General features: G+C 40.4%; 1 protein-coding gene across 1 annotated transcript; it reads right to left on the bottom strand.

The window, feature by feature from the left end:
• Window positions 1-27,902: 27,902 nt before the first annotated feature.
• LOC134543098 (COMM domain-containing protein 5-like) lies at window positions 27,903-55,935 on the bottom strand. The gene is made up of 4 exons (XM_063387890.1): window positions 55,722-55,935; window positions 33,918-34,107; window positions 29,566-29,703; window positions 27,903-28,343 (listed from the first exon to the last, which is right to left on the bottom strand). Exons 1-4 carry the CDS (start codon window positions 55,795-55,797, stop codon window positions 28,172-28,174), a joined length of 576 nt encoding a protein of 191 aa, XP_063243960.1. The 5' UTR covers window positions 55,798-55,935; the 3' UTR covers window positions 27,903-28,171.
• Between the last annotated feature and the right edge of the window lie 16,154 nt (window positions 55,936-72,089).

The following is a 72,089-nucleotide window of genomic DNA, read 5'->3' as shown; positions in this document are numbered from 1 at the left end:
TACATAGTATTTATGTGTGTCATCAAGTAAGGTGTAACATGCGGCTGTGCTCGAAGTGACATTTCGTATCAAGAAAAAAATATATAGATTGGCCGTGGAAGCGCCAGGCAGAAAACAGTACTAAACACATTACCCATAGGGGCACAGCGCACGCACAACCAAATTTATGATTAACCTCCTTAAAACTTGGGAAGGTTATGTGGATCGTGATCACAGGTTAAGAAAATAATAAAATCTGGTTTGGTTTATATAGGCATTTACTAAATCTTATTTAATGATTTTGTTGCTGGTGTTTTTGTCTTTACAAACATTATCCAACTGAAGATGACCCATGGCATTACAGCAGAAACAAAATACCAAGAAAATTGTTGACATTATTTGCTATACTTAACACATTAAATTTTGTTAATAAAAAAAAAATGGGGAGGCCACGGGGTGAGATATTATACATAAGTAACAATGGTTATACTTGACTGAATCTTAGGTCATTTGGTCTCTTAACTTTACAGGCCATTGAATATTGAGCGCACAGGCTCTTCATAAAACAAATTATAAAAAATTACATTTACTCGTTAAATAACTAAAAAGTGTCCTGAAACTGGTTTTTTAGAATTAAATTATTTTGTGGTTTTTCCACTCAGGGGAAAAGACGTTAAAAGCTGGAACTCTTGAGAAATTCTCCGATTGCAGGAGGCAATGAATTTCGGTGAACTTACTCATGAACTGTGCATTCGGGAGTTGAATTTGGAGCGGAATTTCTCGCCCTGATTCTTGAGCCCCGTCTGTAACCATTATTCCCATAAAATTAGGTTGGTTAACAAGTGGCTGATGTTGGGCGAAGTTAAGCCCAGGTGAAAAGCAAAAGGAAAAGTGTGTGTGGGGCGATGAAACAACTTACCTAAGCTGCGGGGTGAAGTAGATCAGGTCGGTCCATGGAGATGGCCAGGTGACACGTAACGCGGAAGTTCGCGGTAGCCATGAAGAATTATAAGTTAAGACAAAAAAACTATTTCAATAACTAAACTATTTCCGGCAGCTAAAATAAAAAAAAATAAAAAATTTAGTGCTAAGGCACATGGCCTTGTCGATAACTGACTACATGCTTTAGAGAAAGCTGTTCACGACTTTTCAGAAGCGCGTTGTCTCGGGCTGCGAAGAGAGATCCGCCCTTACCGCGTGCTGCCCGCCGAATAATCAAAAATGGTGCCGGCTCACCTAATTAAAACTGCCTTTGGTCGCCTGTCCAGGGGAGGGGCTTTGGAAAACCCGAAAAGTTCCGATTGTAGTAACCTCACTCTAGCGCGTCCTGGCGAGTGCGCACGGAACTACAAGCCCTAAATGACCTCTCGACTTGAATGAAAGTCGATCCTTAAGGCCTGGCTTGGATAGGAGGGGACTATGCTGTCCTCTGGCGGAGAGGCGAGGGAGCATGCCCGGTAGTTGGCGAAACTCCCGCGAGATGTTGTGAGGATACAGGACGGCGGCCATCTGGAGCGCGAGGGCCTGTGGCCTTCATCCCGGGCGTTGGTGCGGCTGATGGGTTATGACCTCCATGGACCAGAAGAAAAAAAAGGGGGGGGGTGTACGACAGGTGACTGACCCGGCCTGGGAATAGGCTGGTCCGACACGACGATACGTGTTGTTGGGCTGATGAACGGAACACCGTTTCGTGAGAGGGACAGCTAACTTCAGCACAGATCCAAGAAGAGTAGTTAGCATCTTTGGAAGCAGAGAACAGCTTTTCTAGTCATGCTACCGTCTAGGGTGAACAGCTCGATGCGTGACGCCTAGCAGGGTCAAGACGAGACGATCACTGGCCAAGCATGTCGCCAGCAAACCTCAGTCTTAATCGCTGGGAACAGCGTTGGGAGCACTAGACTGCTAAACAAACTAACCTGTCGGTACACTCGACTGAACAAAACTCGATAAGGAATAAAGCAGTGGGACATCATATGGAAGATAAAATTAAAAAATTAAAAAATGTCGTAAAATTAAGTAAATCGTACATTTGTGCCTGAAATAAGCACTGAAAAGGCACAAGGGAAACCAAGAAAAAATTTTGACAAAAATAATTAGGTTTCCTAGAAAAAATTTCTATGAACTAATTTTTGAAAATCTATAGTTGAATGGATATGAATATTAGGGAAATTGTGGGTAAATATTGGCCCCTATGAGAACAAAAAATACAAAAATATAATTTTAGAGTTAAATATATCTTCACTATCCTGTATGGTAGCATTTTCTAATCCTCACTGATCAAGGCTAAAATTGTGGGATGAAAAATAATTAAAACGTTGACAGTATAAATATATACTTGGAATCGCTATAGTAAAAAAAAAGTTGCAAATGTAGTAATCAGTCAACATTGCTGCAGGTAGGCAGGTGTGCCCTCTGTTATCACTGTTACTTTACAGTACTGGCTCCTAAAGTGAAATATTCGTGCAAAGGACTAATTAAGCTCTGAAGAAACTACTGGCAAAAGTTGTAGCATTTACATGTTAATATAGGTGAGTGGGTTCGTGACAGCTAATCCATCCATACACATAGGCCTAATAATTATGACGACAATTTAAATGTAAGTTAATTTGTTTATTTCGTTTACAGTAACATGTAGGTAATAAGCTAATATCTTTAACATTGTAATAGTCCGATAAATGAAATGACGAAAAAAAAAAACCTTCTTAAGAGTGCGCGATACATGTGGTTCCGAGCAGCAAAATCGACGTTTGCGGTGGAGCAGATTCTGTAAATACCATGACATAAATTGGATTTTGGTAAAATATTATTTACAGAGTAAGGATGGATCTTAAAATGTTATTAATCGAAATTTCGGTATGCGTCTTATTTTATGAACTAATTATTTCTAAAAACGGCGAAGTTTAGTAGACGAATGCTAGTATAATTTGATTGTAAATGAGAAACAAAATAATAATATTATACAACACATATGTGTGCATGAGTTAGAAACAGCAGGATCCATTTAGAAGCAATACCAGCTGAAAAATCTATTCCGCCGTAACCTTTTATAATCGGTATACGAAGAACGAATTTTACACATCGTAGTTCACGCGTCCACACACAGATGTCGGGCACTCCGCACGCAGAGGTTCATTGCAGTAACACATAACAGATGTCGCACATGTCGGAGATCGTCACTACTTGTTTTGTTGTATCGCGCTACCACGAAGCCACATTTTTAAATTGAAATAGGTGGGAAACGCTGCAATTGGTGGCAATAAGACGCGTTTTAAAAAGAATAGTGACAAAGGAAACCTGCTACTATCTACAAGGCGGAAAAATAAAAGTTAGGTAACTTATTTTTAAATTGATGATATTAGTTTGTTTTTGATTCCAAAATCTTTAAAACGAGTGTATAACACTTTCCATGTATCTGAATATTTCAAATAACAGCAGCGCAGAGACTGTAGCATCCGAGACCGGCCGCAGCGTGGGAAGATAGCGCGGGAAAGGGCGGGCGGCGCCGGGCTGGCGAAGCCAGTGCGCATTCCACGTTCACACGCTGGTGACAGTAGATAGGACAAACTGAATCCTTAAAAATGAGATCATACCATGTTTCACCAACATCGGAAAAAAAAATTCCAAGTTTTGATCTCTTTAGTTTATTACATATCCAGTTATTATAATTACATACGGCCATCTTTGTATTGTCTCGTGGTAATAATGGGATTTGAAAGTAAAATTATGTAATTTAAAATGTCACTGAAAACTAGATGCTGCGTAGCATTTTGCCGAAAACGAAAATTAGAGCACGTTGGCCTGTCGTTCTCCATATTACCTGCTAGGGCTGCTACTGTAGTTTTTGAAGTTGAAAATTAAAAAAAATTAATAATGGAATGGAAAATAAATATAATAAACAGAAATAAAATTCATTACTAAACGATCATTAGTTTCAATCTGGCTGTATAATTAATTTGGACTTTACTAGTGCAGAAAAATATTATATAAGTGCATACACTTGTTTAACTTTTCTCTAGATAAATTGGTGGTCATGTGGGTAAAGGCGTCATAGCTTTAAACTAATATTTGAGGGTTTGAATCCACTTTGAACCTTTTTTTTTTATTGCGGAAATAGTTTAACGTCCCATTATAAGGACTAACATAAAGCAATTTTACAATATCAGTAGCCTTTATCGAAACAATATAAAATATGGTAACTACAAAGGTGCCAACTATCATACACTAAACCTTTTTCAGGTTGTATCTGGCTGTAATTTTTTTGTTGTCAAGTTGCAAAGAAATGGTATGATCGCAAGGGTTTTGTTTACAAATTTAAGCAAACGATCACATTACTATGGGAGTGGCGCCTCTCCCTTTACTTACTCTATGTGCTGCGGCCGGAGGTTTTTTTCCCCCCTCGTTGCAGTAATAGTCGTTAATATTTAATGATATGTTGTTTATAACGACAAAATACACACAAGTAATGCCAAATATATTTAGTTCGAAAAGTTAAAGAAATAAAATGGGGAGGAAAAAAAAAAGGGGGGGGGGGGCAAATGTGCCCGCCCCAATTTTACAAAGGCAGCGATTTTACGAATGCCATCCTTGGAACCGTGAGCCAAGGGCGCCCATACCCATGGGCAGGGTAGGGCCGTGGGCCCCTCCCCCAGCTTTCAGGAAGAGGAAAAAGTGTATGCGTTTTTGAGGATTTTTGGCAAATTGTAATTTTTGACACTTTTTGTCAATTTTTTAAGGTCTGCCCCCCCCCACCCCTTACAAACTTCCATATGGGCGCCGTTGCCGTGAGCATACGTAAAATCGTGGTTATAGTATTATTAAAATGTGGAAACTAACAAGTTCTAGTGTTGTCACAAAAAACGAACTCGAACCCAAATTTATTGACACGAACTTGAACCGAACTATTTCAAAGTTCGGTTCGAGTTCGAAATTTCGAACTTTCGCACAGCCTTATGCAATACAGTAGAGCACTCCTCAACCGGAATCATTGGGGGGAGGTCTATTCCGGTTATGAGAAAATTTCGGGTAAGGGGAGTTGCAGTAGGGAGGCAAATAAAAATGCCTTTACATGCTGCACATATTAACTTATATGTATAGCCAAAGTTCTACTGTAAATATTTTCCACAGTTATAAAACCATACAATAATAATATGTAGATCTACAAGTACTGTTTTCAAAACGTACCGGGTCGTAAAACTCCGGGCTGGTTGAATAACCTTCATTCTAGCAAGCTGGCAAGCGGGTGTTTCTTATCTCTGTGGGTGGATGATGAAGAGGGTTCGGGGGCGGTAGTAGGCCTACAGCTACAGTGTTGTGTTACTTCTGTGTTGACGTGTTAGTGATTCACACTTCCTGGAGAGTGTATAGTTACTGCCACGCACAGTTTACATTTCACATACACAAGAATAACACTTCAAGCATCTCGTTTAAAAACACAGAGATAGAAATTACAGATAAAAGTAGACTGTTTAACCATATATTAAAGTATAAATATTTACATAATACCATATTTGCACACTAAATTATTGTCTACAAACTGAAAGCATCACACATTGGAAGTAAATGTTACTCACTATCACGTGTGTCAGCGTGTATAGTTGGAGTCGGTGTACATACTCTCGGGCCGGCCGGAATTTTCCGTTTACTTGACATAGTGAATCAATAAAACTACTTATAGAATAAATATCTTTATAGCAATTCACGTCCTACGCGAAAACCAGCGGTGTATTTACGCAATGCGCGGGAAAGACAGGCTATAATTAGCTCTCTGACAGACGTGCGCGCGCGCGCTTACATGTACAGTCTGGCAAAAGCAAAAACGCCTCGTTCCAGTGTGGAAATGTTTTGGAGGTGTTTTGTAATGTTTTAATTTTTTTGGAAAATTAGTTCCGGATATCGGGAGTTCCGCTTGTGGGACTTATTGTTGAGGGGTGCTCTAACTGTACTACTCTTGAAATGTCACACGTGAATGGAAACTTATCAAATAAGCGTAGCATAGCAATTATATATCGCGTCTATTAAAAACATGATTTCAGAGGATTTAAAAACGGCTATCCAGGACTCTTCTTGGTCATTACATATTTTCTATTGCTACATCTGGACACACATTAATGTTAATTGTTGCTGACATCACATAACACAGTATAAACACATACTAAACGTCCAAAATATATACGGCACAACTGCACTGCCAATTCACTATCTAGCACTAGCGGCCGGCCGAGGTCGAAGTGCGACCTGAAAGATAAGGTGTAACGCTGTAAGCAACTACCGCGTCTACCATAAAAGGCACGTGAATGGGTGTTATGGGTTTGACGGAGGGGAAAAAGGAAAGGGAGGAGGGCATCGTGTTGTGCGGTTGTACGGGCCAGCAGATGTTTTCCTCAACTGTAGTTCCGGATAACTGGATGCCGGATACACGGGGGAGGAGTACAGTTTAATAGAATATTATAATTACATCGTAAAATGTTATTGGTCCCGAAATGTTTGTATCAGTACGCGGTGTAACATAGTTACACTTATTTGTAAGTGAGGAGTATTTCAAACTTTTGGGCACGGTAAACGAATCTTACGAGCTGCTATAGCTTCAATTATTTAATGTTTACTACTTTTGGTGGTGAAGCTTTTATGTGCTCTTGTTCTGTTTTGTGCGAGTACATTACAATAATCGTAATTTTCACCGCGACTGGAGAACATTGTAAAAAATCTCACGTGTCTAAAAATTTCATAAATACGCATGAACAGATGAATAGAAAACAAATTGCAATGGCTACTAAGGTACTATTCCATCTTTAACAATTAATCGTTAATTTGTGGTATCATATGTGGTTTTCTACTGAGACTATGCTTTATTTCAAAATAAATTTTGACATACTTTATATAGTAAATTTTAAAAAAAACTTATTGGTGGAAAATAAATTGAAAGTTTATGTATTTTATCGCTCAAAGACTTGTTGGAACCTACAGCTTCGAAGCAATTTGATACCCCGAAAATCTTAATGAAATTTAAGAACCGTTACTAATACTTAGCTAACCAACATGGAGGATTTTGGACTCTTTTGGCGAAAAACCGAGACTGCCTAAAATGACTCATGAAAACTGAGTCAATAAAGGTGCTTCACCTACACCATTACAGACATCCTGCACTACGCCAAGAGACCCTGACCCTTTGACCCCATAACACGTAATATTTTTGAAATATTGTATTTCCCTCAAATTTAATGTTACTGACAATAATTCATTTTCGTGACTTATTATTAATACATACACGACTATGTGACCTTGAACTTTACTACATACCCAAATGAGCCAAAAATCCCCCCCTTATATACGCCCATGGACCTATCCTAATGTAAATTCATTTCATATAATTTTCTTAAAATATAGGTACTCCATAATCTTTTATATTTTCTGCACACATTACTTATTATTCGATTATTGCAAGGGCCGAACACGGAATGTCAACTTTCTAAAGTATTCTATATACATTTTTAAAGTTAGTAATGTATTATATATATTATATGTGTAAACTTTCTACTGTATTCCATATATATATATATATGTAAACTTTCTAATGTATTCTATATACAACGTGTATCTAAAACATACTGACAAATTCTGGCAGAATATTCCTGGCGAAAATACAAGATGTAAACCTGTGTACCATACTTTTCTCGTCAATGGATTCGGAGTTTTGAACCCCCAAAAATCAAATTTTCTTATTCTTGAATAACTTGCACTGCGTCTGATGATTTTGTAAAACGCAAATTTTTCACCACTAGATACGTAGGTTGTAATGAACATCCTTCAATGAATATAACTGCATTTCTGTTTTAGCACATTTTACCACCTGAAAAGCTAATAATAAATATAAAAAAACAAAAAAAACGGGGCAGGCATTACAAAGCACGTTTGCAAGGTGTAAAGTTTCCTTTCTAAAAAAATCATATGCCACAGTTTACTTACTAATGATGTTAATTTCAAGATATGAAAAATTCCATTTTCGGAGGTTCGTAACTCGATTTATGAGTAAAGTGGTTATTAGGCTTTCGTCTTGTATTCTTTCCAGAAACAGCCTGCCGAAGTTTGTACATGTTTTAGATACACGTTGTGTATATATGTAAACTTTATATGTATTATATATATATATTGTGCTCAATAACCAAGAGTAAACTTACTTTGGTTACGTTAGTGAACCTATGACTAGCCTATGGAAAGAAAACGCTACGTAACATGAACGAAAAAAATATTAAGTAAAACATAATTTTTCACTCAAATTAATTACAACTTTCAATATTAATTTTCGATGGGCTCTTTCGTGGGCATCTTTATTGGAAGGCCGCGGTGTGCTAGGGTTAATGGCTGTCGCTCATTAGCTGTTATAGTCTCTGTATCATATTTAGATATACGGTAGCTTCAATTACAGAACAGCCACTGAGCGACAGGCAGCAAGCCCTCCCACACCTTAGGCCGCGGCCTTCCACCATAGACGGTCATGGCTCTTAACGACACATATAATTTATTCTAATATTTGCCGCAATATAGATACACTACTTAAAATATAAAAAGACTCTCTGAAAAAGGATTGAAACCCAGGCCACCGCGAATGCGAGTTTAGTAATTGTACCTTCAGAGGTAGTATATAGGTGGGTAGTTACCACGACCATGTTCTACGTTATATGAGAAGAGACATACGTTTCCTTTCTGTAGCGAGAAGTTGGCTCAATTTCAACATACCTAACACAATGATAATATAGTGAACTGTCATTCAATTTCGAAAAACCGATATGGTAATATTTTGTATTCAGAAATAACTTCCATTGAGATAAAGTCCATGTTGTCCGAACTTTGACGTTCACTTTTTTAAAAGTTTCTGGCAGTCCAATAGTTTTCTGGTAAAATAAGATCTTTGCAATCCTTTTCACAGAGACCTTTGTCACAAGCTAAACGTCAAAATTCGTACAATGAAATAGATTATAGTAGTTCTGTTTAAATTATGATTACCAGTTGTGATTGCAATAATAATAATAATAATTTATGTGTAATATACTGTAATGCCAGTAACATTGACTTTTAAGTTCACTTAATTGGTTACGGAGCAAATATTATGTTGATCAATAAAAAAAAGGTATACTTAATTATACACAACATACATTTATAAAAGTTAACTTAGTTAAAATTAAAGTATGGACATTTGGATTTACAGAAAATATATAAACTATTATCTAGGTCCATTGCGGGAAAAAAAAAAACAAATTCTTGTTTGACTTTTCTTAAAATCGAAAACGTAGACTACACGGACTTCACTTTTTTTTTTTTTTTTTTAACTTCGAAACGAAATTTGGAGAAACAATTAACAAATTTTCATTTAGAAAATAGTAAACTAGCAAACTGATCAGGATAATATTTCCTGGAGTAATTCAGCTTCAGTTGCCTGAGCCAGTACCTAGTAATTCGGGTGCCGGGACGCCGGCCAGACAGAGCGGAAAACTGTTCCAGCCTATCAGGACAAGCCATTGGTATTAACGCCACCTCGCGCGATGAGAGCAGAAAAAGTTGAGGTCAAGCCGATATTTTGTAATGCGGAAAGTGCCGAGATCGCCGATTTTTCAGAATTGAATATGCTGTTATCTTCTCAAACTATTAACAAATTATGTTGTTTTATTCTCTACAAATCAACGGTATATTTGTTACAAAACACGAGTCAGAAACGTCAAGTGTATTAAAAAAGGTATAAATAAGAAGTTTCGTTCTGCAGTTGTCAGACAGATGACAATACTAAACTATTAGGTATGTAGTATAGACTTGTATCTAAAGTTCTTTTTTTTTTCGCTTGCAGTAAAATGTAAAATAAACATGAGTGATAATTTTACTTTGTAATATTTTATGTACCAGAACTTTTGAACGGTTTTTATTCAAACGAAGTGGTGTTGTATCACACAGTAACATCCACGAAGCGTAAAGGTTATAAAATGGACGCCGAAACAGTTAAGCATAAAATCGGCGTTCCTTTAAACGAAAAAAAAAAAAAGATCTATCCGCTCTGTCTGGTTTGTATGAAACGGGTGTGATAGTCCAGTGTCGTCTTGTGCTTCTCAGCACATCACAAAGCCGTTGCCTCGGCTGCTTCAGCTGACTCATCCCACGCTATCAGCCGTCCCCCCCCCCCCCCCCCCCCCCTCAGAAGGTGGCATTCCGTTTTCCTACTAGTTCGTGGGATTTCCACATGATGCCGCGCCGTACGCTCTTCTGGCAGAATGCAACGCTATCCTACGAGGAAAACATGAACCACTTCAACTGACCGCGCGCGAGAAAATATTATCTCCCTCGCACTCTTAAAGCACAAATAATGTAAAAAAGAAGGATATAATGTAATTGACCCAACATATTGCCTAATTAACACCAATGCACCCTACCTGAATGCTGTTAAGTAAGCAATAAATTAATTTTATAACCCATTTAGTGATTACATATATCGGGATTTATTGCCTTATTTCTACTAAATAATCACATATAAAAGTCTTATAAGACAACATTATATTTCATTTCATACACTTAACAAGATAAACTTGCACACATACATCGTTGGTAGCTAATATCGGATTAACAAAATACAGTATCATACCTGCCAACTTTCCAAGATGAAAATTAGGAAGATATTTCAAAATGTTAATTTTTCGCATAATAGACACGCGACAATTTTTACTCCATGCCACAAAAATTACTGTGATTAAAAATAATTATAGAAGCAATGCGAAATAGCCTAAACCAACTATTTGAAAATCTGAATTAGGAAGATTTTTAAACACACAGAAAAATTACCAATTTTGACAAAAAAAATTACCTATGTGGCTACTATGCATACTTGTACTGCTGAAATACAACTAAATTACACAAATCACCCACTCTCAAATAAGCTATAGCTACATTAAAAAATATTTGTGTGTGTTGTTACCTGTTGACTGTGATACTTGAAGATCAGCACAATATTTCACACAAAATCACAACTCACAGAATCTATCTTAGCATTAAATTATCAATATTTCGTCCAGTGCAGTTTCCTTCCAAAACAGGAATGGAAAGAATAACTTTTACAATTTTATGCTGTGCCTCATCATAAAACGTAACTACAATAGGATACAACTTGGAACTAGTATCGTTGCTACTAGTGGTGCACCGATATGACTTTACCGATTACCGATTCGATTACCGATTATGAGAGCAATAATCGGCAGATACCGATTGAGTTACCGATTATAATGAACAAATTTTTTTAAGTTTAATAATGCACACAAAATTTTTTTTCCCCATGTGAATTTAATAACAAGATTAGGTAAAATGAGAATACAGTTATAATAACAGTATAAAAATATATAAAATACGCTATTAAGTCATTCCAAAGTGTAAATTAAATTAATTTCTATTTATGTTTGTTATTGTAAACAACTTGAACTACAGTCTAATAATTGTAATTTACAATGGGTAAGTTTTTGTTGCGGAAAACTAGCATTATTATGGACTATCACATAAGGTTGCATCGATAAATTACCGTTTAACAATGTAAACATGTTGCTTGCTTTATTTTGTTCACTTGAGTTTATAGAAAAATGTTTCCACAATTCACTTTTTTTCTCCCTACTCGCCATCTCACCATAATTATACAAAAATGACTCAAAACCAATTCTAGCACATGTGATTTTATTTATGTTGACTGAATATATAAAATTATAAATACTTTTTCACTTTTCACGTCACATACAAATAACACAACAACGGATAATGTTATCAAAGACACCCATAACGTGTTTGTAAAACCCAGTGATAAACTCTAGAAGGTATCGGGACCACGATATACAAGATGGCGGATGTGGTATATGTGAACTCTGGTTATGGTGGAATTTAGTGAAGGGCTTAATAAATATACAGTGGTTTATAGCGAAATAAGTTTTAAATCATACTAGGAGCTAGGGAGTTATTGTGTATATATAAAATACGCGACGGGAGTGCGCATTAGGCGGAGTTAAAAGGGCGAAGATCGGTGGCAAGCACGTGGCAATTAGGTTAGAGATGGGAGGTAAAGTGAAATGTAGGGGGTGTGGGAAAGCGTGGAGAAGGAAGGAGAACGGTGTTCAGTGTGATAGATGTGACGAGTGGTACCATGTAGAATGTGGAGGGATCACAGTGGGCTTAGAAAGTCTCAAAGACAAGGAGTGGGAATGTGAACTGTGTAGGGGAAATCATGAGGAGGGGCTAATTGAAGGACAAAAACATTGTCCTGGCAAGGATTTTGAATTGGTGAAGGGGACAGACAGAGGGTCATTAGGGGGAAAGGAGGAAGAAAAAATAAAGGGAACGAACGACATGCTTGAAAGAGAGGAGGTAACCATACAGGGGAAGGAGGTAGTGAGGGTAGGAGGAGTTATGAGAGACAACTGGGGGGGTATACAGGAATGGATAAAGGAGCTAATAATTGGAAATATAGTGGAGGGAGGAAAGGGAACACGGCAGGAGTGGAGTACCTGGAAGGGAGATGTAGAGAGGGAACTAGTTGGGAGAGAGAAAAACCTGGAAGGGCTAATAAAAGGTACCAAAAGGGGAGTGGACACCATAAGGGCGAGGAGGCAAAATTGGGAGGAGAGACTGGAGGAGGAAGTGGATAAACTAAGACATAAGGTGAATACTCTGGAGGGGAACATGGGTGACCTCCAGCAGGAAGTGTTAAGGGCAAGAACAGGAGAGAAGCATGAAGCAGGGAAAGCAGACAGGATACAGGAGGGGCAGGGACTGGCGGTAAATGCAAGAGATGAAAAAAGGACGGAATTGGGGCAAACTAGGAGTAAGGAGGCTGAATTGAGGAATGAAGTGTGGATGTTAAGGGGGGAACTGGAGGAGGGGAGAAAAGAAACTGACAGACTACGCAAGCAAAACGGGAAGGTTAGGGATCTGGAGGAAGAGGTGTGCAACTTGCGGAAGCAAAAGGTAGCGCTAGAGGGTCAGATACAAAAGTGGAAAGATACAATCGAGGGGGAAGGTAGGGGTGACTGGGTAAGAAAAATGGAGGGGACGGAATGCAAGAACGACGGAACCAAAAAGGGAGAAGAGAAATCATGGGCTGAGGTAGCCAGAGAGGACACAGGCAGGCTATAGGAAGATAAGTCAAATAAAGGGGCTGGGAATGAGGGGACTACGGAAGCGTAAAGGTGGCATTATTCGGGGATTCGATGCTCAGATATGTAAACATACCAGGGGCGTATAAGGCAGGAAGGAGTGGCGAGAGGTTGGAGGATGTAAGAGACAGAGTTAAGGCTAGCCAGCTTGACGGAATAAAGAAGGTGATTGTGCATGTGGGCACAAACGACCTTGTTAGAGGGAGAGGACCAGGAAAGTTTGAGGAGGACATGAAGGGAATGCTTTGTGAGTTAAAAAGGAAAGTGAGGGGAGACATCCTGGTGAGTGGAGTGCTGCCTAGGAGGGGTGTGCCAATCCACAAGCTCAGGGCTGCGGAAGCCATCATGCTGAAGCAGTGTCAGGAGTGGGGAGCAAACTACATCAGCACAAGGAGTCGACTTTAGATGAGACACATGGCAAGGGATCAAATCCATCTGAATAGGGAAGGCGTGGGAATCCTGACGCAGGTGATGATAGACAACTTAAGAGCGGGTAATGTGGGGCAGGGAAACGGGGTAGAGGGGAGGACAAAGGTAGGATGCAGCTAGTAGAAAGGAATGAAGTGAGAAAGGTGGGTGGGGAGGGGGGAGGCAGGGGAAAAAATAAAGAAGGGATGGAGAGAGGGACGGAAAGACAAAAGCAGGACGGGGAGGAGAGGGTGAATATAGAAACAGGAGAAGAGGGTAGGAAAAAAAGGGAGAGAGTAAATATAATGGTTGTTAACTGCAGGAGTATCCTAAACAAAGTGGACAAGTTCTGGACGGTGGTTGAGCTCTATGGGGCAGATATAGTGGTGGCAGTAGAAACATGGCTGGATGAGGATGTTGCAGACAACGAAATAAGGAGAGGGAGTTACATAGTTTTCAGAAGGGATAGAAACAGGAGAGGGGGTGGGATAATGGTTCTTGTACGGGGGGAGTTAGATGCTGAAGTCAAGTGGATGGGAGAAAAGGAAGAAATACTTCATTTGGAGATCTCAGGGAAGAAGAGGAAAATGCAGCTGTTTGCGGTGTACAGGCCGCCGGGTGATGGGGGTACAGAGGTGGAGGCTGTACTCGAAAGGCTTGATAGGCTGAAGGAGGACAGCATGGTAGTTGTAGCAGGTGACCTCAACCTTCCAGAGGTCAAATGGCAGTGTGGTAAGGAACTGGTGGGGCCACTGGGACAACGGAGGGCAACTAAACTGGTGAACATTGGGTTACAACAGGTGGTGGTAGAGGAAACTAGGATGGGTGGGGGAGCTGGCGGCTCACTATTGGATGTAGTGCTGGTAAGACCCGAGGAGCTAGTCACTCACTCTAAAGTGGTGGATGGGATAAGCGATCACAATATTCCCGTTGTGGAGATTTGCCTGGACAAGAAGGTCATGAAAGGCAGCAGCAGGCAAATATGGTTGTATGGGAGGGCAGTACAGACAAGGGTGGAGGAATTTCTGGAAGAGAGATTCGACCAATGGAGCATAGACATCGATGTGCAGGAACTGTGGAAGGATTTCAAAAAGGTGGTGGGAGATGCTCAAGAGCAATATGTAACTAAAAAGAGGATTAATGTGGGAGGGGACCCACCTTATTATGGAAGGGAAATTCGGAAACTAAAGAGGAAGAGAAGACTGCTATATGCGCTGGGGAAAAAGGAAGGAAAGAAGACAGTAACAGAGGAGCTGAAAGAAATAGGGAAGCAACTGAATAGAGAGATAAAGAAGGCGAAGGAGGCCTATCTCGGGGACCTGATGGTACAGGGGACAAAAGGCAACTGGCAAAAGCTATACGGGTTTGTTAGAAGCACGAAGGGCACAGGGACAGGGGTACCAATTTTGAGGAATCAGGAAGGTGAAATTGCAGCAGGATCAAAGGAAAAGGCAAACTTGTTGGCCATGCAGTACATGTCAGTGTTCAAGATGGGAAAACAGTGGGAAAGGAAACATGCTGAGCATAGTACAGGGCGACACGAGAAACGGTTGGAGATCAGGAAGGAAGAAATTGAGAAAGTAGTGAAAAGGTTAGACAGCAGGAAAGCCATAGGTAAGGATGGCAGAGGGAATGGGATGATAAAGCTGAGGGGGGGGGGGGGGGGGGGGGGGGGGGGGCAAGCCATGGTGAAGTACCTGGAGCTGCTATTCAGTAGATCGCTGCAGGAGGGCAAGTTGCCGCAAGAATGGAAGGAGGCGGTGGTGGTACCGATATACAAGAAGGGGGGTAGCAAAGACGACCCAGCCAGCTATAGATCAGTTAGTATCACGTCGGCAGTAGGCAAGGTAATGGAGAGGTTAGTGCACAGGCATGTAGTAGGGGAGCTGGACGGAAGGAAGTGGATTGACAGGAGACAGCATGGATTTCGAAGGGGATATTCATGTGAAACTCAGCTGGCTGGCCTGTTGGAGGAGCTGGTGGAGGGGGTAGATAATCGTCTACAGATTGATGCCTGTTTCATCGATTTTAAAAAAGCATTCAATAAAGTTCCTCACGAAAAAATGATGAAAAAAGTGGAGGGAGGGTGGTGGGTTGGATTGGTGACTTTATATGCAACAGGACACAGAGGGTGAGTGTGGAGGAGGAGATGTCGGAGGAAGGAAGGGTTAAGTCAGGGGTGCCGCAGGGCAGTGTGCTCAGCCCACTGCTTTTCACCATAATGATGAATGATATAGGAGAGGAGATACAGGGGCATATTAGGCTTTTTGCAGACGACTGCGTGGTTTACATGGATGCGGAGAGAAATGGGTTACAGGACGATCTGGAAAGGCTGGAGGAGTGGGTGGAAAATAATGGTATGAAAATAAATGTGGGAAAGACGAAAGTGGTCAGGTTTACCAGGAAGAGGAAGATTGTCAGGAGGGAATATCGCTGGAGGGGAGACGTGATAAGTGAGGCCGACAGCTATAAATATCTAGGGGTGGTGCTGCAGGGTAACCTGGGGTGGGGGGAGCATGTAGACAAGGTAGTGAAGAAGAGCAGACAGGCCCTGGGCATGCTGGGACGAGTGCTCAGGGGGGGAAGCAGCAACATACGTGACAAGGCCTATAAAACTATGGTCCGCCCCATGCTGGAGTATGCCGCAGCAGTGTGGGACCCATACACGGCAGTTCTTGAGAGGGAGCTGGAAGGGGTGCAGAGGAGAGCAGCTAGATGGGTGAAGGGCAAGTGGAGGAGAATGGACAAAGAAGGGAAGGGGGAGTGCAGTATCACAGAGATGATGATAGGAATGAGATGGGAGAGCTTAAAGGATAGAAGACAGAAGGAGAGATTGGTCAAGATGTACCAGGTGCTGAGTGGAGTGGGAGGATGGGGAGAGCTGGGGGGGTAAAGTCAAAATGGGAATGCCTAGAAGTAGGAAGGAAAATACTAGGAAGGTTTTCAAAGAGAGGAGGAGAACAGAAAGGGGAAAAAATGTGATGGTCGTGAGGACAATAGGGGAATGGAATAGGCTGGACGAGGAGTGTGTGTCGGCTGGGAGTGTGGACCAGTTCAAAAGGAGAGTGAGGGGAAAGTAGGGAGAATGCTTGCCACCGGGCATTTTGTACCCAATTGCAGCTATATATTAAATAAATAAATTTTAAACCGCTACTACGACTCGAAAAGATTGATTGTCATAGAGTTCACTCCAACTGCTTGTGGTATTTTGATTGCGTGCCATCTATTCTACGTCTCTGGCTATAGGTAATGTACAAGGCCACTAAACAAAAGACGAAATGTAAATAAACATGTAGGAAAAATGTATTTGTTATTGTTCGAGGCAATGAGATTTATTAAACTTAACAAAATATCTGTAATCATGATATGACGGAGTTTGATGGTTTTGTAATATATAAAAATACTACCGTATTTCGTCCTAAAATGTGTAACAAAATATTACACCGCAAAAACCTACTTAATTACGCCGGGACGTAGATAATCGGCAAAGTATTCGTTAAGATAATCGCCGATTACGATTAATCGGAAAGTAACCATAATCGCCAATTACGATTCATCGGTATCCGCATCGGTGCACCACTAGTTGCTACCATCAGTTTCAACTGATAACGGCCCACTTTTTAAGTACTACACTACTCCGGATTTTGCATCTGAAGCCATTTCTTTCATAATAGCAGAAGTTTTGGTACGTCCACATCCATATTTCTTAGCAATTTCAGAGTCTGGGAACATTATTTTTACAAGTGCACCGGCATGATCTGCGGCCACTAGAGGAATGTTACAGCTCGCGTGATGTCTATATCTGCACCCCCTGGTTTAACAAAGAACCTTGAAAGTTTCTGATTATCTTCTTGGCATTTTACGTTGGATAAATGCTTCGCACTTTTGATATGCACGCTGATATCACTTTCCCCGCCATGCGATATGTTGATGTCGCATCTGCATATCTTACAAAAGCCATACCTTTACCCTTTGTCAGCATTTGAAATGCATGGAAACTCTGCACTATATTCACCATGGACTGTCTGATAATAGTATTGTTTTTTCGTACTCAACTTTGAAAACATAATGCAGACAATATGTGCTTCATAACCGGTCACAAACGCTTAAAAGAGGCGACGGCAATAGCTCGTAACACAGTAAACAAATTCGTTAACAGTTGTTACACATTGCATTCGTACACAACAGCGTATTTTGCCCGTTTAAATATATATTTGTAATTCTAATTTTAATACAAAATAGCAACTCGTATATTATAAATCACCTAAAATGCACTATAACCTTTCTTAATTAACAGTCAAACAAACGATGACGTACTCGCTGTAGAACTATGTAATCGGAAAAAAACCACATAAGCGCTACACGCCATACATCGATCAACATGAATGTTGAATCGATTTGGAAGACACCGACTTTTTTTCCAGCAAAGCCATTTTAAAAACAAAAATAGGAAGAAGTCAGACAATTTCGGAAAATCACAAAGAGCAGTTATTATTCGGAAAACTTAAAAATCGGAAAGGTTGGCACGTATGCAGTATTCTGCATTTAAATGCATTGCAACCAGTGATGTTTTGCTCGCACAAGGAGGCGTGGTCGTTTTTTGTTTTGACTTCAACCGTTAACACAGCGGAGATTACACACACCTACTCTCTAACTTCTTACCTCCATGGGCTAAACCTCCCGTGAGAGCTGAATTTCAGACAACCTAGCTCACAGTGGGTGGCTATGTAATGACGTTGCCCAGGGGCTCCACTGATTTGCATAGCCCGTTATGCCACCTCGACACCTCCTCTCTGGAGGGGAGTGCAACGCGACGAATACCAGAGCTAGCAAGCAAGCAGCTAGCAAGTTGATTGTCGCTTGCGCTACAATCGACTGTGTGATAATGCTCGCCAGTTGATCATCAGCGCTCGAGAGGGAAGGGTGTGCACGCGGCGCGGAGGACGCAACCCGAATTACACCAGTGTGTGTGCGTCGCGGATTCCATCACCCTCAGAGAAACACCACCACTCCTACCATCTGCTGCAGCCACACGGCAACGTCACGCCCTGAACGAGTCTCTGCTCGCCCTGCAGGAACAAAATCAATGTCAGTTGGCACCCCTAAAGAAACCGCTTCGAATGGCAGAGGTGGTAGGACAACAGAAATATAAGGAACATCACTGCAGAGTTTGAAGTCTTTAAGACATATACCTGAAAAAATGGAAATTTTTTTTTTTTACCCACCACTCATGGTAGATGATTTTCAGAAAACCACATTCTCAGTTGATCGCTAAATTCTGTTAGGAAGATTACTGGCAAGTTTAAAGACTGTAGGATATATACGAGGGTTATTTTTTTTTTCAACCTCCGATCGGCTGTAATAAAAAAACGGGAATGAATTGGGAAATTATTTTAATGTCAAAAGAAACGTACATCTTTACTCTATTTTTCCACATAATCACCGTGCAGATTGAGGCATTTGTCGTACCGATGCACCAGCTTTCCAATACCCTCTGCATAAAATGATGCCTCCTGCCTATTCAGCCACGTTTTAACAGTGCTCTGCAGTTCATCATTGGTGTTGAAGCGTCGTCCTCCAAGCCACTTTTTCAACGTGGGGAAAAGGTGACAGTCACTCGGTGCCAAATCCGGACTGTAAGGAGGGTGATCAAACACTTCCCATCGAAATCTGAGGTGTGAGTTGGCCGCTCCACATGGTTGGTGGAAGGGGGTAAATACTACGAGACGTGTCAATTCGTGTACGAGCGATTAGGGTATCGATTAATGGGCATGCCATGGAGAAATGAAACTATAATCACACTGCAGGGCACTGTTAAAACATGGCTGAATAGGCAGGAGGCATCATTTTATGCAGAGGGTATTGGAAAGCTGGTGCATCGGTACGACAAATGCCTCAATCTGCACGGTGATTATGTGGAAAAATAGAGTAAAGATGTACGTTTCTTTTGACATTAAAATAATTTCCCAATTCATTCCCGTTATTTTATTACAGCCGATTTTAATGGATATGAAGAATGTATCAACAGTGTAATAACTGTTGCCACGAAGTTGAAGGAAGCATCAACAATATTGAGGCCACTTGTGGCGGCCTCAGTCGTCTTGGTTATTATTATTACTTTTATTTTGCGTAAAGTTTATTTTAAGATAAGTTAATTTTTTTATAACACTATTTATGTGCTTATATTATTTAATGGTGTATGTTAATATTTAGTTATTGTAACTTTTTAATAGTATACGTGGTTTATTTTACGTTAAGTACGCTTATTCTGTAGTGGGACCTACAAGAAGTAACCAGAACGATCTAGCGGAGTGAGGGGTGGTAGTAGAGGAGGGGGGTGACGTCAGCTGACGTGAGAAGGTGAGGCGGCTGCCAGCTGTTTGCGAGGGGAGTGTGTGTTTGACCGCCGGCCGTGGAACTGCTCGTGGATAGTAGAAATCGCATCCCAGCAATGGGCAAGTTGTGTTACGTTACGTGAACAAGAATTAACGGCAATATGACGGTAATGCCATGACACGTTTGGCGAAGCAACATAAGTGGTGGTATACGAGAGCGCGATAGTGTGGGCCTAGTGCACGGGCCACAGAAGCAGTGCGATGCACGAGGCGCAAAAAGTGAGTGGGGTTTACACCCGACCCTGGCAGTCACCGGCTTCAGAGGTATGCTTCAGTAACAAGTAAGTGTGAGAACTGGATTTTTGTACTTTTTTCCCCGGCTGGTATGACTTACAGAAGATGTGTTTTGAAAACAGAGTGCGGCGACGGGATTTAGTGGTTGGATTATCTAGGCTGAAGAACGTCATAGTTTCGGTCCCCCCCTACCCCCTCTCCACCGTAATAGACTTTTTTGGGACTTTGGATTATAATTAATTCTAGTGCAAGAGTGTCTGTATACCAATGTCGCTACATGTCTTGAATTCAATTATACCAATTTAAATGATACCTAGAATTTACCTTTTAAGTCCCTTTACCTTTTTACATTATTTAAGTTTGAGCATCTTATATTTGGTAATTCATTATTATACCTATCACGATAGAGTTTCCAGGACTGTCGGTAAATTTAGTATGCTAATATTTTTTTTTGCGCACTTGCCAAATGTTAGACCAGTCGATGCGCGTCTGTTAAACTTAATTTCTTTACACTCTCAGTATCAGTATGTCAGTGGTGACGCATACACGGGACTGGCGTGGTGAGGGCGGGCGTGTGCAACTACCCCAGTATAAGGGGAGTTGGCCACAAGTGCGCCACTCTGCTACGGCAGTCTTGTTGTTGGTTTTTGCAGTGATAGCGAGAATTACGTTTTCAAGCATAATGGCTACCTCAAATAAACCTTTGAATTCAAGTTTGGAACGTGAAGATTTGGTGGTATGTTTACGGGAAGCGGGATTAAATGTAACATCTCTTGATGATGTTGTACCTTTTTTAGAATTGCTATGGGCGGAGTATAATTTAAAAAAGGAGCGAGATATGTTGGTATCGGGATGTGCGGTAGAACCCCCCGCGGTGGATTTGGCTGGACGGATTGTGTGTGATTCTTTTGGTAAAGACTTAGATAAGTTTCCGGTGTTGAAAGAAAATACGATTGATGAATTAATTAGGTTTTGCTGGGAAGTGGATCGGGTGCAAGAAAGTTATATTTTTGATAGTGATTCGCAGTTGTTGAGGAGCGTAATTGGTAGAAGCTATGGGTTAGCGCGTCATATTATTACTCGTGGCGTAAAAGATAAGTTATGTTGGGTAAAGGTTAAAGAGTTATTATGGCGGAATTTATATCCTAAGCGGGTCAAGTTGGGATTAATACACAAACGGGTTGGACGTTTTCAGAAACCCGACGAGAAGGTGGCTGTATTTATGTTGGATGTGTTACAACATATAAAATTGTTTGGGGTAGAATTTTCTGAAGTGGAAATCATTGATATGATTATTGAAAACATGCGTCCGGATATAAGGAGAGAATGTTCTTTTATTAAGAGGCCACAGAATTTAGAAGAATTACATGAATGGGCTGTAGAAGTCGATAATATAAAATTTGTACAGGAAGAGTATGCGAGAGTGACAGGTCATGATCCTTACTCCAAGTCGGTTCCTGATCCTATGGTTTGTATGGGGGGGATTAAAAATGAGGTTGAAGTGATTAAAGGCAATAATCACTACAGAGATGGGGAGAGCAGTAAAAAAGAATGTGTCTTTTGTATGAAAAAAGGGCATTTGGTACAGTTTTGTTGGCGGCGTTCAAAGGGATCTATGGGGGACAGGGATATGAAGAATAACAGTAACAATAAAAATAAAGAGGTTATTTGTTATTATTGTGGAGAATTTGGACATTTTCGTAAAGAATGTAGTAAACAACGGCGGAAATGTGAATTATGTGGCTATTGTGGGAAAAGCGGCCATAGGTTGCGGAAGTGTAGGCTAAAACAGCAGGATAATCTTTTTAGATTTAAAGATAAGCATAGAGTAATGGTCATGCGGGAATCTAACAATTTCTATGCCTCTGTTAAAGTGGGCCCAGAGTCGATAAAGGCCTTAGTAGATACGGGAGCGAGTAAGAGTTTCATAAGTTGGGAGTTTTATCAGCATTGTAAACAAAACAAATTAGTTAAAAAGGGAAGTGACCTTATTGAAGAGGGGATAACCATTCAGCTAGCTGATGGGAAAGTGCGAGAAAGTAATAGGAGGGTTAAATTACATATAAAAATTCAGAAATTTTCGTGGGATCGTGAATTTTATGTAATCCCCGACCTTATTTGTAAGATGATTTTAGGTTTGGATTTTTTAAGCGACACCCGAACTGTAATCGATTGTAAGAAACAACAGTTGTATTTTGGTTTTGAGCCCCGGTTTAAAGTAGGTTTAGTGAAACCCTTGGGGAAAAGAAAGGTGATTTGTGGTGGAATTGAAGGGGCGAGAGAAAGGCTTAGTGAAAAAGAAATTGAGAAAATTCAGGGAATTATTAATGAGTTTCAGGACGTTATTACCAAGAAAGTAGGAAAGTGTGTTATGGAGCCTTATGAAATTAAAGTCACCGATGAAGTCCCAGTAAAGTGTGCCCCTTACCAATGCGCCCCACATAAAATGCAAGCCTTTAGGGCTATAATTAAGGACTTGCTTAAACAAGATATCATAACCGAATCTAACTCCGCCTATGCTTCTCCCGCCTTTTTAGTGAAAAAGAAAACACCTGGCGAATATCGTTTAGTTCTTGACTATAGAATGTTGAACCAAAAGATCCGGGTAGATCCTTTCCCCATGCCTAAAACTGAGGTTATTTTTCAATATTTAAACCAAGCCAAATATTTTACCATTCTAGATTTGAATGCCGCCTTTCATCAATGTTTGCTGCAACCCGCTAGTCAAAAGTACACAGGTTTCGTAACCCCATGGGGGCACTATGAGTGGAAGAGGGTCCCTTTTGGGGTGAATTTTGGGGCGCAATGCTTATCTAGAATATTGGGGAAACTACTTCAGAATGTACAATACAAGTTTGCTATGAGCTTTTTAGATGATATATGCATATATTCAAATTCCCTTGATGAACACCTGGAACATTTGCGAGTCGTACTTGGTAAACTAAGGGAAGCAGGTTTCACCTTGAACCCCGAAAAAATTTGTTGGGCGCAAAGGAAAATACACTTTCTAGGTTTTATCGCAGGAGATGGAAAGATTGAGATGGACCCCCAAAAAATAGCCCCAATTGTGAAATTTGCCCCACCTAAAAATTTAAAGGGGGTGATGAGGTTTCTTAGAATGATTGGGTTTTTTAGTCGTTTCATCCCCCATTTTGCTGAATTAAGCAGTCCTCTAAATCACCTAAAAAAGAAAGGAGTTGTACTTGAATGGGGTAAAGAGCAGGATCACGCCTTCAGAGAGTTAAAAAGAGCTATCTCTAATCTTCCGGTTTTGACATTGCCCAATTTTAGTAAAAGATTTGTAGTACAGGTAGATGCTTCGAGCCTTGCCTTAGGGGGGGTGCTTTTACAAGAAGAGGAGAAAGGATTACAACCTGTGATGTATATAAGCCGCACACTCAATAAACACGAGCAGAAATATAGTGTATACGAGAAAGAGGCATTGGCATGCATTTACGCCCTGGAGCGTTTTGAAAATTTTATTGAGCATGACGAATTTGATCTGTGTACCGACAATCAAGCTATCACATGGTGGTTTACCCATCCTCGCCAACTAGGAAAAATAGGTTGATGGGTAATGCGGTTAACAAGATTCAGGTTTAAGATTAAGCACATTAAAGGAAACGAGAATCCTGTCGCCGATGCCTTATCTCGTATGTATGAGGCCGAAGGACTGCAAGAGGAGGAATCGAATGAGCCTATTCAGAAAGGGGATGAGGATGAGGAAGAAGGGGTAGTAGATGATGAATGTTGCAATGTATTGGGGCAATTTCCAGAAAGTTTTGTAGGCTTACGCAAGTGGCAAGAGGAGGATGGGGAAGTAAAGAAAATTAAGAAAGGAATATTAGAATCACGGTATAAGAATTTTGTTTTTTTTAAGGGATTGTTGTATTATGTGAAAGATGGTAAGAGGAGGGCCTTCGTGCCCCAATCAGTAGTAAATTTAGTTCTACGGTATTATCATGATTCTGTGGTAGGAGGACATGGGGGAATACAGAAAACCTTAGTGAAGATTTCTGAGTCCTTATATTGGCCCGATATGAAGGAAGATGTGGAGAAGTATGTCAGAGGTTGTCGGATCTGTCAGGCCGCAAAACAGCCACGTACCACTAAAATTGGGGAATATGCGGTGGAAAGGGTTGAACGTCCGTGGGAACGTGTCTTTCTGGATATCTTTGGGCCTTTACCCAGGTCGTTAAAAGGGAATGTATACTTGATGAACTTGGTTGATGGGTTTAGTAAGATTTGTTTTTTTTTTTACCTTTGGGTGGTACTTCTAGCGCCCGTGTAGTCAGTGCTTTAATTGAGAGAGTATGGGGTTTGTTTGGTGCGCCTGAAAGTTTAGTCACTGATAATGCTACCTATTTTACGAGCCAGGTTTTTGAGCAAATGTGTTTTAGTTGGGGTATCAAACACTTCACTATGAGCCCTTATTACCCCAATCCGAATCAGGTGGAAAGAGTAAACAAAAATATTAAGATTGCTTTAACTATTTTTAGTCAAAAGGAGCATCGGAGATGGGATGAAAATCTGCAATTTTTGAACATGGCCTTTAATTTGAATAAACACGACTCCACCCAGCATACTCCCGCGGAGGTGTTTTTAGGGAGAGATTTGAGCCATCCTCTGTTAAATGTATGGGGAATACACCCGGAAACTTTGAGTATTCATAGTCCTAGACGTTTGGAAGAGGTATGGACAGATGTAGCGATGAATTTAGAAAAGGCTAGGAAGAAAATTTGCTCGCAGTATAATCAAGGTCGCACTCCAAATCCTTTCGCGGTGGGGGAGGAGGTGTGGTGTCGTGAACATCATTTGAGTGATAAAAGTAAATTCCGTACTGCCAAGTTGGAATTTGCCTTTGGTGGGCCTTATCGGATAATCAAATTTTTGGGGCCAGTGACGGTCTTATTACCGAAAGTAGGTGAGAACTTAAGAGTAAAGAAGGCACACATTAGCCATCTAAAAGCAGTTAATTGAGTTTGTGTGTCTTCAATTGCTAAAAGATGTACATTGTAATGTTTGGTTTAATAAGTTAAGGAACTATGTGGCATAAACTTATTGTTATCCTTTTTTGGTGTTTTAGAATTTTAGATTTTTAGTAGGTAATTTTTAGGATACGTTTTGCCTTTTGCACTTATATTTTTCCATTAGCCATTTTATATACGTATATTTTTGATAAGATATTTTGGATTGCTACAGCACTTGTTTAAAAGGGTTTGTTTTCCGAATGGATTTTTTGGAAGTTAGTACCCTTTAGGATCGTAGCTTTAAAGCTTTTAATGTAATTCCAGATTTTATAAACTGTAAGTTCTTATTCTGTAATAATCAATTTATTTAGCATTTTTCTCGTTTAAATTTCAATTTAGTTTTTTGGGTGATGTAAAACTTTTTTGAGACTTTGGCTGTAGGTCGTGCCTTTTGCCCTTTCTTTGTTCTTTCGAGTCTACTTACTGTTAACGAGTTTTTTCTAGTTTCCTTTCCTAGTCTTTTCGCGTTTCTTTCTTCTCTTGTACGTGTTTCTTTGGGTGGCTTTACGTGTCGCGGACCTGATAGTTAAAGGGCTCAAGGAACTAACCTATATTTTTTTTTTATTTTTTTTTGTCGGGGTGGTTGAGGCCACTTGTGGCGGCCTCAGTCGTCTTGGTTATTATTACTTTTATTTTGCGTAAAGTTTATTTTAAGATGAGTTAATTTTTTTATAACACTATTTATGTGCTTATATTATTTAATGGTGTATGTTAATATTTAGTTATTGTAACTTTTTAATAGTATATGTGGTTTATTTTACGTTAAGTACTCTTATTCTGTAGTGGGACCTACAAGAAGTAACCAGAATGATCTAGCGGAGTGAGGGGTGGTGGTAGTAGAGGAGGGGGGTGACGTCAGCTGACGTGAGAAGGTGAGGCGGCTGCCAGCTGTTTGCGAGGGGAGTGTGTGTTTGACCGCCGGCCGTGGAACTGCTCGTGGATAGTAGAAATCGCATCCCAGCAATGGGCAAGTTGTGTTACGTTACGTGAACAAGAATTAACGGCAATATGACTGTAATGCCATGACACGTTTGGCGAAGCAACATAAGTGGTGGTATACGAGAGCGCGATAGTGTGGGCCTAGTGCACGGGCCACAGAAGCAGTGCGATGCACGAGGCGCAAAAAGTAAGTGGGGTTTACACCCGACCCCGGCAGTCACCGGCTTCAGAGGTATGATTCAGTAACAAGTAAGTGTGAGAACTGGATTTTTGTACTTTTTTCCCCGGCTGGTATGACTTACAGAAGATGTGTTTTGAAAACAGAGTGCGGCGACGGGATTTAGTGGTTGGATTATCTAGGCTGAAGAACGTCATAGTTTCGGTCCCCCCCTACCCCCTCTCCACCGTAATAGACTTTTTTGGGACTTTGGATTATAATTAATTCTAGTGCAAGAGTGTCTGTATACCAATGTCGCTACATGTCTTGAATTCAATTATACCAATTTAAATGATACCTAGAATTTACCTTTTAAGTCCCTTTACCTTTTTACAGTATTTAAGTTTGAGCATCTTATATTTGGTAATTCATTATTATACCTATCACGATAGAGTTTCCAGGACTGTCGGTAAATTTAGTATGCTAATATTTTTTTTTGCGCACTTGCCAAATGTTAGACCAGTCGATGCGCGTCTGTTAAACTTAATTTCTTTACACTCTCAGTATCAGTATGTCAGTGGTGACGCGTACACGGGACTGGCGTGGTGAGGGCGGGCGTGTGCAACTACCCCAGTATAAGGGGAGTTGGCCACAATATAACAGCTGTTACCATGGAGATTTTCCCATAATGGAGAGTTTCCCAACAATGTGAATTTAGAACACTAACACATACACAACCCCCTTGGGAGCTGATTTTACTAAAAATTCTTTCTTAGCCAATTTATAAATAGTAAAAGAAATATACGTGCCAAATTTCAAGTATGTAAATCTTATAGCTCCCGAGAATTTGTGACAAGTGAGTCAGAGTGTGGTATTTCTTTAACATATTGTTACGAACTTGAGCAAGGCCGCGACACGTGCAGGTGCAGAGCTGGCTGGCGGCCGCCGCAACATAAGATGCGCCACGCGCGCCTGGAAGATTAGAAGGATTGTCACTTTTCCCCCCTCCTTCCCTCCACTCCCCGCGTGGTGCTGATAGCTATACATCTGACAACTGCGGAGTTACGCAGCCGCCGACACGTGTTTCGAGAGATTTCGGCCGTCAGGTCGGCGCGGAAAGATGCGACTGGCCCCAGCCGCACTCGCGATTTCTGGAAGGTGCCTGGGCTGATATATAAGACGAGGACGCCGGTCTCAGAGTCAGTTCAGTGGAGTCGGGAGTTTTCCCGCGGCGGATTTTCCGGGCGATAGAGCGGCGAAGTCCCTGGATGAAAGTTCCAGGGCGGCGAATTCAGTTCCGGGCGATAGTGTCGCGGGCGCAGCGGAGTCCCGAACGAAGTTCCGAGCGAGGCATCGAGCGGAACCTCGGCGAAGGCAAGTGCGGCGGCAGCGGCGGAGTGCGGCAACGGAGTCCTGCGACGGAGGACCACGAGGGGTGCTGCAGCGAGAGTTGCGCCAGAGGTGCGGCCCGGCGAGGCGTGTGGGTTGTGAGAAACGAGTGACTGGAGGTAGCAACATTTTTTAAAGTACAATTGATTAATTGGCATTTTTATATTATTAGCTAGTTATGTAAATAGTGGCAATAAATAAAACTGTGTGTGAAAAAATCTTTAATTTGGCTATCCTTTACGAACCCGCGATTAGTAACAATATAGATGAATAATTAATAGTTGCTCTTCAATTCATATGTTTTAACATGAATATAATTAATAATAAACACAAGAAAATAACAATCTGTTTTTACATACCATGGATAAGCACTTAAATAATTTGCTAGGTACAAAAATAGTCAAAAGCAATTATCACAAAACATTACAGAACATGTGATGGAATGGGAAATGCTTATAAAATGAAGAAATTTAATTGTTACGTTTTCAAGAGTTTCTTTTTCTTCAAGTTTTCTATTTCTTTCAATGCTGCTGCAACACTGTACCTAATCTGATGAAACTTGGCGATGCTGACTTCAAATACTTTCTTCCTCCCATCACAAAGAGTTACTTCAAACAGCAAGGTTGGTTCCAATACTCGGGCCAGAACACTGACAAAATATCAACATTGATGTTAGTTATTTGTTCTCATAATAAAAAAACAAAACAAAGCATCTCGAGACTACAGTAAAGATTTAAGGATCACGGAGAGAGCACTCAATTTTATTCATCCAAGCACCAAATATTTAAATTCTGTATTCTAATTAGGTTTTAACTAATTGTTTTATGTGAATACATATTAAACGGAATGACAGTTTGAAAGTAGAGTTTAAAGAAAATAGGATAGACTTTGAAACGTTATAAAATATATGCTGGGGTTAACATGTTCATGCTGTGCATGTATATTTTGTACCTCTAAGGGCTTAAGCACGCCCCATTATAAACAGGTTTTTGTATATTTACAGGTCCCTGCGAGTAATAGGAAAGTTTCTCAGAAGTCTGTTTCTGGGTGACTCAGATACCTTGACAGCAGATATTAGACACACGCGTGAGCCAAATTGACTCAAATATAATTAATTATAATAGTGGACTATTTAAACAATGTTTAAAACATTTTAACAATTTTCAAATAAAACATCTGTGACCTGAAATTATGAAGAATAGTGCAAAATAATTAAAGTGTCGAGGCACATGGTGAATTTATAATTGGGAATTGCCAGAAACGACCTTAAGAAAGAACAGCTAGTGAAACTTCCAAAAAGGTGCCATTTACCGGTGCCGAACATACCAAACTCCGCATAGAGAGGAAGAAAGCTAAGATTGTAGATGTGGCCTGGCCAAGTGCAAGCACTTCAAAATAGTGTTCAGCCATTGCAGGTATTACTGACAGTGATATGACTACTATAATAATATGTGTATATTACAATTACATCATTTCTTCAATCTATTGAGTCTGTAACAAAAATAACATTGATATTGAAATTATAAACAGTTGATTGGAACTAATATATATATTTTTTGAACTTCCAATTTACACAACGTATTCACGTTAAAAACTTGTGAGAGTATATTTTAAGTGTAAAAACAATAGTATGAAGCAATCTATAACCTAACGTATAGTTTAATAACTACACTTAAAGTTCCACTTGACTGAAACAGAAAAGTTTTGCGTGGAGGAAGAATTAACGCCATATTAAATTTGTTCAATGAATGATGCAGAAAAACGTTCTTGCTAAGCTTACCAAAGACTAAAACACTTTTAGATAATTAATTCTTAACAAATTTAATTTTAAGAAAATTCATAATGTAAATAAAAATGTGAATAATACATACCTTGATGATATTGTAATATCAATTCTCCATCTGAAACGTTTTATCTTTGGGTAGAAATTGTTTCCTTTAGCCTCAGAAGCCTTTGATTTGTAGGTCTGCACCACTGCTATAATTTCCTTCTGGGCATCTTCTGAAACCCTTGAAATCAAAACAACATATTGAGGCTCAAGATTAAGAGGGGTTTTGAAAAGGACACAATTACAATAGTGTAACTATCCGGGAAAAGTGACTGTCAAACAAACTATAATTTCATTTGAAATTTTACTTAACATTAACTATATTATCAAAACAGCTAGAACAGATCAGATTAGCAAATATGTACATGCAATAAATTTTATGTCAGGGGAAATGTACGTCTTTAATGAGAACAAATATTCGTCATTAACTTGGACGCCTACACATGGACCCAGGTGAAGACTCAAACAGAGGGCCGTGACATGGCCCATGTGGATGTTAGGCTTCATTTCCCCTCTGTTCTTACTTACACACAATACTAGCATGCTCTGAGCAGCGGGCATGATATTACTTGTACTGTTGATGGTCGTCAGTGGGCTCTTTAGGTGTCCCAAGTACCTCAATCCCTGGACAGACAAAGTATTCACGAGTGTCTGGCAAGAAAGTTACCACGTAATTTTCATGAGGTAAATGCGATACATAACATCAGAAACACAATTATAACTGTAAAAACACCAACAGCAATTAATCTGCTAAGATGCAGACTAGGGCAGCCAGTGACCTGGCCTAGAAAGTTACAAGCAATCGTTTGATGTCAAAAATCCATTACTGGACTTAGGTAATTACTTGAAGCAGTTTGCCACCTGGAGTAGGCCTCGAAGAGAAAAATAAAAGGTTGAAAGTATTAATACGAATGGCGTGTGCTATCAGATCAGGAATTACAAATGTTGATGTCATCGAGATGCTGTGGTAGTTCCTACTCCGGGCGGTGGTCAAGAGAGATTGGGCAGGAGTCGAAGTGTCACGGCTGCAGCAAGCTTCTGAATCACAGTTAAGTCATGATTAATTACGTGTTGATGGTTGAAACATTGCACACCCTTCAAACCCTTTGACTTAAATTATAATTATTTAACTTTTATTAATATTACTTACATCTTCCAGCATTTAGTATTTTAGTTCAAAAACTAAACTGCTCAAATGAGGATGCATTTTGAATTGTTTGCGCATATCTCCACTTTGTCCGAATTGTAATAACCTTAAAGCATATGCACTTGGGGCTTGAAAGTAAAAGTAAAAACAAAAATTAAAGTAATTAGGCAATTAAATATTATGTGGAACGTGGCACAAACTCTACATGTGCTCTTGTGGTGGCGGAGTGAACCACACGCATACACACTGCTGGAGAGAGGTTTGAAAGTATGTGCTGGACATAGAAGATGTTGGTGGGCAGAGATGAGGGTGTAGTGAGAATGGAACAAAGCACATCGACTTAAGGCAGCCGTAGCCCTGGTCGACATCAAATTATTGAAATTATTTACGGTACACAATATGAAAATTTCTTATGTTATTGTGCGCTAACAAAAAAATGTCTCAGGACAGCTGAATCAAGTTCCAATGAAAATAATCAATGGTCTAGAAAAAAAAAGCTGTAGCCACTAAATCACTATGCAGTGATAATCATTACAAAAATATATATACTGTGCAAAAGCAACATTATAAAGAAATTTTGACAACATAAAAGGCAGTTGCTAGCCTACAAATAAGCACATATTACATTTCTCCTTCAATTTTAACTTTTCACTAAAAATATAAGTATGTTTTTGAAAACATAACTACCAAACTAAACTGTCATGTACAGTTTGTTTGTTGGATGGGGTTTCATGTCGCACGGTTACGCTCAGAGGCATAACCGTGACTCCTGAATTTGAGTCATGCCAAAATATTTCAATCGAACCAACGAGCCTCGCTACGTGAGTGCGACAAGTTAGAGATCACAGTCAATGAGGACACTGTCGCCAACAGCCAAAACAGTTAAAAATCGAATATACCTAAGTCTGTTCAGTCAAGCATATCAAAGTTAGGGAAAATATAACTTTAAAAAGCTAAACATGTAGAACTAATTTTCTACATTGAGTTTAATTTAACAGAACTTTCTAACACAATTATATAAATGTACAAATAAAGGAAAATTGTTCCACTTTTCCATGTGTTTGTTTTAGAAAAAGTAACAATGTCAACTAATTTTGGTGAATGTTCAAACCACAGATCATGCACTTATTTAAACCTAAGTACAAAGAATAAATGGTAATATTCGGACAGAGCAGTTTTTAGAACAAAACGAAAAAAAAATAGGAACACGTGGTTTTCACACACTACACATGTCTCTAAATTTACTCCAAAGGGATGGTTTTGTAATTCTTACTAGATTGTGAAAAAATAAAATTTTTATATCTTCCATTAGAATACCTGTGCTTTTACGGTGCCGCACCATTCATTGTTTACCCGCGAAAAATAGGAATAAGTATATGATTTTCATATATTTCAGATGTTCCTGAATTAACCTTGAAAGGAAGGTTTCTTAATTCCTATTGGTTTGTGAAGAAAAAAAAACAGTTTACAGCTTACATTACAACACCCGCGTATTCACCCTATCGCCGACATTCATTGTTTACCCGTGTGTTTTTTTTTTAAGTTTTTTTTTTAGGGAACCATAGTCAATGTAGGTGTTGTAATTGTATTACGAAATGTTTGTTTTGCTACATTGCATTTAAAGTACGTACTTATTTAAGTCACGTTGTAACGGATGAGTCTATGGAAGGCAAAAATTTGAATAGAATTGTTAATGTCGTTCATTTTGAGGAACATGTGCTGTGCACTGAATTGGCTGACATTGAATTTTGCAGTGTTTCCAAGGAATTGTTTCATTACAGCCATCGTATATTCTGCGTTTGATAGGCTGGTGTTTTATGTATCTCAGTTTAACTCAGGATTCTGATAGCTTGATCGTGATGGCATGATCTTGTTGGCTTGATCCTGTCGTACATGATGCTTGCTGTTTTAGTTCAGTACGTTAGAAAAATCTGCACATGAAAGATATTGCCAAATAATTAAGAATTATGACTGTAGGTTCAAAATTCCTTTTTATTCGACTTATGATCATAATTCACTATATGACAATATTTCTTTTATGTATAGGATCTTTCAAAGTATTGAATTAAAACAGCAAGCATCATGTAACACAGAATCAAGCCAACAAGATAATGCCATCAGGATCTTTTGACTTACTGAACTAAAACAGCAAGCATCATGTACCACAGGATCAAGCCAACAGGGTCAAGCCTTCAGAATCCAGGGATAAACTTCAATATATGAAACAAAAGAATTAGTGTATTTTTATTCTCCATAGTTGGCTACAATTGTGCTAAACAAAGAGATACATGATCGTGGGTAAACAATAAATAGCGGCGGTAGTGTGAAAACACAGGTATTGGGTATTGTAATGTAAGCTTTAAACTTATTTTTTTACAAACCAGTAGGGAATTAAGAAAATATGTTTTCAGGGTAAATTTATGGATGTCTCTATTACTTGAAAAGCCTATTTTTTCAGTTTTTATTTACTTTTTGTTCCACGAAGTCGTGGCGTCCGATGATGGTATAGTAAGTTAAGGTATAAACTATTATTTTTCACAAACTATTAGGAATTAAGAAACCATTCATTCAGGGTAAAATCATTAAAGTGTGTAGTGTATGAAAACCATGTTTTCCAATTTTATTTTCCATTGCAAAAAGCAGATCTGTCTGAGCATTAACGAATAAATTGTTCACACAATTAGAGACTTCTGAGCATTACCGAATAAATTGTTCACACAATTAGAGACTATGAGAAGGAATGAGATGAGAATGAAGAATCTACGGAAATATCTGGTAGGAGAAACATAAGTATTTCAAGAAAACCAATAGCCCACGGCTATGTCCACTGTTTCCCAATCTCAAATAATCTGGTTCTAGCCCCGCAGGGAATAGAATCCAGATCGCCTAGATGGGAATTGAGAGATGAATTCACTCACCCACCCAGATGGGTACAACAATAATAGGTGATCAAACTTAACCTAGAATTTGTTTATTTTTTTGTATCATCAAACTAATATCTTTTTTTACAAATATCTTTTATTATTATAAAGTTAATGTAAAATGAACAAGTTTAAAAAAAAATACACTGTAAAAAGCAATGAAGTGTTGTAGAAACACATGTCACTGCTGCATAATTATATTCTAAAAACAAAATAACATGATTCCTTTACCATCTAGAGTACTTTAAAATGTGATCCACACATAGAGAACTTCATAATGTAAACATTGAATCAGTATTCCGAATTCAGATGGCATGCAGTTCTTACTTTAAATCTCCAACTGCTTCCTGCACGTGATCAAGTTTCAGCAAAGGCAATGGTATTCGCACACACGCACTGACGCAGTGATGCACGTTCAAATACAGCTTGTATGTCTTCTCGTACGATCCCAACTGCATGTGAACAGCATCTAGTGCTTTGTCTGGCACAGATTCTTCATTCAAGTAAGTGATGGCCACTGTAATGGCCCAATAAAATTACAGACCAAAAAAAAAAACAGAAAAAAAGTTAAAAAGAACCCTTACAATGAATGCAACCTATACAATCTTGTTGCTGAACAGAATTTTTCACATTTTTTTTGTACTTCATACATATATGTGTTTGCAAAAATTTGCCACAAGACAAATGTAGCAACCGCTATGAGCAATGAAATTAAAAATTCCGAAAACTTTGTTGGGGATTCTAATGTTTCCCAATTATCTTACAAATACACATTTTGAAACTCCAATATTTTTGTACACATCTGTTCAACTCTACTAGTCCTGAAACATTACAAGAGTGAGAGTGTAGGAAATTTTGTTTTAAACATTTTAATCTATATTTCTTCTTGTTCTTTATTTAATTATGTGAAATAAGTTAAAATGCTGCTGGCAGACTAGTGCATCCTCAGCACCGTGCTTTAAAAGCAGAAGGGTACAGACAAGTGTTCTTTCTCAAAATATTGAAACTAAATGTATAAGTAAATTGCAAGTTTTTCAAGTGTTTTCTGTTTTCCTCAATCTCTATTATTATGAGAGAAACTTCAAATGATAGCATTAAAAATCAAAGCCAAGAAAATTTAGACTTTTCACCCAAAACATATCTTACATTGCACAAATGTATACTACACAGCAGCACGGCAGATGCAAGAGAATTTTCACAGGATCATAAGTGGTAAAGTTTTTCAACAAACATCACAAACATGCTCAACACAAAATGTTTTTTACAATAGAAAGTATTTCCATTTATTTATCGCCAGATGTGACAAAAACAAAGCAAAGTATACAAATAAGATAACATTTCAAGAATTGACAAATTTAGATGGTTGTTAACAATTTATATAAGTGCTTGTTTACAATTTTTTACAATTACATTAAAAAATAGCTAGGTACTTCTGGATTTTTTTTTGTCACATCCTTCCGTAACGTCGCAACTTTAGCATCCATCACACCATTGTGAATCCTGCATAATAATTCATTAGTGGGCGGTATAAAAGGCATAAGTATTATGGCAACAAAGTTAACTTATGCGGTTTACACTGCACACTAAAGAATTTATATGATATATTTATTAGACTTGTTCAATGTCTATGTAAAACATATATGGAAAAAAATATATATTGAATGCCTTTACATACAATAAAACATGAGATTACTGTTAAAATTGGAATCTAAAATTTAACCAAGATCAGAAGTAATGTTATGGAACTTTATGCATGTGTGCAGGGCCGCAACTAGTCTCTGGCACCCGGGGCATGAATGGATTCATCCCCCCCCCCTCTTTTTTTTCACATACCACACCAATAAAGCGGGGGGTCCGGGGGCCCTCCCACGGAAAAATGGTGCTATTTAAGCATTTTCCATAACTACATGTAACAGTTTCTGTGCTACAGTAACAGTTTCTGTGCTACAGTAACTCCGCCACTCCGGACAGCTCTGAGTGCTGTATGACTCACGCGTCACGCCACCCCGACGAGTAACTTGAGTACCGCCTGCGGTGTGCCACTGCTTCCTCACAGCCAGTGGTACCACCCTCTCTGACAACAGTGTACTGTATTTGTATAGAGGACGCATTAAAACTTTCTAACTTCTTCCTTTACAATTTTTTATGTTAATGATGAACTTAACATTTTTCTCAGAGTATTTTTAAATAAATATATTGAGACGTTATATTGTAAATCAGATTAAACATTCTTGGCATGCAAGTTAAAAACTTTTAACCAGTTAGCAGTTGTAGTAGGAATTACAATGCAAGCGATTTCGGCGCCACCACAGCTTTGCGCCCGGGGCGTATGCCCCGCTTCCCCCCCCCCCCCCCCCCCCCCCCACTAGTTGCGGCCCTGCATGTGTGTATGCATAGCCATGAAGTCAAGCTGCAAATAAACAAATCTTTAAAAGTGTCAACATTCCTAAAGTATAAGACCTTAACTAAGGTTGACCTTCACCCATCTGTTTACAAAATGAAATATATTTTTCTAATGATCATAAATCATAATATATGAACAAACATATACAGAATAGGCTGTCTGATGAAATTAAGTCAAGACTACCCTTAAGTTGTAACAACCCAGATTACAGACTTCCTCATGCCATCCAGCAATAATAATTTATTATAAATTTTTTGTCATATTTCAGGTTAGATTTAAAGTTTATCCTTTTTCAAAGTTATTGTGAAAATAATTCTCCGGGTTTATTGTTACTTAACGTTGAACAAAGACATACACTTGTCTTTGTGCAATCAGTGTTTCTTCCTGCAAGTTTTCAGTCAGCAGATTAGAATTCACTGAAAATCCTCTTTCCAATGATGCATTTCCATCATCATCCTCACAAACTTTAGAAGGCCTGTTTTGGCAACTACTGTATGTGCCTTAAGAATGAGCATCCACAAGTGATCAAGGCGCCCATCTTCTCGAGAAAAAGACGAGAACAGTGCATCAGAATCTTGCGAGGAACATACCAACTGATATGATCACTCAATATTATCAGCTTATTGTCCTGATAACCACCTGTTTCGAAGACAACATTATAAACTGTACTTCACACGCTGTTTCCTCACACCCGAATTTAAAGCCATAGACGGACATAAGCAGGAAATTCCTTTGGTAAGTTTGTACTTTAGGGGACTTTTGTCTTGAAGTTCTTTTACCATAACCTTTGGACAAGTCCTAACATCATTTTTCAGTAACAGGACAGACTTTTCTGGTACTTTCTCTTTCTTGATGGCATGGCGTACTGCATAACCCAACTTGATATTGTTAGCAGTCAATTGATTTTCCTGGTTATCCACATCCAATCGAGATACATTGCATTTTTCCCTAAAGCTCTTCAGTACCTCTGGTTTCACAAACTTTCCTACCAAAGCTAATAAAATGTCTAACAGTGAATCATTCAAAAAAGGTGCCATGGGTGCTTCACTTTGGAACATTGTAAGAAACAATTCCAGCTCTGATGCCAAAGAGTGGAAGAATGTAAATTTGACTTCTAGAAGATTATCTTCAAGAGCACTTTTCACTACATTGAAAGACAGATGAAATAGAAACTTCACTAACAAATTTCTTTGGAACATTGTAAGAAACAATTCCAGCTCTGATGCCAAAGAGTGGAAAAATGTAAATTTTACTTCTAGAAGATTATCTTCAAGAGCACTTTCCACTACCTACATTGAAAGACAGATCAAATAGAAACTTCACTAACAAATTTCTTTAGGTGGGGTAACGTTTTCAAGGCACGCTCAGCAACTGCAGTATTTTCTAACCATCTGATTGCACAAAATTTCTTGGGAAAAAGCTCTGATCTAGTTATTCTAATGTAATCTGTCCTCCTTGCAGGTACATGCTTAAACAAATAGTAACTGTGCCTCAAAAAACTAACAACGTCCCATTGTGTAGCAGAAAATCCAGTTTTGAAAGCACCATGGACCGTATGAAGCCCACAGCTACCAATTTCTAGCAACGATGGCGAATCTTCACCAAAAGTGTCTGTGATATGTATTTTCAAAGCTAACAAAAATGCCCAGTTTACGTTGAGGGCATCCATAGATACTTAAAATTAAATGCACCTGTCGGTATAATCCGAACGTGGGAAGTACATGCTGCAGTACGTCATGTCAGCAGGATAACAGACCAGCTTGAACCAGTTTGTATCACGTTATTTGAAGCCACTTCCGAATCTGATGGAAAATAAAAGAAAATGGACGTGGGAACTGTTCGTTATTTGCCATTCAAAAATAAAAATGGGAGGGGATACACATGATGCTACGTCAATGCAAGCTGATCAATAAACAAAAAACGTATTGCCAACTACAACCTACCAAACAAAAATTCCCTGATTTTTGAAAAAATTCCCTGATTTTTCCCTGATTTTTCCAGGTTTTCCAGGGTCAGTAGACACCCTGCGTGGGATACAGTTAGCCAAACAAGAAGGGGGGGGGGGGGGGGAAGAGATGCGCGCGCAAGTTCGTCTACACTATCGGCTATTGGACAAACATCAGCTATGGCAAGTTAAATTGCGGCTATGGAGTGTAAAGGACCAAATGTTTTACGTCCGTGCATATGCCACCGTGCCGTACCGTAAACTCAGTCTAGCCGTGGCAGGGAATTCACTCAAACAAAAGCATTGTCTGCTCATTCAGCTGCCAGTAACTGTACGTGCTTGATCACTCATAATGCATATTATTGTTCAAGTATTTGAGATAAAAGTATAGAAGTATTACAGCACGCAGATTGTCATGAAGGCCACGCTTATGTTGGTCGCACTTTAGTTTTAAGGAAGTCAACTGTGTGCACAATCGTACGAAATAAGGACTCTTACCAAAAGTTTATATAAGTCTGATGCTGTTGGTTGTATAGCGGGAATATATTTGACATTAGATACCGGAACAGAAATGAACAGATGATTCATGTGGAAAAGGTTGTTAAATGAATGTTGCAATGAAAAAAATAATCATTGGCCTGACAGGACTGGTGTGAACCAGGTGGTGATACACAAGTAAGAACTTTAATTTTTGAAAAATTAAAATGTAATTACCAGGATAGTAATATCAATTTCACTGTCAGTAAAGGATTGTTTGGAAAGGTACGCGATGTAAGTTTAAGATCACGCCCGGGCGGGCAAGTCAGCCAGCTGTCTGACGATAAAGTACATAACCATGTATCTCCTGTTACACGGTGTCGTATTTGTCATACAAAGTGCGATGGGAGGCATATAAAGATAAATGGTGTGACATATTTATAGTTGAGTGTTATTCAAAACTTTTATATTATGTAAAGCATATTTTCCTACACAATTTTGGAACACATTAAATAAATAAGCCTTGCTATTTTTGAGGCTCAGATGTGTAAGTAGGGGTATTAATATGTGAGAGCAACCTTTAAGAATGAAATTAGGTATACTATCAGGACCAGAAGACACAGAGGATTTGACAAGATTTAATACCCCAAAGTACAAGGCTTTTGGCTATAACTGGAACCAAGATTGTATCATGATACACATCAGGAGCATTAACAGTTTTGTTATCATTGGAAGAGACATATAGGCCTACACTAGAAAAACATTCAGCAAATACATTCGAAAACAAAACATGATCAGAAGATACAATTATCATTAATTTAAAGAGTATAAGGTTTATGACAACCATTTGTAATTATTAAGACATAGTGCCACAACTTTTTAGGGCTGGTCTTTATATTGTTAGGTATTAATTAATCTTGACCAATTAATTTTAACACGTTTTATAAGGTTTTTAACTTTAAAGTGAGAAATAAGAATAGTTAATCATGTCATTATTTATTTTATATAGTTTATAATAGTGTTTTTTTTTTTAGATTTTAGGGCTTGTATTAACTAAATAGAGAACCAGATAAGGTACTTTGAAGCCTTTTTTGTTGGTCAACAAGATAAACAACATAGATTTATAATAGTTTGTCTAATCCTACCTTTATAGGCCTAACGATGAAAAGGCCGAGAAAATCACGATTCTTGTAATTTCTGAAAACAGTAGATGTCTTGAGTAGTCTCTTGGTAAATAGATATTGCCTACATTAACAGATTATTATGAATTGGTTTTAATTTTAATCCAAACAGCTTCAATTCCAGTGAAATCTAAGGTATTAATTAACTGAACTTATGGAAATTTGAGTTATTAACTGCTTTCAGAACACAGCCACCATTCTTTCATTGTCTGAAGAGCATTTTTGTCATTTCTAAATATAAGATAACAATCCGTGAAATAATGTGAAGTAATACTTTGAGCAGTAAACCAGATTTCAGTTAAACAGATTATGTCATGTAAAAAAATTAAATAGATTTTGATCTAACACCTCTGACTTTTGATATAACAATTCCCACTCTTACAATGCTCCTTCAGGCACCTGGGTTGGAATTGAATTGGAAGTAGAGACTGAAGAGGGCTAGTCCTACCTGAGTGGCCAGGATTATTAGAAGTAGAGTTAGAAGTAGAATCGTTGGCAATTTTAAGCTTGCCATAAAAGGGGCTTATCATGCACCTGCTTGGCCAAAACACAATATTGTTAATTTGAACGAAGTCATCTTCAAAAACAGATATATGAAAAGATGAATACGAATTGAGTTTTGTCATGAATTTCATTGCTTTAACATTTGATAAGTTTAGTTCATTGGAAATGTATTCTACAATCTCATGTTCGTGAACAGAAGAATCCAGTCTGGTAACAAATAGGGCATTGGTGTTTTTTAATGCAGGCTTGCTCACCGTTTTTAGTGTGGGGATGTTCCTGATACCCATTTGCAAGGGTATTAGAGCATTTGCATAGGGTATTTGAAAGGGCATTTCTTTTGTTCGTGCACATGTTTAACGTCGGAGTTCACCTGTACCTTGGATTTATGTCGATGCTGCATAACCGTTAATCCGTCAAGGTCCGTGTCAGCAGGTGAGATGTTGTTGCTTCTGAATTCTCGCCAGTGCCGGTCCTATCAAATATTTAGGTGGTGCGAAATCTAAAAATGGCGCCCCTCTAAATAAAAAAAAATAATGTTAAACTGGTTGCTTAATTTTCCACCAAAAAAGCAGCCGCCTCAGATTATTAAGCCGAATTACTGCTGTCTAAAATGTCAAATCTTAGAAATGTTCGTTTGACCAGTTTTTGCGATTACCTATATGTGATAGATGTAGTGGACAAATGACAAATAATAATAATAATAAATATAATGATTGTCAAATTTAATTTATTCTATGTTCCATGCAAACATTAATCAAAAAGTATGTAGCCATGTAGTAAAAATATTTAAAAAATACCTAGATAATCAGTTTTCTAGCTTTAGCACTTGCAATTTTTTTTATCAAGTCAGAATAATTCAACTTTTGGGCAATAGCATTTTCTATAGCCAAATTTCAAGATCTGACAGTCTTTCCTGACACATAGTAGTCCGTAGGTAGGTTTTTATAAGTTTTAATTTACTGAAACTTTGTTCTCCTTTGGCAACAGTTATAGGCACAGTTAGCAAGATACGAAGCACTGTCCATACATTCGGGAAAATATCTTGCCAATCTTTTTTTTTTATAAGTCGAAGTACTTTTATTGGCTCTCCTGACTGAAGATCTCTTAGTAATGGGTTCAGGCTCACAAGTTCTTCAACCAATTCATGACCAGATACGTCACATTTTTCGTTAAAGTGATTTGCAATTCGGCACAGGCTTTTTCCAACATGGATTTTTCTGGAATTATTTTAATGTCGTATAAAAATGACCATGTATCATTGAATTTTGACAGTTGTTGAAAACGTGTAACCAATGTATTCTCAATTGTGTCTATCATCTGGTAAAAAACGTTCATTTTATATAATTCCTCCGGATCATTATCTTTGAAAGATTTGTGCAATGGGAGTGCATGATTTGATGTAGGCTTTTGGACATACGTCATTGCTTAGCTTCGTATTCAAATAACAGTTTTTTTCTTCACGATCGGACTGCCTTAAAAACTTTGTTTATTTCGGCTAGAGACGCTATTTCTTTAGCTGTAATTAGAGTTGAGGAAAAGCTACGGTACTCTTTCACGAATTCCGAACAGTTTTTCAGTAATTGCGATGCATTTGGTAAGTCCATAGTTTCAGACTGCATAGCTTTACTTACAATGTTTACTTGGAACAATATATCATACCAAGCCACCATTGTAATTATGAACTCAAATTGCTCCATATTCTGAATAAGCGACAATGCCTCTGATGCTGCAACTAAGTCATTAGTTTCTTCATGAAGATTTTGAAGGGCTTCACGAACTGAAGTGTAGTTAAAGCGAACAGCAGCAAGACTATAAACTCTACTCTCCCAGCGAGTTTCGCAAACTTTTTTTAATGATAATCCGTCTATGTGCTTGGATATCACTTCCCATCGTTTGGTTGATCCAGAGGATAAAACAAATAGTCTTTGGAGAAATCCAAATAAAGAAACAGATTTAACGGAACTTTTGGCTGCATCTGCTATCACCAAATTCAAGCTGTGGCAGCCACATGGGTTAAAAATTGCCCGAGGATATAGGTTTAAAATTCTGGTTTGTACACCTTTGTTCACTTCTATCATATTCGCTGCATTATCGTAGCCTTGACCTCTACAATTGTTCATGTCTAAATCAAATTCTTGTACAATCGAATCAAGAAAGAGGCCAGTGAGTCCTGCTCCCGAAGAGTCACTTACTGGCTTGTAAGCAACAAAACACTCTCGCACTTCCACTTCTTCATTAACGTCAACGAACCGGAATGTTAGTGACATTTGTTCAATGTGGCTTACATCAGGAGTGCAGTCCATAATGATGGAGAAGTATTTAGCTGACTTTACCATATTCACTATATTATTTCGAAATTCACTTCCAAGTAAGCCAATTAATTCGTTTTGAATGCGTTTGCTGAAATAGTGGACATTAGTCTCTTTATTTACAACACGGCGGAGGTGCTCCATCATCACATTGTCAAATTTTCCTAATAATTGCACCAAACCCAAGAAGTTGCCATTATTAGGGGTGTATAATGTTTCAGAGCTCCCTCTAAACGCCAAATTATTGCCTGCCAAGAAGAACACTATCGACATCATTCTTTCGAGGATAGCAACCCATCTCGATTTCTCATCTTCAATCTGTTTTTGTAATTGTTTGTCTATCCCGCTACAGTTCTTCAACCTAATCTATGCTTGTTTCCAACTGTTCAAAGCACGTTGGTGATCTGAGGATGTTTCGTGTGTTTTGAGACGCGTTGATAAGTGCCGCCAGTCGTCAAATCCTTCTTTTCCCAAATTAGAGTTGGGGTTTGTGTTGAGTAAACGACAGCAAAAACAATATACTTTATCTGCAGATTTAGAGTACACGAGCCATCTTCTTTTAAAAATCTCCCCATTTGGCATTACTTTTTCAAAATGTGAATTTGATAAATGACGGCCGTCACAATTCTTTGGGTAATTTTCGTTTTTCATTTCATTACAAACAGGGCCTTGAAGAAGTATTTCATCTTTTGTTGCAGAGTCAATAATAAGCGGCCATTTTGAAATATCATCTAGTTTTCTCTCTTTAAAAGATGATGATAACGATTCATCTGTTACAACTTCTTCTGTAATATTTTGAGATGCAGATGAGGTTCCAGGAACAGCTAAATCTTCTTGAAAATGGTGCTGTGTATCTTCAAGATCAGAACTTTTTTCAAGCGGGTCTTCTTCTATTGCATGTTGATATTGAAGTTCTGGTGATGAAGGGTCAGATAACTTTTCGACTGTCAAAAATTTTGATAGCAAATTTGCAGATTTTTCAGTTTCGGCTTGCTTTATCCTTTTCCTTTTTAAGTTTTGTGCACCAGAAAATTTTTTTGAATACTGTGACATGTTTTTTAATCTGTAAAAGACACATTTAACCATCACTCGTTACATACATGATATCAGGAAATCAGTGACATAGAATAGGACATACTTGAGTTAAAGATTTAAATTCTGATGTGCGATAATCTATTCCCACGGACCCACGCGATCGTAATCGCCGGCAGTAGCCAGTTATCAAATAATTAAATTAATTTTTTTTCCTTTATTTAAGTTCAGGGACTATTTAAAAACCCGTTTTTTGCACTTTTAATTGATTACGGACCTGTTTTTAACCACCTTTATTTATCCAACAGTTAGTATAACTGATTGATTTTTCATTTATTTTCCATTCAAAATACGTAAAAACTCAGTTACGCTAATTGTCACTTAAATAAAGGCAGTAAAACAGGCCCTTAGACCAAACGTTTTTTAATAGTTATTGGACAAAAAATAAATAACTTTAACAAGAGTGATATATAATATATAGTAGGCCTATACAAATTTGTTAAAACAAACTAGTACCTACACCTTTACCACCTTATATATAAAACACAGTATAGGCAAAGATTAAATAATAGTTATTACGTAACAGGTACATCACTTCCATACAAAAGCTACCATACATACACTATAATAAATACACTACAAAAGCGCAGTACATCTGGCTGCAAGGAGAAACGTACTCGACAAACGCGCATAATCATTAAATGCCTAAGACACCGTGTTTAATCTCGCAGTGTGGATTCGTTCGTTGATAAGTGGATATGTCTTATCGCAGTACCACAGAATACACTAGAAAGTAGTGGTGCACTGATATGACTTTACCGATTACCGATTCTTGAAACGTCCGCTTTATATGGTAATAAATTATTACGCTATTCATTTTTGGCCTTTGTGTATAATCATATGTTAACATTTAAATAAGTTAAGATTCTTATCGGAAAATAACTGTACTAAAATAACAGAGATAATTTCAGAACGATTGCGAACGTTTAGATCAAGTAAACGTTAATAACATTTCAATGCAATGTATATGTATGGAAATTAAGTGTCGCCAACATCTTGTCGCAATATGTATTTCTTATTCGTTAAAACAAACATCTCCGAACATGCACGAAGACGCCATATTTACAAAACTTTGGATACGTTGCTGTTAATATGCGATTAATCGGTATCCGCATCTGTGCTCCACTACTAGAAAGGAACTTATATAAACAATACTTACCTACTTCTGTTTTCTATTAAGGATTCTTCTGTAATAATCTAACGACACACACACTGTACAATACAGATATACACTCGCGCATGTTTGAACGACTTGGCAATTCAATAGACAATGCTTGCCTAGCGAAACAAGTGACGGACGAAATTTAACCCCGCGCCCCACTTGCCCCTATGAACGACTGGAAATTGGAAGACTCAGGCGCCAAGCAGTTCAAGTAACGGCCGGATGAAGCGCCACTGTAAACTGTGGGACACAGGATGTAAATAAACAATTGCTAGTAATGTAATACGAATGAGCCACGTTAAAGAGCTGTTGTACACATAATCATTATTAATTTGGATTCATTCAATTTGGAGATCTGACACTGTGATTTCGGAGGGCGGGTACCTCAATTCGTCCATTTTCCCGTGAGACCGATCGTCACCGTCGTTCGTCTCATGTGTCGGTTGATTTCGGCGCCCCCTCCCTTGATGGCGCCCGGTGCGGTCGCACCGCTCGCACCGCCCTAGGACCGGCCCTGATTCTCGCTTGCCATGCTGAGTCAGAAAAAGGCCAGCGCTGCTATTTCCTGATGCTCCAGTAGTTACAACACATTCCGGCTTCTTTCTGATCGTACCGACAGAATTTGTCTTGAGAATGTGACTATAAGAGTTTTCATTTTTTAGAACATCAACCTTAGTACAGTACAAGGCCTCAACGGTCCTGATGAGATCATCCAATGTATGATCATCCGGCTTGATAGCCTCAGATGAGGATTGCTCCCGGTTGATAGCTGATCCAGCTACCAACTGATTTTGTTTTCTTAGGCGGTGACAAACATATTCACACACATAATCTAGAGTTGTTACATAGTTATGGTGTAACAAAAAAACCCTAAAATCTGGCTTTTCTTGCAGTGATGAATTAATGTTGATAATTCACCATAGAGATGAATTAAAAACTAATTAAGTCCAGTATTATAGGTGAGGTTCAAAGAGGCCGGAAGCCACGCGTGCGCACGTCTGAGACAGAGAGCCACGCGCGCATATACGTTGATTTTGTTTGGTTAACAAATAAGTGACAGAGTTAAGAAAATGTTTTATTACTTAATTTAATCATTACTTAATTTAATCAGGCAAACTATTTGTGGTATGTTTATTCATATATTATAACTAAAAAATATTTTTCATTTGGTAAACAGATGGGTGAAGGTCAACCTCAGACAGGATCTTAGGGCCAATTACACCATCATAGTCCAGGAATATTAGGAGTTTCACCTCGGAATGAGAGATAGTAAGCTATAAACTTGTATAAACATTTATTTTGTCACCCTAAAACTTGTCTCAAAACCTACTTATCGTAGGGTGTTCACGACTACAGATATTCCAAGTTCAAAGGTCAAAAAATTGATTTTATTTAACACATTTATTGCAAATATCTCGTTTCCTATGGGTTTTATGCAATTTGTATTTATCATAAATATTTTAAAGGGTTAAATTCTCTACAACGTTTGTTTAAACATTTTTTAAATATCTTGAACCATTTTCAAGATAGGGCAGAGCACGCGCAATGTTTTTAACTATTTAGAGTACATATCATTAGAGGTCAACCTGTAGTCCCGATTAAAAACACGCCGTATAAAGTTTATAAATTATTTATAATATTATATAATTCTAAATAATTTGCATTTTTTATTAACTATCATGTTATAATTAATATATTTTTTTTCATTAAGTCAGTATCTATTCATTTAATTACACATACTCTTGTAATTATAAAGTTATTAAGGGAAATACTTTTATTACATTTTAGGTAGAAAATAATTAAGTACATCTTCTTTGAAATACGTAAACTTATAGATTATTTTAAAACGTTAAAAATTATACCTGGGACAATGGACCTCTATTGTATAGTACGAACCTTTTTATTGATAGCCAGAAAGGACAGATGTTCAATTGTTTACTCACGACCTGTTTATTTTTCAAGGAACCACTGTCATTCGTTAGTTTTGAATCGTATCTTGGTAACTACGGACGTACAAGTTTAAGAGTTATGGATAATTTGTGTTTTATATGTAAAAAGTCAGATTCGGAAGGTGAATCATTATGTAGTGAATGTAGTGCGTGGTATAAAAACTCTGAGAACTGCAAGTATACAATGAAACGACAGTCTTATTGATTATTTAAAAACAGTAACCTCTGTACATGTGCATGAAAAGTGCCGAACTGCTTACATTAGTAAAAATTATATACTAGCAGCAAAACTGCAACTAGAACAAGACGAAACATCAGTTTCTCCAACTGTACCGATAAAAGACTAAGTGAAGTGTTTGATATATGAAATGGTATGTTTCAATAAAAACATTAATTAAATATTTAATTCTTTTCTTTTTATTTAGTTAGGAAGTAATTAGTATAAATAAGATTAGAATTAAAAAATAATTGAAGTATTTCCCTTAATAACTTTATAATTACACGACTAATTACTGAATTATTGAAAAAAATTATTAATTATAACTTAACAGTAAATAAAAAATGCAAATTATTTAGAATTATATAATTAATAAAATTTATCAACTTTATACGGCGTGTTTTTAATCGGGACTACAGGTTGACATCAAATGATACTCTAAATAGTTAAACACTGCGCGCGCTCTGCCCTCTATCTCAAAATGGTTTAAGATATTAAAAAAATAATGTTTAAAAAAAAGTTGTAGACAAAGTAATTCTCTACAAATAGCATAAAACCCATAGGAAATGATATATTTGCAATAAATGTGTAAAAAATCGATTTTTTGACCTTTGACCTTGGAATATCTGTAGTCGCGGACACCCGACGATAAGTAGGTTTTGAAACAAGTTTTAGGGTGCCAAAATAAAGGTTATTACAACTTTATAGCTGACTATCTCTCATTCCGAGATACTTACCCTCATTTGACTAATATTCCTGGACTAATCATCATTTCAGAGTTTAAACAAGGCTTAACAACACTTAAGCATCTTTTAGTAACAAATTGTAAATCACTTTAAAACAAGGCTTAACACCACTTAAGCATCTTTTAGAAACAAATTGTAATTCACTTTAAGATAAATAACCATTGCTTAAATTTAAATGACTGATTTCTGTCATTTAAATTCTTGACAGCCAAAATGGCCGCACAATAATGTCGGCTGATACTTGAAGACAAGTACAAGACACCTTCATAACCACGAACTTATAAGAAAGAAAAATTAATTAAATATGATGGCGTGGATAATGATTTAAATTCATGTTTTAAACTAAATAAAGAATATGCTAAAGGAAAGTGAACTGCTTGTGTTTCCATGAAACAAATAATGCATATCATTTTTATGAAGAAATATTTTAAAATATACTTTTATGTGATTGTTTTAAAATAAATAAGTTTATATTCTACTTTTAATTAAATTCTTAATTTTTGGTTTTATACTTGTGAATATAGCTATCTTTGTTTCCTTTACATTAGTTTGAAAAAAAAAAAAAACGACCATTACAGACAAATAATTTTTCTTCTTAATTATGTTCAAGTAAATTATACTGAAGTGAAGTTAGCTTCGAATCTCAGCTTCGAAATTGCACGTGTACCATAATTATGGCACAACAGACGAAATGCCAGTAAAAAGGAAAAACGCGTAGTGCAAAAACAGCATATAACAAATGTCACCAGAATTAAACAAATTAGTGAAATATACTAATTAATATAAATGTAAGGGTTCCTTAAAAGTTATAAAGAATTAATGTTCTAAATAAACTACTCAGCCTTTAAATTACCAACTAAGACCTTAAGAAAAACAACGGGACCCATTTCTTTAGACCTACAAATTTCAAAATAAACTTTGTAACTAGCTGTGAGTAAATGGTGGTTACTAAGCATACTTAGGACTGTAGAAAAACGAATCAGCTTTGTGGTGCTTAAACTTCAATTTGTGTCTACTCACCTTACAAATAGTAATTGTTGAGTATCAGTCTATTAAATATACCATGTTTGAGGGCTTACAAATGCGAAGCTCAAATATGTAACTAAATGTGAGTATGTGGAGGTTAATAAGCATACTTAGCACTATAAAAATATATTTCACCTTCCAGGTGACCAAGGCTCTGTTCGTGTCTACTCGCCTTACAAGTAGCCACATGTGAGTACTAGTGTATCAAGAATGCCAAGTTTGAGGGCTTAAAAATACTTTAACTGAAATATGAAACTAAATGTATGAGGAGGTTAATAAACATACTTAACACTATAGAAATACATTACAGCTTCGAGGTGACCCAAGACTCTGTTCTTGTTACATATTTCAGTTTAGTATTTTTAAGCCCTCAAACATGTCATCCTTCATACACTAAGAGTCACATGTGGCTATTTGTAAGGCGAGCAGACATGAACTGAGCTTTGGTCATGTCGACACTGAATTGTATTTCTAAAGTGCTAAGTATGCTTATTAACCTCCACTTGCATTTAGTTACATATTTCAGTTTAGTATTTTTTAGACCTCAAACGTGGCATCTTTTTTACACTAGTACTCACATGTGGCTACTTGTAAGGCGAGTATACACAAAGTGAGCCTTGGTCACCTCGAAGCTGTAATATATTTCTATAGTGCTAAGTATGCTTATTAACCTCCACATACTCGCATTTAGTTACATATTTGAGCTGCACATTTGTAAGCCCTCAAACATGGTATATTTAATAGACTGACACTCAACAGTTACTACTTGTAAGGTGAGTAGTGATGGGTAGTGAAAAGTTTCCTGTCGGAAATTTCCTGCCGAAAACTTTCAAAAATGGAAAATTTACAGACCTCATGGAAACTTTGAAAAAAAGTGGAAACATTGGGAAACATTGAATTTTTTTTAGCTGTAACAGTTGAGTGCTGTTGAGTATGTATGCAAAATTTCAACCGATATGGAACACATTGAAGAAGGTATAGTTTTAACAGAGTTAGCTCAGTACCTAAGTAGAGAAGGTATGTGGGCCAAAGAATTTCTTTGGATGGCGCTTGGAAAAGGTAAACTTGAACCCTGTACTTGGTGGAAAGGTCTGTGTGGTCATACACAGCTGTCAAAAGTAGCAAACAGAATCTTAGGTATGCCAGTAACCTCTGCTGCTACAGAGAGGTCTTTCAGTACACATGGTAGTATACATACAAAACTAAGAAACTGCTTGACCACTGAAAGAGCAGGTAAAATATCATTCATTGCCCACAACTGGAAATTGTGTCACCACATCCTGGAGGACATTGAAAAATTGGAAAGGAAAGATTCTATTACTGTCATTGTGGAAGACAATGTGAGAAAGTATATCAGAAGAAAAAACTACCACAGTGTGTTTTAAAAGAAGACAGTGCATCTTGTTCTAACAATGAAAACAGAAGAGGAAGAAAACAGTGATTTCAGTTATGAAGGCAATGATGATTTCATTGGTTTATAAGACCCAATATAAATAAGGACATGTTTGTTTCCAATTCAGTTAAAACTGTCATGTATGATTTCTTATTATGAATGCAACTAATTGTTGATCAATATTTTTTTTAGTGTTTTATTTGTTACAACTTATTTGTCTTTATTTCCAATCAGTTGATAAATTGTAATAATATAGTGTTAATATTTTCAAATCTATGTAGTCAAATATTTTAACTGTGATTGACCAGGTAATTGTTTTTTCAGAAGGAATCATTTCTGTTAAATCTGCAGTTAAGTATTCTTTACCTTAATTTTTCTTCCACTACATTAGCTTTTTGTAATGTTGAAAGCAGCTGATTAAATAATTTTCAGATTTAAAAACTGATTAGGCCTACTTGCAATGAATTTGTGAACTGTATTTGTAAAAAGAATAATTCCACCTAAATGTTGAAATTAATTTAGAACAGCACCCACAGTAAATTCTACATCGCTAACGAAAGATATTTTAATGTCCTCTTAATACTGCAACTGTGAATATTGTATTTTACAATATGAAAATTTCATACAGTAGAGACAGTCACATGTCTAATTCTCTGAAATGGTTATTTATAAACCAACATCAAAGTTTCCTAAAATTTCCTATGTTTTTCGGTTTTTGGAAAGTTTCCATGAAAATTTCCAGGAAAATTTCAGATAGATAAAATTTTGGACATTTACCCATCCCTAAAGGTGAGTAGACACTAATTGAAGTTTAAGCCCCACGAAGCTGATTCGTTTTTCTACAGTCCTAAGTATGCTTAGTAACCACCGTTTACTCACAGCTAGTTACAAAGTTTATTTTGAAATTTGTAGGTCTAAAGAAATGGGTCCCGTTGTTTTTCTTAAGGTCTTAATTGGTAATTTAAAGGCTGAGTAGTTTATTTAGAACATATTCTTTATAACTTTTAAGGAACCCTTACATTTATATTAATTAGGGTAAGTGGGGGTAATAGTGAGACAGCTGAAATGTGGGGAATTATGAGACATGTAAACAGTTTCAATGGAAAGCTTATTCTTTACTTGAAATAAATATTATAATGCTGCAAACATTCCTTTACTTAGGTACTGCTAAAATTTGCCCCAGAAAAGTACTGCCATCTTAATAGTGTTCAAAAAATTCATTTTCAACTCCTCTATATTTAACAAGTAAAAACTTATGTGTTATACTTTGGCAATTTCGTTGGCTATCAAAATTAATATGAGTATTATAAATGTGATCACATGCTCTATTAGTAGAATTGAATGAGGAATACAGTACTTAATATGTTAACATTAAATTTTCAATAATTATTATTTTTTTATTAATGCCTTAAGTGGAGGAGGTAATTATGAGACAAAATAGGTAATTATTCTGTTGGGCGGAGGGAAATTTTGAGACACTCCAAGGATGGAGAGAAATTTTGTGACAGTACTAAAATTCCTGTGAATGAGAATTTATCGGATTGTTGTGTGTGTTTGCACAAAACGAATGTTAAAATAGTGTGATTAGGCTATATTAAGAAGTGCAGGCCTACATCGTAATACCTAGTGCCATAGGCATTATAGTTTTTAAAATTTCTTATTAAATTAGGTAAACACAGCATGGTGTAAAGAACCTAACCTAAATTATTAATTGTAGAAGCTTATTCAATAACAGGGATACATTTTAATGAAATGTTTAATGTAATTGTTAAGGGAAATGTGGTAGGGGGCCAACATCTGATAAATGCAACTAAAATAGCCTCATTTGAAAATTTGCCTACCTACTCTAGATTGGGTTGAGCATTTGATGTCTTATGTATTTACTAGTGTATGCTAAGATTTTAATGTGTTCTTTTACAGGAATAATTATCCAAAATTATAAAATAAAACTAAACAGTCGTCAATGTAAAAGACATAATTCGCAAACTTCCTGCCCCACAAATTGTTTCAGTAGGAGATAGGATAAAATATAGGTTCCGTCAGCCAGTGGACATTTTACAGATGTAGGCCTGATCAAGACAATTGTATAACCATTATAGGCCTACCCACAATCTTGGAAAAAATAGAATAAGACTAAAGATTTTTTTCCAGTATTGTATGTTGTAATGTAAAATTAGTGCAGGATTGACAATATGTTCATCAATTAGTTTGCACCTTAAATATATGCAAGCCACAGTTTATTTTGTAATAATAACTCAAAAATTTTTAAACTATTATAAATTAATTTTAAATGTTCAAAAAAATTACTATTAAGGGTAGATAATACTTAGTTATCTTTATGTAAAACAATAAATTTGCTTCAGCAAAATTTAATACTTTTTCATAAACATTTTTCAAATGTCTATTGCTGGCATGATTTTCAGTACTTGGATATAAAAATTTAGTCACTTATATTTTAAGGCATGCTCTGTCTCACCATTGCCCACATAACTTCTTACTAATATATACTGAGAAAACAGACTGTCTCATTTTTTCCCACATTTGTCTCATAATTTCCCTTATAGCGGGGAAAAATGAGACAAGGTTTTTTGAGTCTAACATCTTTCTGCTACAAGAAAATGCAAAAAATGGACAGGGATCTGATAAATGATGTCAGTTGTCATATTTTACCAAAAAGAGATATAACTTTCAATTGCTATCAAAAAAGATAAAGCAAAAGTTCTATTTTTGTCTCACAATTACCCCCACTTGCCCTAGTATATTAAGCTAATTTATTTAAATCTGGTAACGTTAGTTGTATGCTGTTTTTGCACTATGCGCTTCTCCGTTTTACAGGAGTTTTGTCGTGTTGTACCATAATTATGGTATGCGTGCCATTTCGAAGCTAACTTCACCTCAGTGTAAATTATTAATCAGTATTGTCAGGCCCCTTTATATTTATACCACAAAGATTGATGTCGACCCAGCTCTCACAGCCCGTTATGCTGCGCCAACGCCTTCTCCTGCCCGGTGTTGCGTGTGCGACGACAGTGTTGTGCGGCTAGGGTAGGGGGGGGGGGGAAGAGAGGTTCACGCGCCAGTGAAAATTAATGTAAATACTTAATAACCGGACGGGACGAATTGTTGTGTATATTTTTTAACATTACTTATTGTAACTTGTGTATTTTATTATTTGAAGTGTAATTGTGTAATAAGTTGTGTTTGTTCACCGGGCGCCAAAGCCGTGGCTTCCGCCTGTGACCAATCAGCGTGTTCCGCGGGCTCGCGAGGAGGGGTGGGACGCGGGCGCTCGGTCGCGCGAGGTGGGGAGGTAGTCAGTCGGCAGCTGGGCGCTGGAGACAGCGGACGTGTCTACGAGATCGCTCCAAGACGGTGAGAACGGGCGCGGTATATCGCTGGAGTTCAGGCCTTGCCGAGAGGAAGTAATTCCTATCTTACAGTCGTGTTGTCATTTAGGCGAGAGTGTCACCTCGTCATTCAGTCGCGGCTTGCAGTCACTTCTTCGCGTGCGTGTTTTCTCCGGTGGTTTACGAGTTGCAGAGTTCTTTTGCGGACTGGATTTTCGCCATTGTTTTTACAGTAATTTACAGGCCCTCCCGGGCACCGTGTTGTCTAGTCAGTCGTTCAGCTTAGGGTGCGAGTCATATAGAGTTCAAGTCTTAGCGACGCGGGTATTGCTCGTCACGAACGGGACGTCACATATTTTTCCCATACAGTAACAGTGCGCGGAACCGGGTTTCGCCTACAGAATCAGTCACGGGCAGAAACGCGGCAGCCCCTTGTAGAGGGTTTGATTTACCGTATATAAAGAACCTGGAAACTGTCTTCGAGTGTGTCAATTTCTATCCTAGTGACTAAGTCCCTTGGCCACGCAGCCCGAACCCCTCTCTACCGAACACTGAGTAGCCGGCAAAATACTATCATTCAGGGGCTAGTCGGCCAGGCGACGACAAGATTAATACTAAATGCTTGGCCATCTTTATTGGATCAATAGCGGGTCACCTCTAACATATTTAATTACTATGAATAAAGAGCTACATATTAATTGAAAACAATATTTTCAAAAACGAACGGTAAATACATATTTACAATTGCGGTAGATGCCAAAAAAAATGCTAAAAATCCGAAAATACTTTTATTCTATGCTCTTTCACTTCCTCTTTTCAAATCAACCGGCGGAGATAAGAAATTTCAAATACTTTAGGAGATATGGAATTTTTAAATTTTGAACATGTACAGTAGCGGTATTTGCGAAAAATAATTCTAAAAATCTGAAATTACTTTTATTATATGCTCTTTCACTTCCTCTTTACATTAAAACCGGCGGAGATAAGAAATTCCAAATACTTTAGGAGATATCGAATTTTTAGTTTTTCATCACAATACCTGTGAATTCAGGCGGCCACCATTGTTTCTTGTTTACGAGACGAGTATGATTTTTTTCCGCGTAGGTGAACCGACCATTGTTGCTTGTTTACGTTTATGATTTTTTATTTTCGCGACGTAGGTAGAACGACTACATCATTTTCTAGTAATGGCAAAGGAATGTACCCGCCTCTAACGTATGTGAGTTTTTAACGTTTCAAATTTTAATGTTTTATTTGTTGCGCAAGTAATAAGTAAAAAAATTACGTGAGTTCCTACCGTTCATCCTTTGTCCCGGTTTGTTAGGTCAGGTCAGCAACATTATAAATACTTTAAAACTAAACAACCATTAAAATTAATTTATATTATTTTTAATGTCTGCTTAGTTTGAAAGTATTAATAATGTAACTGACCTGACCTAATCGACCATTTTAATTAATTAGGCATTCACGAACGGTAAATCAAGACGCACATAAAGTTCTGCCATTCCCGATTACACCCGAACCATTTACCTTCGGCCAACCTCGGTCTTATTTATTAATATTTATATTTCTCTGTTTATTTTAATGTAGCTATACTAACCTAACTAACCGTCCATAGTGTTTTAAAGTGTTTTAATGTAGCTAACATAACATAACATAACTATAATAAAAGTATTTTCAGATTTTAATAGATACTCCTAAACAAGCAACAATGTAGTCGTTCACCTACATCGCGGAAAAAAAAATCATACTCGTCTCGTAAACAAGAAACAATGGTGGCCGCCTGAATTCACAGGTATTGTGATGAAAATTTAAAAATTCGATATCTCCTAAAGTATTTGGAATTTCTTACCTCCGCCGGTTGATTTGAAAAGAGGAAGTGAAAGAGCACAGAATAAAAGTATTTTCAGATTTTTAGCATTTTTTTTGGCATCTACCGCGACTCTACATATGATGAAATTAAAAAATTCGATATCTCCTAAGTATTTGGAATTTCTTACCTCCGCCGGTTGTTTTGAAAAGAGGAAGTGAAAGGGCACAGAATAAAAGTATTTTCAGATTTTTAGCATTTTTTTTGGCATCTACCGCGATTGTAAATATTTACCAAACGAACAAAATTGAATGGCCACTACTTGTAATTGAATTTCTAACGAACTTTAATAAGTTAAACCAAGCGTAACTACTTTAAGTTAATGAAACACACGAAATGTGAGGTGAAGTAAAAAAGTTTAACAGTTTTTTAAAAAGGTCAAGTAACTAAACGAATCTTAGTTAAACAACGTTTAAAGATAGCATGGTGAAATTGACCCTTAGTCAACTAGAACTTTGCTCACGTTATAAGGAAGCCTTGCATTTAATGTATTTATTTATCCATCATACCCTCGGCCAGATTTTTGTATACATTTCTTGATATGCAATCTTCATCTTCTTTTTTACTAGACTTCTTGGGCAGCATTTATATTACGGCACACACTACCTTTCGCGAATTACCTTCAATGACAACAAATAACAAAATAAACAAACCCATACCATGATACCATAGATCGACGTATTTGATAGAAGACGATGTAATATTCACGGTAATAATGTAAGCTGCTACTGAATAAGAATGTTGGCTTGAGAGCTCTAGACAAATCTTCGAAGCAAATTAAGTGTAAAAATGTTTTCAACTGTATTTTCTTCAGTAATATGATATTCAGTTGGCTTGCGAATATATAAGAATCACACATTTTACTATAAATTAACAGTGGAAGATAAACCCCATATTTGTTTCAACAGCTTTTAATTACAAATTATATTCTCAACTCTAGACACTTTACATTGAAAATTCAGTTCAGCAACCCACCACTATTAAATGAAGGCATTAAATAAATTATTTAATGATGTTATTTTTCCTGTGTCAGTAAAAGACTGGCCTCTGGCCCCCATCCTGTTGGCAGAATGTACCTACCTGCTTGTCCGGCCAACTCAAAGACTAGTGTGAACCCTAATGCCAATATGCAAATAGCATACCGAATATTTTTGGGTATAATTGGAATACCAAACAATTGAGTATTCAAGTAACGGAATTAATATAAACCCAGCCATGCCCTTCAACAGATGGTGTGAGACAGGTGTATTGTCCCATTTCTTAAATGTGTAAATATCCGGTTGAATTACCTTTTTTTTATTTGACTATTATTTATTTTGTAAGACTAATATTCATCCTTTTTGTTTGCTGAATACAATAAGTTAGTCACATTAAGCCTTATACAGGCGTGTTAGGCAGCATACCCAATATAGGCTGCATTCTAAATTGAGTAAATGCTTTATAAATGTCCCTAATACCCCTTGCGGCCTTAACTAGTTCTTGCCATCATCTGAGTTTTAAGAAACCCAAATATCAATAGATCGAGTAAAGACAACAACCAACAATGTCACCACTTTGATTAATATTTTCAAACTAATTATTTACTTCATTATTATTGACAGTTTTTCTGGGCCTTAACTTGCCTCTTTACAATACAGTAATTAATAAAAAGAAATAGTAACTTTTGTCTATAAATTTGATGTCCCTCCCGCTGCCTGATTGAGTTTTGAATAAATATTAAATTGAAAATGATCTCAGGAGGCAAAAAGGGGGGTTCGACCTCGTGGCTGCAGGCAGGAGTGTGTCGTCCACGTGAACTACCTGGGCTGTTCAGGCCACATAGGACGCCTTGAAATAAAAGGAAACTGGCTGAAAAGACACTCCACTTTATTAAGGTTGATTCACTTGCCAGTCTGATGCCTGGCTGCGTCTGTTGTCAGACAGTCGCTTCACGATTGTTTCAACACATTGAAGTTGCGCGCGACCATGATAGGCTGCAAACCTATGTATAATGTTCTATCCTGTGACCGTTACTAACACGAAGGCTATGGCAAATTATTGTAGAGTTCATAAATTGCAACTGTTTATATAGTAATTGAAGATGACGTCGTCCGACCGAAGGCCACCCTAAAGCCCGACCTGCAACCGCCAGTATTCAACCCCGCTAACGGAACGCGCCCCTAGCCATGGCCCACCCGAGTCAGGCGAACCACCAGCAACCAAGGTAGAACCCGGCCCCCCTAAAATAAACAGACCGTCATTAAAACCAACCACGTTAAAAAACAAACATAGATTATTAAACAGTGTTACGTATTTATTTGAAGTTGGTCAACGAAAGTGCGACGTAGGAGTGCCCGGGCACTCACGTGTGTAACTACAGGGGCCCTATTCTTGACGCTGCTGGAAGAATTCCGCTAGCGGAATTACTTGATTCCACCAGAGATTTGCTAAACCCTATTCTTGAACACTCGCTAGCGGAATTATGTATCGGATTTACGTCACAAACTACCGGAATTATTCCGCCACCTCGTGAGCTGGCGGAATCACAATTCCGGTAGAGATTTAAACGTTGTTTGTTATTTGAAACCATGATTTGTCCAAAATGGAGTCTCTGGTATGGTTCTGAAATTTTTTTAAATCGTTTGTATGTTTGGTTAGTGTAGGTTAGCTACATTTAAATCTCGTTTAATAATGCGTGTGTTTATATACTTATATTATAATACTTCATTTAAAACCAGAAATAACTTATTCGTCTCATTATGTTATGTGATTATTCAGATAAAAATACGCCATGTGATGCTTTCAACCTTCAAAATTCGTGTGTGCGTGGCGAGAAAACTTTTGTAACAATTTAACTAATATTTAATGTTTTAAGTATTACATTTTTGTTTGTGTGATTTGCAATGGCAGGTATTTAAATATTACGTTACGAAAGTTATATTTACCATCTTCCATTAAGTACTTAATATTGTACCTACTTAGCATAAAAAACATTGAAATTTTTGCTGTGTATAAATTTGTGGCTTATTTGACGTGTATTGTGATAAATACAATACCGGTAACGTAGTTTCCATATTACGTAATTCGTTTTTGACACCAAATATTGCAATCGTGTGTCATGTTTTGATGGAACAAAACTATAGTGGTAGTTAGATTATGCACATGTATTCGTTAAAAGTACATCCATCCCGGAATAATTGAAAAGTACTCGAAATGAGTCCATTTATATATGAATTTCCCACAGTGATAAGTGATTGTGAAAATAAAGGTTATCCTATTTACCCTTCCCTATCTTGCAAACAGAGCCAACATTCCTACCACGCAAATAATATGATTGAAAACAACACAAACCGATGAAAACCGACACAAGTATTATTAAATAAATGATGGAAGAAGAAATAGTTGAAAGATTATGTTGATAAATTCATAAGATTGTTTTTAAGAAGCCCCTACACCAAACAATTACAAACTTTGGTAAAAGTTCCGTTTTGCTTATCCAGGTGTATCTAGATATACCTTTTAGATATACCTTTGATTCTAATGGCATAATCCTGTACACCTGATCCTGTGTTCTATGATGCTTATCTTTCTTATCAGTTGGAATAACTTCAGATTTCGCGCTGTCGCGCGAAATGCGTCGGCGCTACGCGCCTGCCCGCTGCTAAAAAAATAAGCATTATGTACCACAGGATCATGCCAACAGGATCACAGGTTAACTTGGATACGCAATACGGAACTTTTACCCATTTCCCCCCGCACCCGGAGATAATTGCCAGACGATGTTCATAAAATGTTATAATTTTGTATTGACTTGCAGTTATAAAAATCTTAATGTACACATTGACAATTGTTTGCTGAATCAAGAAACACCGCATAAAATTTATTTTCACCTCAAATTTTACACTAACATAAAAAGTTGCGGCAAAGTAAGCAGAAACAAACTAAGAAACGATTACTTTTAAGTGATAAGAATTTTAAATTCTATCAAGTAAGCAGAAACAATAAACTAAAAAACGAGTACTTTTAAGGGATGAGAATTGTAAATTTTAATAAAATTCTTGCCACAAACTATCAGCACGTTTCTTGGTAAATTCAGGATTAAATTTTCCTCTGGACAAAGAATCATTTTTTTCCATGAATGATAGCAAAATTTCCCGTTGTTCGGCCGTAACTTTACAGCTCATTTCAATTTGGCTAAATCCTCAGGTTAGCTAGCCTCCAGGTAAGGCTAGCCCCCGGTTAACGAACGAGGGGTGTATTATGACCCATACTTAGCCTGCGGTTGGCTAACCGTAACCTGACGAAGCGTGTGGTGTAATAATGGGTGTGTTGGTAATGAAATAAAACAGAATTTGGTAACTTTTGTTGCAAGACAGTTATTTTTTCTGGTAGAATGTTAGTCAGCTGTTTGTTTGTATTGTGATTCGGAATATTTACAGCTGCAGTAAAGAAATATGCCGCGAACTTTACCTTGCAACAGATATAATTAAATTAACCAAAAACTACTTTGACGTCAAACCTGCTTTGTATTAAACCATAAAATTACAATTTACGATTCAAAACCGTGTGTTTTCAACTTTACTCTTGTATTGGAACTCATGATTTTGTTAGGTTATATATTAAGCCAAAACTAACGAAGTAATTCTATACCAACAAATAAATAGGGATGACATTTTTGCTAGAGAACACTTATTTCTTTCATAAATTTATTTCATAATCAAATAATATAGACCCCGTTTCGGGAAAATACTTGTCAATTTTCATTTCACTGGTGTAGGTTTCATTTTTGTACTAATAGTTTCCTATCACGTATCCAAATGAATCCGATCCTGATGGAATTAGTTTGTGGTATAGGATGTTTGCTGTTTTAATTTAGTAGGTCGAGAGATCCTAGATATATTCACTGGGGAAATAATTATGATTGTAAAATGTATACGAAAGAAATATATTTTTACAAGACCTGACATAATTTGTTTGCATCGTGATAAGTTAGGTATTTTGTGTTGTGTACAGGATTTTTCAACATTCTAAATTAAAACAGCAAGTATAATGTAAAACAAGACCAACATATAAAGGGTCATGCCGATAGGATCAAGGGATAAACTTGGATACGGTACACAGAATAATTCCAGTGCTGTTTTCGTTTTTCACTTGCGTGGCAGGTAGATAATAAGTACCTAATGGTTTGTAAAATAGGGAAGGGATAATTGGGTAACATTTATTTTCACATTCAATTGTATTTATTGAATTATAACCACGTCTGAAGTCGTATGAAGTGCATTTCATTCCCGGCATATGTCCACTGTATTACGAATAAAAATTCACAGATACAACTTCCACGAAAACACGCATTTTATAGGTACCTACCGGTAATAATAACCCTCGTTTTGCAATTTTAAAATTCACTTATTTACACATATTCTTAAGCAGGAACATTTAAGTTTATATACATAGCATACGTTTATGTACTTCGTGATCAATTAAAGTCAAATAATAATACACGACTCGACGAGAATAGAAAAGCGTGACTACACTTTCATGCCATGTAATTTTTAATAAAACTTTGACGAAAGCGAAGCATTTTACATTTAGTAATAAATTATTCCATCGCATCCTGCAAATATTCAATAGAATTCCTCAAATAGTCATCATCACTAACAACAACTAACCTCGCCTGATACATCGCCATTTTATTTTCTGTTGCTTAGCCTCCGGTTAAGCAGCTAGCGGCCGGTTCATCCACCCGCTAGGTTAGCCGGGACTTTAACTGGAAGGTAGACGTTAACAGGGAGTCATAAAACCGAAATAAGAGCTAGCCTGAGGTTAAATTTTAGCCAGAACTTTAGCCGGAGGTCATAAAACCGGCCCTAAGTAGTTCAACACGAGGATATTTGCAAAGAGTAACCAAAACAAAACATTCAGTATTCATCCACTTCCACGGGAAATTTACCGTTCCTCATTGTGATTGGCCTTCTACCAGTGACGTCAACAGTTAAAGCAACGTTGCCACACTTCCGTAAAGACTTTTCGTTGACCCGACAATGTTGATTCCGGTAGCTACTACAGCAATTTCAAGAATTGGTTTTTTACTCTCTACCGGAATGAAACTCGTGGATTAATCCGGTAGCGGAATTATTCCGGTAGCGTCAAGAATCGGCTCCCAGCAATACGCGTGTGAGTGTTCCCCTGGCGGCCTTCTGCCTGAATCAGTCAATCAGACCTTATGACATAATTATTCAAACCTTGTGTTGCGTCATTAACCCCACCAGAGCAATCCGACAAGAGACGAACAGTCGCTGGTGTGACGTAAAAATTCAAACATAATAATTCTTAAATATAATAACTTTCAATTCGTAGAAGGGACGAATGACCTTGATTCAGCCTTTATAATTAATGTAAGAATTTAACATCATTAAATTCTCTTATTAACATATCAGATCAGAAACTAACGTAATGAGGTCTACCCTGGCGCGAGGGCCACCGAGCCTCGGCCGGACGCCATGACATGACGCCAGTACAACGCGACTCGTGGACCGGGGCGGACGCACGTCCCACGGAGAGACATCATCCTTTGTCCACACCGAGTTCACTTCTGGTAAATATAGTCATTCTTCAAACCCCTTTTTAATAATCTCTCCGTGTGTACCCGGTCCAGTTTTTCGGTCCAGGACCTAATACGGCCGCATAAATATCAAACACCCCCCTGCACCACACTTGGTCCGCGGGGTAGGTTCAGTATCCGGGACGGGCCGTCTACCGAGGACAGAACTTTGGTTAAACTCAGTCGCTCCGGCACTGACACTCCCCGTAAGGGAACTTTTGAGGGGATTATAGCTGCGGTCCGCGCTCCACTGCCGTGGACGCGAGCACCGCCTCGATACGCAGATTTACAGGATTGGCCGCCTCCAATCACCCTCACCCCTCGTTGAGCAGCCAGGCTCAGAAACGCCTAGGGACACGATAATACGGAATAATTAGTGACTTTGTAACATTTCTTTGTAACCTTGTGCAACGCACCCTCGTGTAACATTTTCTTTTGTAAACTTGTGCAACGCCACCTCGTGTAACATTTCTTTTGTAAACTTGTGCGACGCATCTCTCCACGTAACATTCGTAAACTTGTGTAGCGCAACCTCGTGTAACATTCCTTTTGTAAACTTGTGCTACGTTAATAAAGTAACTCTCAGACTTAGTTGCGTGTAATTGTGTAATTTGTATCTTGTGACGTCACCTGTTGTACGACGTGGCGTGTAACCAACAACGTTACACCAGAGCCACCGTCGACTGAATAAATGACGCACGTCATTTATTACCTCACTTCAGCGTACGCTTCTTTAAACCTGCTATCCCCAACCACCGCCGAGTAGGGAATTCCATAAACCCACGCAACACTGCCGACGGTCCTAGTGGGCCACGCAGGGCAATCGACCCCACGACCCAACTACCGACTAGCACCAGAACTAGTCTGGCGCCCACCCGGACTCATTACATTTGCAACAGCCACTCCCGCTAGGAACCGCACCGGGACTCGAGCCCTAGACCCCGGACGACGGCAAAGATAAACATACAATGGCAGCAGTCTACGATCAAACGTTCTTAAACATGATTGCAATCTAACCCAATACAATGCGAATGCTTCGAATTATGTTTAACCTGGTGACACCGTTCCGGCTGCCTCCCCGTCAAAGCTATCAAGTTTTGCGGGATGGGTCTCGGGGTTTGGGTTCGGCCAAGTGGCGGGAGGCAGGGATGTGTCCGTAGAGGTGATTCATGGGCTGTTTAGGCCACCCAAGACGCCTTACACTACAAATGATGCACTCCGCTACGTGAAGTGTGGTTTTTATTACACATCAACCTCTACATGGTGCTATCCATCCCCTGGCCGCGACTGTTCGGGGTTAGAGAGCTCTGCGCGTGTACGGCTGTTCGGCGATGACCCCGCCTACAATGGAGAGGGGGGAGTTTTGAGCGAACAGTACGTGGCGGACGTTGCTGCTAAGACCTGCGCTGTGATGCACGGCCAGTGGTGTTGTAACTCACGATCTAGATGCGGTTGCGGAATTGGCGCGAAGGTGGCCTCTCAACGTTGTGCGAAGACGACCAGCCTCTTCGAGCTCCCGGTGGGTACTGACTCACTCGTGTAGCACAGCGCTACAGCAGGCCTGCCAATTGCGCGCCAGAAGCGCAGCGTGCGGGAAACAGACGCGGCCAAGTTTAGGACCTATTCGCACATTGAACAATTGGATTAACAAATAAAAACATTTGATGAAATATACATTACTTAGTTTATGTCTGTGAGAGAAAACATGTGCCCTTGATGCTATAGTCCGGCGGAAGCACATTGCCACACCCGGCGGAGTGCTTCCGCCGAGGTGGCCGGTAGTGGTGCTAGCTGCGGGTCGTTCGGTGCACTCACACTCGTTGCACCATGTTGCACGCGCGGGCATGTTCGTGGCACACGATTTTGAGAGGCGTCGGAGAGGCATCGCGGCCTGTGCGACTAAGAGGCGCACTATCGGCTGGCGTCACTGGCTAGATGAAAATCATACGAGAATCAGAAGAGCTCCTTAAAGGTTGACAAAGTTATTACTAATTTATATTGAAAATACATATATCACACTGCCATAACCCGACCTCTGATCAAGGCCCGGGAAGTACCTGACAGGTGCTACGGGCGTCGTGGCGCTGCTGATGTCTGGGGGGTGCCAGGCTAGAGCGATACTAGACAGTTGTGATGGTCGTGGGTACTCTGTTCCCGCGTGCCCCGCCAGGTACGCGGCATGAAACCTTTCCTGAGATGCGGCGCTCGGCCGTGTGAAGGACGGAAGGGTGCAGAATGACGGTAGATGACACAGTTTATATTAAACGGTGTTTAATTCACGTACTTTCCGGTGGTACGCGTGGGTACCTGGTACGCCCTACACGTACACTATGCAATACAAAGTCGCTACACAAACCGCGCTAATGCGCTGTGCGGCATCTACGCCGTATTACATTTACACTTTAAAGCAAAACACAACACTACAACTACCTTTGAATTTTACCGTGGCAGTCTCGAAGGAAAGTGATTAATGTTTGCTGGAAACGGCCAGTGCCGAGTGTTAAAGAGTCTGGGAGGGCTCGATGAGCGTGACCCTAAATTAACTGTAACATTTAAGAGATGTTGGAGCCGACAGGCAAATGCGCGGCGAATTAACTAAAAAAATTGTGGCTGGAGTCGGCCAGTACCTTAACAGGCGTGATTCGCGACGCGGTGCGGAATCACTAAAAAGACGGTCGGGATAGGCCCGGTTCCGCGGAATACACGCCGAGTCGACGTGAGCAGCAGCGAATTAGAAGGTTACGTGATTACATTACATTACTTACAGAAGGAGCGATCGGTGAGCACAAAGGTGAAGCCTGCTCACAGACGAACACGTCTTCACCCGGCGCAGAGTGGTTCGGGACTTCCGAACAGGGCTGCCTCGGGGGGGGGGGGGGGGGAACTTCCACTTCCCTTGTGAGATGGTGCCAAATACTTACATTTTATTAACTGGTTGAATTATAACAAAAAACACATTCCAGTAGCTTAAATAAAATCTAGCACCTGGGAATTGGGTGCTTAAGGCTGAACAGCTGTTTTGTATATTTTATTAATTTGAAATGTCGCACCAAGTTGGCGACTGTCAAAATAGTGACAATTTGTCTCAATATAAATTGTTTAAGTTGGATTTCTCCTAACATGACTTGATCAGGTTCACGGGCACTGTAATTAAGCCCAGTGACCGCGGCGACAGGTAATGAGGTTCGTTGCCCATTCCGTGCGTGAGGATGTCGCTTGGCTTACCTACGATGCATTTGCTTATTGCTTATGAATAATTACTATTGTTCTAGTGTCTCATTCATTGATTGTTTTATGAAATAGAGTCCCCAGGGTCTCGTTTCCTAAAGTTTATTCGAGTTTATTGAGGTCACGCCCGGGGCGCTCGTTTGACTCATTCCGGCTGGGCTAGGGGTGCGCTCCAAAATGGGATCCGGTACTGGTGGTGCGGAGCATGGGCTTAGAGACTATGGTCGGTACTACATCAAACGCCCCTCCCCCAGCGGAAGCCCGTCCCCGCGACGTGTTCCTGATTCCGTGGTTCGACGACTCCCTAGAACAATCGGCACTCTCCGTGAAGTGATCCCATGGATGGCGGTGTCTTGGCGCTCGCGGACGCCGCCTCGGACACTGCGTGGGCAGCTGGGCCAGGAGGCGGCACCGCGGCAATTGAAGTGTCGGCACTGGCGGACGCCGCCTCGGACACTGAATGTGCAGTTGGGCCGGGAGATAGTGTCGCGGCGCGTGATGTGGTGGCGCTGGCGGACGCCACCTCGGACGCTGCTTGTGCAGCTGGGCCGGAAGGCAACGCCGTGGCGCATGATAGGTTGGCGCTGGCGGTAGCGGCCTCGGACGCAGCGTGGGCAGCTGGGCCTGGAGGTGGCACCGCGGCGCATGATGAGGTGGCACTGGTGGACGCCGCCTCGGACACTGCATGGGCAGCTGGGCCGGGGGGTGGTTCCATGGTGTGTCAAGTGGTGGCGCTGGCGGACACCGCCTAGGAAACTGTGTGGGCAGCTGGGCTGGGAGGCGGCGCCACGGCACGTGATGTGGGAGGCAGGGTATCGAGACTGCCCAGGACGTACTCGGCCAAATGGGCAGGACGCTGATGACCCCCCTCGAGGGCGCTCTCGTGGGCTACTCACCTCGAGGCTTGTTGAACATGTTCGCCTGTATGGCTGGCATTCCTGTTCGGGTATCAGCGCCTGGCTCGGTGAGTTCCGCCCCTGGGTGGTGTCCAAGATGAACTCCCGCAACCTAGTGGTTCATTGCAGAGTCCGTTGTGGACGGCCGGTTATCTCTTCGCGCGGGGGCATGACAGTGATGCGGAAAACGGCATCGGCGAGTGAGGCTGTGTGTCCCTAGAAGCCCCTTGTCAAGCTTGGGGGCGATTCCGCCTCGGCCTCATCCGGGTCGGAGATGATGGGCTCCAGACTAGGGGGTGCTCCGGCGGGGTCCTCGGAGTCTTCCTCCGTGATCTCCATTACCCGGCACTGGGTATGGGGCTGCCGGTCCCTCCTCTGCTTGCGTGGTGTGGTGTATGTCTCCACGGGCTCCTCCTGCCTTGGAGGGTGCTAGCTGTCGGGGGTCTCCCCTTGTGGCGGGGTTACCGCGGGATTGGGTGCCTCGGATGTGTCGTGTGGTGGGTCTGCCTCCAGTTCTCCGTCGGTGGGGTGTTCCTGCCCTTCCCGAGTGTTGTCCTAAGCGGTCTCCTGCGGTCGCTCGAGTTCTGCAGGTGGGGTTGCGTCGGGAGGAGCGTCTGGCTCGTCGGCTGGGTTCTCGTGGTCGGGTTCGGTCAGGATCGGTTTCCCAGGTTTCGCTGCCACTCTCTGGTGGTCCCAGTGGATCTTCTGTAATCGGCAGCCTCCTAGGTCCACCGTGTAGGACATCGTCCCTAGGTGCTGTGTTACGGTATAGGGGCCCTCCCAGCGAGGGGCGAGTCCGGCGCAGAAGTTGCGCGGCGCTGCCGACAGGGGATACCCCTGGGTGTACACCCGGTTGCCGGCCTGCAGTGGTGCCTGTGATCATGCCATCTGCGGTGTTATAGTCTGGCTACAGCACGCTTGTCGCACTCGGGTTGCATTGTGCTCGTGGGCGCGACGCTGGTCGCGCTCCTCCTGGTGCTCTCCTGGGTGTGGGGCACCATGGGTTGCCAACTCGCCTAGTAGGGGCAGGTTACGCCCTTGGAACATTTCCGCTGGCGTCATCCCAGTGGCCGCATTCATGCGCGGTAGGAAGCAGAACAGTGTGTCGGCGATGTGGTGGTCCCAATGGGTGTGATCCTCCCCTACGTGCAGCTGCAGTTGGACCTTCAGGTCTTGATTCCTGCGTACGGTCGGGTTGGCCCTGGGGTGGTAGGAGGGTGTGATGTGGTGGACGATGTGTGCCTCTTGGCACCACCCTCTCCAATGGGTTTCCCAGGAACTGGCTTCCATTATCCGTCAGTACGTACTCTGGGTAGCCGAACCTAGCGAGGATCTCGCGCGTCAAGACGTCGATGATGGTAGCCATCCGTGCGTTGCCGCAGGGGTAAGCTTCAGACCAGCAGGTGAACATGTCTGCCACGACCACTAGGAAGAGCTTACCCCGCGGTGAGCGGGGGTACGGCCCCATCACTTCCAGTGCGAGTGTCTGGAACAGCGCCGACGGCTGGCGAGGTTTCTGTTGTTGTTAACCGTCTCCTCGGCGGGCCTTGCGGAGCTGGCAGGTCTCACACTCCTGGACGTAGACCTGGACATCCCGGTTCACCCTCGGCCATTGGTAGTACTGGCAGATGGCTCTCCGGGTCTGGTCCGAGCCTGGATGTCCGGCGAGGTCATGGTCGTGATAAAATCGCAACGTCGCCTCATGCGCTTCGGGCGGGATGTAGATTCTTCATCCGTCTGTCTCCCCTGGTAATCTGCTCAGGAACCAGTCGTCTCGGAGTTGCCATGATGGGTGGTCTCCTCCGCGCGCTAGCTCGCATCATCGTTTGGCGTCCGGCGATCGTCGCTGGGTCGTGAGGACACGCCGCTCTAGGTCGGCCTCGGTGCTAGGTGGGCTTTCAGCCCCCTCTACATTGACGGTGAGGCGATTGCAGGCAGGGAGATCGTCGGCATTTGTGCTGGCGTGGGTTGGGGGCAGGATTTCGTCCCACTCCTCCTCGTCCAGCACCTCCCGGCTGCAGTCTGGCTCGCGCGAGAGCAGGTCGGGGAGCTGATTTACTGCATCTGGCACGTGCTCGACCGTGAAATCGAACGACTGCAGGAGCAGTTCCCAACGTATCAGCTTCCCCTTCCTCCCCTGCATTGTGTGGAGCCAGGTGAGTCAGCAGTTGTCAGTGCGGAGGGTGAAATGCCTGCCCTCCAGGAGTGGGCGGTATTTCTTCATGGCCCACACCACCGCCAAGCACTCCTGCTCGTCGCTGTGGTACATCTTCTCCGCCGAGCATAATTTCATGTTGGCATAGTCTATCACCTGCCATTCTCCTAGGTCGTCCACCTGGTACAACACGACTCCGGTGCCCAGGCCAGAGTGTGGCACCACATGAAGGCATCTTTGATGGCCTCAAATGCTGCCTGAGCGGGCGTGCCCCAGCGGTAGCAGACTTGGGGTGACAGCAGGTCTGTCAGGGGCGCGATGACCTGGGAAAAGTTGGGGATGTAATTATGAAGCCAGTTTAGCAACCCGATAAAGCACTGCAGCTGCTTCCGGGTGTGCGGGACTTCTGCCATCGCGATATGCTGGAGGTGACCTAGTTGAGGTCGAATCCCCTCCGTGTTGACCACGTGGCCCAGGAAGTCGACCTCGATGGCTCCGATATGTCATTTGGCCGGGTTGGCTGTCAGGTGGTTCGTGGACAACCGCTCAATGACCAAGGCCAGAGGGCGGCAGTGGTCCTCCCAGCTCTCCGAGTACATGATGACGTCGTTCAGGTATGCTAGGGCGAACTGCCCGAGGTAGCCCTCTAGCACTCGGGTCATCATGCACTGGAAGGTGGAAAGGGCGCACTTCAGGCCGAACGGCATGGTGTGGAACTAGAACCGCCGCCCGTCTGAAACCATGAACGCCGTCTTCTTACGGTCCTCTCGTCGTATGGGCACCTGCCAGTAGCCGGACTTCAGGTTTAAGGTGCTGAAGACCTGGGCCCTTCCTAGGCCGGCTACGGCGGCATCGACGCTAATCTGGGGGGGGGGGGGGGGGGGCACTGATGGTCACGGCATTTAAAGGACGGAAGTCCACGCAGAAACGGTTGGTTTCATCCTTCTTGTTGGCCAGCACAATGCATGCATTGTACTGGCTGTGTGATGGCTCGATGACTCTGCTGTGCAGCATCTCGTCCACTTGTTTCAGGATGGTCCGCTGCTCGCAGAACCCGTAGCCACGAGGTGGATCAAACACTGGGTCATCGGTCAGAGTGGGGATGCGGTATTCGGTGACAGTGGTTCGCCTTAAGGGCCCGTCTACAGCAAACACCTCGGGTCAGGCAGCGAGGACCTTATTTACTTCAGTCTGGTAAGTGGGGGAGACGTCATGGCGCAAGTCCGTTAGGGTCAGTACCGTGTCCTGTTGGAGGGACAGTTGCATGCGCGGAGCAGACAACAATCCTCATTAACATTCACCATGGCCACTGGCCTTAATTAAAGTGCCCGTGACAATGAACAAGTCGGATTAGGAGAAATCCCACTAAAACAATTCACAGTGAGACAATATGTTATTAAATTTACAGTCGCCAACTTATGCCACAATTCGAATAATTAAATACTCTGAAACAATTGTTAAGCCTTAATCACCCAATTACCAGGTGCTACCTTTTAATTGGGCACCTGGAACGTATTTTCAGCTTATGATAAAGCAAATTAAGTTAATATAAGTTTATGGCGCTGTCTCACAAAGGAGGCGAAACTTTCCCTCCCTTGCGAGGCGGCCATGATCGGCAGTCTCCAACCACTCCGCGCCGGGTCAAGATGTGTATCCGTGAGCAGCCCTCCACTTTGTTTCACCGATCGTTCATCCTGTAATTACTTTAATATCTCAACCTTTTCATTCATTTCACAGCTGCTCACGTCGACTAGGCTTGTATGTTGCGGACCTGGGCTTATCCCTACCGCCTTCGTTAGTGGTTCTGCACAGCGTCGCGGACCACACTACGTACCGCACTGGCCAACTCCAGCCAACACGCTTTCGATAAACCGCCGCGCATACACCTGCCGGCTGCAACCACAAGTAAGCTTAATTTAACGCCATGCTCACTGATCCACCCTAAGACTTTCGGCACTGGCCATCTCCAGAACACTTACAACATCGTCCCGCGAGACTGTCGCGGCGAATTCATAGTGTGATATTAGTGTCATGTTTTGCTCTGTAAGTAACATATGTTCATGTAACTGTTTCGCGTAGTGTTTGTAGCGGTTCTGCCACCGCATAGAGTACGCATAGGGAGTACCACGTACCCATGCGTACTACATGAGAAATCTGTTAATTAAACGTAAATCTACAGAACCAGTGTCGCTTACAAATTTTTCGCGCCACCCCGTCCTCCATACAGCCGAGCGGCCTCAGGGGATTTCAGGGTAGACTTCGAGTCGTGTACCTGGCGGGGCACACGGGGGCACAGTACCTACGACCCACCATCAATGGCCTAGTGTCTCACTAGCCTGGCAACCCCCCCCCCCCCCCGGACAACAGCAGCACCGCGACACCTTTAGCGCCCGTCAGGTACTTCCCGGGCCTTCTATTGAGGCCGGATGATGGCAAATGGCGTCCTTGCGTTGGGCATAACAAGAGAGCCAGAAACCGAGAAAATTGGATCAAGATCAGACAAAGGGGACAGATGACGGCCATTTTGAACGCGCGCAGTGGAATTTAGCACGCAGAATAGAGGAGACAAAGGGACCACCCGGAACAGTGCATCACCTCCCGCGCCACCCCTCCACCAAATTTCACTTTCGCTGACCCCCCCCTCCAGGTCGCCAGCGAGTATCCCTGTCCACGCACCCCCACCCCCACATCCACTGCTCACCTCCCATTCCGCACATCTGGCCGTGCCCTAGCTCCCCCCTTCTCACCCTCACCCGGGAGCGGGTTGAAAACAAAGCCACGTGCGCGCGTGGAGGTTGTCAACAGTGCCACGTGCGCGCACAGCGTAAACATCGACACCGAAGCCCCGTGCAACACGATTGTGGACAGGCTCAAAACAAAAACCTGTGGAGTCTGCTACTGGCCACGGGGCAGAGACGTGCTGACGGGAAAGGCTAATCCGCTGCAGACATGCAAATGTGCGCCGGACAGAAACTCACCAGGCATCAAGACCGAAGCGCTCCTGGGACTGTGGCACAACAGCATGGAGACGCAGGCACAGGTGAGCTTACCACCAGTGAACAACACCCCCTTGCTGGTCCACACCACACTGGCGAACACCGCCCCTCCGACCACCCACGCCAGTGACTGGAGCTCGCACACCAACAACGCGGCACACGCGCCGGGGATGACTGAGGCCAAATGCGTGTGGCCCACCCTGGAGTACCTGGCACAATCCCTGCCAGCCAGCAGAATGACCCTGCCGGAGTTCACCGGAGCCCCGCATGAGGACACAAGGGAATTCCTGAGGCTGTGTGAGGCATGCCTAATCGGGTGCAGGATGCACCAGTCCAAATTGACAGAGAGGGTCAGCGAACAGATAACAACTGTTCCGCCACATCTCACCCAGCACCGACCTGTCCGGGGCGCTGCCCGTCATCATGGGCTTGGTGAGTGACGAGCTGCAGCCCTTCCTGTGCCGCTGCCACACCGGTTGCGTAGCAGATTACGTGCACGAAGCACGCGAACCTGAGCGCAACTTTCAGTGGTCCTGCAGGCGCGGCCCAGCCACGAATGCCCGTGGGAGTGACAGCCCACCGGAAACCCGATGGAACACGGCTCCACGGGACATGCCTCCATACCAACCAAGGGGACCACGAGCCAGTGAGGCACCGCCGTATTGGCGAGCAGAGCTACCGTTGCGGGACACCGGGGCACGGGAACAAGTCCCTCTGTGTCGCTTGGGGTGCCTGCGTGGCAAACGCAACTGGCACAGCGAGTGCCCACGTGGATTCCGGGTAGCGCAACTTACCACACCGCCGCGCCAGGAGGCGCACACGTGTCCACCACCACCGCAATGTGCCAGCCCGCCTGCGCCAGGAAACAGCTCCCGGGGGGGGGGGGGGGGGATCAGGATTAGGATGCCCTCCTCCCACACAGGCCCACAGCCCCGTGCTCGGAGAGGTACATGCCCTCCCGACCTTGGGACAGATGGGCCGCCCGCTAGACAATTTGTTTCACATTCCCGTGCAGGTCAATG

Source organism: Bacillus rossius, chromosome 1 (genome assembly GCF_032445375.1).
Source record: "Bacillus rossius redtenbacheri isolate Brsri chromosome 1, Brsri_v3, whole genome shotgun sequence".
Taxonomy (NCBI): domain Eukaryota; kingdom Metazoa; phylum Arthropoda; class Insecta; order Phasmatodea; family Bacillidae; genus Bacillus; species Bacillus rossius.
This window is presented reverse-complemented; position numbering and strand designations above follow the sequence as displayed.

Excerpts from the sequence above, each read along its gene's own strand:
- LOC134543098 (XM_063387890.1), bottom strand. The coding sequence starts at position 55,797 with ATGCTGCCCAAGAAGTCTAGTAAAAAAGAAGATGAAGATTGCATATCA. Across the intron at positions 34,108-55,721 it reads ATACAAAAATCTGGCCGAGG|TGGCCATCACTTACTTGAAT; the intron begins GTATGATGGATA and ends GGGCCATTACAG. Across the intron at positions 29,704-33,917 it reads GAAGCAGTTGGAGATTTAAA|GGTTTCAGAAGATGCCCAGA; the intron begins GTAAGAACTGCA and ends TTTGATTTCAAG.